The sequence below is a fragment of the Adiantum capillus-veneris genome, chromosome 16 (assembly GCF_014529385.1).
Source record: "Adiantum capillus-veneris isolate H3 chromosome 16, ASM1452938v2, whole genome shotgun sequence".
NCBI classification, from domain to species: domain Eukaryota; kingdom Viridiplantae; phylum Streptophyta; class Polypodiopsida; order Polypodiales; family Pteridaceae; genus Adiantum; species Adiantum capillus-veneris.
This window is the reverse complement of record NC_140946.1, coordinates 1023028-1095116: the sequence shown is the minus strand read 5'-3', so window position 1 is coordinate 1095116 and position 72089 is coordinate 1023028. Positions and strand designations below refer to the sequence as shown.

The following is a 72089-nucleotide window of genomic DNA, read 5'->3' as shown; positions in this document are numbered from 1 at the left end:
AACAAGAATTAAATGGTATAACTAGTAAATTAAATTTATGGGATAATCTTAACAGTTCAAAAACATTGTTGAAAAGGCTTCATGAAATTACCTAATTAGGAATTTAGTTTTACTCATTATTATGTCTAAAAAACTTTATTTTTAGCAAAAACTTAAAGGAATAATCAATAAATTCAGTGAGAGACTTATGGGATATTTTTTGGAGTTATAATGCATTGACAAAAGGCTATGATAAAAATATCCAAATTAGATATTTAGTTTTACTAATTACTATGTTCAAAATTCTCTATTTCAATAGAAAATTAACAAGAATAATTAGTAAATGAACTTAGAAACTTGTGGGATAATGTTTAGAGTTATAAAAATTTGTTATAAAGCTATGATAAAAATATCAAAATTGATATTCAATGTTACCAAATATGATGCCCAAATTCTCTATTTTTAGAAAATAAAGAGGATAATTATTGAATTAATTGAAAAACTTATGAGATAATATTTAAAGCTAGAAGAAAATATTAAAAAAACTTTGAGAAATTTTTTTGATTAGATAATTAGTTGAAATAATTACTATGCCTAACATTGTCTATCTTTAGGAGAAATTAAGAGAAGAAGTTAGTAAATTGATTTTGAAAATTAAGGATTAATTTTTAGAGTTGCAACACACTATTGGAGAGCTTTAAAAAAATATTTCAATGAGATATTTATTTAGATAAGTATTATGTCAATATTTATTTAATTTTGTTCATAAATTAAAAGGAAAAATCAACAATCTAACTCAAAAGATTGCATGATAAATTTCAAGCCAAAATCAAAGTATTAAGAATCCATGACAAATATATTACACCTAAAGGATTACCTATAGTACTATAATTTAATAAAAAGGTCTAGATTCTTGAAATTTTTGAATAAATCAAATTAGAAATAAGGCGTCCTGGAAAATCTTATGTTAAGCTTTTGAGTTTTAATAGTTTACTTAATGGTTAAGCATCCTTTTATAAGGATAAAAAAATTGATCCCCAAAAGAACACGTGCAAGTCATCAAAAAGAAGAGGAGACCAATGTCAAGAGGCTAGGGCCACTCATGACAATGTGGCTGGTCCAAGTAGCCTACCAACGGATTAGAGTATTAGAGCCCTTGAGCCACAACAACAGATCCCAACACCGAATCATTCAAAGGTGGATCCCTAGCTATTAAAACTTGTATGATTTAGTATATATTCTTTAAGTGATGACATTGCATCCATTAGGGATTAGATCGATACTTAAGAAATATTAAAATTAACTGAGAACGAAAGGACATCTTCTAAGAAACATCGAGCACTTGCTTGTTAAGATAGGAGAGAAATGCTTTGGTTAGTCTGAATAAACTAGGAAAGGTTAGATTGATCATCCTTCAGACAACTTGTCTCAAGACCCCTCTGATTCCTTGACATATTTTCACTTCAGGTGATGAGCAATGATGGATTTCTAACCAATGTTAAGTCGGCCACCCCCAAGGACGAAGAGTCTTCACTCCATGCATGCATATGTCTTTACATATCTTAGGATATCATTTCTTATCCTAGGGGAGCCGCCTGATTGTATGGGTGCCCAAACTTCTAAGCGATGTTTTCTTCCACCCTGAATTCAGAATAAAGAAAAAGGTGCCCTTTTTCACCCCTATATAGGTGTTCTTGATACAAGAGGAGTAGTGGTCATGGTTGCTAAAATAATTGTTTCTTGATAGTACGTTGTCTTAAGTCTAAAGATGTTTGTTTAATAGAGAATGTTTTCAATATTTCTTTCAAGGATTCGTTTTAAGGAATCATTACTGAAAATTGAAAGGAGCCATTATTTTAAGGGTTAAAAGAATTTCAAAAATAAAGAATCATGTGTGAGTGTGAGAAGGTAAGTGGGGATCGACTAAGGTCGTCGATCATGGATGGTTGGACCCTATTGGTTGGATAACTATCCATCCCCACTACATGAGCGTTAAGTAAACTTCTTGAGTGAAAAGACGAGTTCACCAATGGTTGTACCCTCACTCGTATAGAGGGAGAAAAGAGTTGGAAGAAGACTCCTCAGTAGTGAGCAATGCACTAGTAACATCATTGCATTTGAGTTTACCACCTGGTGTGGAGTTACTAATCGCAATATTGAAAGTATCCCAAGAAGAAGGAAAAGAGCATATCAAGAAAATGGCTTTCATTTCATCATTGAAATTCAACTCCTTTGATGTCAATTGAAAAAATGTACTATGAAACTCATTGAAGTGTGCATTAACGTTGCTACCTTCCTTCATATTCAAATGCATAAGTTTCTTCATCAAGAAAACTTTATTGGAAGCACTCTTTCCATCCCAAGCTGTGCATAGAGAATCCCAAAGCTCTCGTACTGAAGTCTTGTCTATAATCGTGAAGAATATGGTCTCGCTAAGATATAATCTAATGGTGGTCATAGCACGGGCATCCAACTCTTCCCACTGATCATCACTGTAAGCATTCTCTCTACGCTCTTTCAATGGCACTGCCAGGCCCTTATTGACCAAAACATCAAGCATATGTTGCTTCCGAATCGTGAAATTTGTGCCATTGAACTTCTTTATGTAGTAGTCTTTATGTTTCAAAAAGGGAAGAGTCAAAGCCGAAGCTAGTCGAGTAGCTGCCAAAAGGCAACCATAACTCAAGATAAAATCACCAAAGATTTATGGTGAAAAATGATGGGAGAAATTTGGCAGAGTTTCCCCTAAAACAGGAGAAAAAAGTTAAGACAAATGCGGTAAAATCACTGGCCATAAGCACTGTGTGTGCTAAAAATTCATATGGTCGACTCACGAGAAAAATCCGACAGAGTCTCCTCTATATGGGGAGAAAAATCTCAAATCCAACTGCACAAAATCAAAGCATAAATTGACAATAGTGATCATTGGGCATAAACCTATCGTAATAAATTGTCAATTGACCACCAATTCGGTATCAAAAGCAAAAGAAATCGTCCAGATACATGGCCTATGCGAGGATACCAACAAGAGGGGTCCTCCATCAACCTGCATCACTAAACATGTCACAAAATTTGAGAAAAGAAAACCTCACGCAAAAGACCTTCCAAACATTAAAGCAGATCGACTTAAGACTAGTCACAATCTCAGAAAGGGCTCTTCCAGACCGAGTCTCAGAAACGGACGGGAAAAGTGTCAAAATAGCCAAAAAAGGACTCCACAAGAAGTACAATAGGTAGTAATTGCAACTCAACATACATGAGAAATCACGCACAAGCAGGCGTCAGAAAACTACTGCATGCAGTAGAACAAATCTCAGTGGGGATATTTGCTCTCAAAAGAGCTCAATCAGCAGATAACCATCCATAGAGAAAATGCTGCCAAAATGAATGCCAAATCATCTGAAAGGCGATATACCTATGTGTGTCTGAGAACCTGTAAACCTGCATGTCGGTGTAGACTATGAGGTTGATGTCGATTTCCGCCGAATGGAAATGTGCTAGTCGAGTAGCTGCCAAAAGAGTCAAAGCCGAAGCTATGTTGTAAAGTGTAATCGTTGTGCTCGATCCCGATGTTGAGTGTCACTCATCTATGATAGAGGTACCTCACTCGCGCATGCCATGAACGCAATTTTCCGTGGAAAATGTCATCCATTGGAAAGCCGATGTTGGAGATGTCAAGAAGAACTGATGCCGAAAGTGACGGTGATGCTGAAAACAGAATGCGAATAGAGGCAATGCCAAAAATCTCGAGACTGAGAGAAAACCCGATGTCGGAGAACAGATGTCGTAGATCTGGAGACGGAGAGACGATGTCGATGTTGGAGAACAGATGTTGTGGATCCAAAGACGGAGAGACAATGTCGATGTCAGAGAAGTAATGTCTCTGCTCTCTCGATGTCGAAAACTGAGTCGATGTCGAAGCCAAGATGTAGAAAATTGAGAGCGGGTAAAGTCGATGTCGAAAACCTGAGATCGAGTTGATGTCGAAGGTCGAGATGTGCACACACAGTATGTGTGTGTTGATATCGGAGAGTCCGAAGCCGATGTTGAAGAAATTGTAGAGTCTCTGTTCTCTCTCTCTCTCTCTCTCTCTCTCTCTCTCTCTCTCTCTCTCTCTCTCTATGCTCGATGCTCGATGTTTGATGCTCGAGAATGGTGTCGATGTCGAAATTGGAACCGGAGATACCCACACACACACACAACCACTCTTTCACACTCTCTCTCTCTCTCTCTCTCTCTCTCTATATATATATATATATATATATATACACACACACACACACAAAGAGGGCTAAATTCTCTCTCTCTCTCTCTCTCTCTACACTCACACATGCGGAGGATGTCTCTCTCTCTTTATGCACACAAAGAGGGATAAATTCTCTCTCTCTCTCTCTCTCTCTCTCTCTCTCTCTCTCTCTCTCTCTCTCTCTCTCTCTCTCTTACCTTGCACGAGGAGACTCTCTCTCCAGTCTTTTTTTCAAATTTTTTTTTCTCTTGTGCTAAGTTGCAATGACTGCCAGGGTTTAATTTTTTGGAGCTAACGATTCCTTCATATCATCTGCAGCACAAATTTGTCAAGCTAACGATGCCTTCAAATTCTGTAGCGCTTTTGCAATGCTAATCCTGAGAGCCTTCAGCATTTGCTTTTCTTTTGCGTTGCGCTTTCTGGCAATATCCTTAGCGTTAAAAAGTTAAAGCTTTTGCTTATTGCTTCAAGCTTCATTAGGAAAAAAAAACTCCTTTTATGCTTACATAGTCGAGCTCTTTCTTTCACAAGAATCCGTAATCTTCTACCTGATGTAAGGCACTGAACCTTAGCTCAAAATGAAGCTCATGCACGCCTTGTTGGTCCCATGAGAGTCGTCGTGCTTTGATACCACTCGTGAGGGTGTGAGAAGGCATGTAAGCGTGAGTGCAAGGGTGCGGTGTTGTTGTGCAATAAATAGTACGCTTGCCTTTAGGGTGGAGCTTGAGTGGATAATTCCATTTACTCCTTATTGATTTTATGTTATAAGAATAAGATTAGAGCTACAACGATGGGCAACACTCGACCAATATATGGCCTGCACCCTTATATGTAACCCTTATTGAGTAGGCAATCTCGTACCTAGAATTGCACATAACAATCACTCAAGACATGATATATGTGTTCTAAAGTGAGGTTTTAGTATGCCTAAGCAAGTTCAATTTTCTTAAAAGTAGATTCCTTAATTGGACGAGCCTACATGGAAGCTCTCCTCTTGGAGGACCTAAAAGTTAGGTTGTTAAAAAACAATAGCAAGTTGTATCTTGAACATAACTCTTCATAAGAACAAAAACTGGGTATGAACCATAAGAGAAAAAACACTCTAAACAATGAGGTTGATACTTCGTTGAAGGACTTGACTGAATTCATAGTGGTTTGGGAGTTCGGCTCACTTTGACGCAAAAATGACAGAAATTACAAGGGTTGGGGTAGTCCCAGTACAACTCGTAGTACTTGCTGATCTATGCCATCTATAGAAGGCTTTCATGGATCCAAAGATTTCTTTTGAGTGAATTTATGACACTTTGGAATCCACTTTGAACTAGATAAGCACTCACTCAATCTTCTTTCGCATGGTATTTATGTATTGCAGGAGACTTCAAGTAATCCAACGTTTGATTGGGTCTCTCTCACACTCCGGAAAAATGGAGCCTGCTCAGCGGCTTGGAGCGGCTTGGAGGGGTTCGGCTTGTGTGGGCAAACCTTCCCACACATTGCAAACTTGATGTCAGCATTGGTGGCATACCCCGATGGAATGCATTCTCTATCGTGCTCGTTGCCAGTATGTTCACCTTGGCTGCAGAGTTTTTACTATCGGATGGCGCAGTAGTCATGGCGTGCCGAGCAAACCACTTGGCACTCATCACCGAGGAGCTGGGTTGTATTTATACGCCTGTATAAAAAACAATACATATAAAACGTCATTATACGCTAAAATCACAAATAATCACCGAATAGCCATATTTTTTTATTTTCGATCGAAAGATATTTTGATCAACTATGAGTGTCTGAAGACACAAGAGGAGATGGTTTATATGTCTAAAGGGACCTAATTTTTTGGCGAGCATTTTTTGGAGAGCGCTTTTTGGAATCTGACGAGAAGATTCTTTCCTACCTTCTCAACTTTAATCTCTCTCTTGATCCTCCGTTGGCCTCTCTCTCTCTCTCTCTCTCTCTCTCTCTCTCTCTCTCTCTCTCTCTCTCTCTCTCTCTCAGGTGTGTGTGTGCTTTGCCGACGGTTGTATGTGTGTTAAAAAAAGGGGTAAATAGTTAACCATTCTACCACCCAAGCTTGGTAGATGGGTTTAAGGTATTTCCATCTTGAATAACCTATCTTGAGTTCAACTCTCCTCGTTGGATAGATCTCCAAGGTCTCTTTGGTTAGTTTCCTACACGTTTGATCAATCTGCTTCTTCTTCTCCATCATCATATGCTTCTCTCTCTCTCTCTCTCACATAATTTATAAATCTCTCTCTCACTATCCTCCCACTCATACATACGACTTGTCTTTTCAAATGTTGTGATATATGTTGGTGGACAACAAGCTTAACCACCAACATGATAAGTGTCCTTCTATTTTGTCACACTTGTGAGCACTCATACACCCCTTTTAAACATCATGCTATACAACGTGCAACATGATAAGCCATCAACTGGACAATGATACATGCACAAAAAACGTTTGTAACAAATTAATTTTAACGGTTAACACTCCATAATAATGAAATTCAATTTTGAACAACATTTAAAGACTATAATAAAAAACAATAGATTAATATTAAAAGGGTTTAAAGTAAACAATTTAAAACAAAAACTACATAAGATAGATATGAACAAAAAAAACAATACAATATGCTAATATGGTGTCAAGGCTTTATTTCTCTAACATTAGGGAGGAAAGGTTAGATATTTACCATGTTAGATATTTACAACTAGATCCCCTAGGCATGGTAAAGATGTGAATAAGAGAAAACTAAAGGGAATAACTTTAGAAAATAGATACTTGATTAGCATGACTTGCACATTAATGAATGATACTAGTGTTCTTTTGGCTATTTATAAAAAAACCCAAGCGTCTTTACTTCAAAATCATTTGCATCATGTCCTCCGTAATATTTTCACATAAAATATTATGAAGAAAAAAAATCTGACTAAAGGATTAACCACCATCGATTGACCACCTTCAAAAATTAAACATAGTTACAAAAAAACAAAACATAGTGGCAAACACATAGCGCATGGTACAAAAATTAAAACATAGTATGACCAACCAGTAAGTTTTGGTGTGCCATTACATAGAGAATAAGTTCATATGGAGTAATCAATACAACTCGGGATTTAGGTTCTAAGTGGCCGTAAATCCTATGGGGGTTGCGCTATTGGGATGTGTCTAATGGGGGCCCCATGGAAAGTGTGGAAAATAGTGGCCGATAGAGTGGTTGACCATGGCTTGGTCAACATGGAACTATAGCTAGAGGTCTACTCGAAGGAGGAGCAGATGGCACGATTGACTCTTGGTGATGTCATAAAGGAGGAGAGGTGGCTATGACTATGCTCTACGTGATACCTCACCCACATGAAGAGTCGATCCTAGATCTGTAGGAAGCCGCTACTGCGGTTGAATACGTGTCAAAAATAATTTCTTATTCGGATCAATGCTGATGCAATGTGGTAGTAGACGCTCACACTCCATTGCCAAGCCACCACAACTGGGCTGTTGAGAAGTATAGGAAACTCAAGTGTTTAAGAGGAGAGGTTCCAATAGAGGGTCCTAGACCAAAGGGGAAATTGCAAGCATCAACATCCAGAGAGATTCCGGAGGTAACAGCTGAGGTGATTGAGAAGCTAAATAAATCCTTAAGCAACTTGTCAATCCACCTTGCACAAGCTGTCGGTCCCAAAGGACAAAGAAAGAAAGCCGAGGAGCAAGAGCCACGACGTAGGAGAGTCTTGGAATGTGGAATTGCGGAGAGTCTGGACATGGGGTGTATAATTGTCCTTGGCCGTGTGGGGAGCCAGGGAGACCTAACTTGAATTACCCAGTGATGAATGCAGGTGAAGGAACTAGTCAACCACGGCTTCTACAAAGGCCAAATGGAGCAAGACCACCTCCACAAGGAGTGGGAAGAGTCTCACTTTTTCTAGATCCAAATGTGCATGTGGTAGAGGTGACAAATTTCAATGAGGTAAACATGGAAGCAAATGGCATTAAGCATGGCCGTGGAAAAGGTAAGGAGAAAGAAGGAGTCATGTCACAAAGCGATCATGGACGAGAAAAGAAGGCAAAGGAGACCAAGGAAACCAAGAGGACTCGATGTCGTATCAACCTCCAAGACTTCCCTCTTGGACATGGTATGGCTCCGTACAACTTGTTGAAAGACATGAGAGGTAAGGGTCCTGATATCTCATCAATTTTCTTGCATTATGTCCACAAGTTAGGAGGGATTTAACAAGGACAATTAGCAATAGGAGAATAGTTAAAAAAGAGTGTGCCTGTTGTAAAAATTGCACAAGCTGAAATGAATGAGGATATTACACCTGTGCTAGATTGTTACATCAAAGGAAGGTTGGTTAGGAAAGGTCTAGTGGATGGGGGTGCACAAATTTGCATCATGATAGAGGGACTCATGCAAAGACTAGGCATGCACATCCATGAGACACCTGAAATCAAAGTCAAGATGGCAAACAATAGCAAGGCTAGGTGTGTAGGCATTTGTAATAATGGTTTTATGGAGGCCTTTGGCATTAAGAAGGCAGTGGATTTTTATGTTATGTCTACCAAAGGAAGTGGCTATCCATTTATCCTAGGAAGACCACGGCTGATGAAAATGTGAGCTTTGCAAGATTGGGAAAGTGGAAAGTTGATTTGCAGGAATGACAATCATAAGAAGGTTGTCTTTGACATGAAGGAGCAACATCAAGAGGAGCTTTATGAAGAATCATCGCAAAGTGAGATGAAGGAAGACTTGATTGATAGCACTTTAGAAGAAGAAGGTAGCGGTAGCACTACGGGAGAGGAGTCTTCCATTGCATTCATGGGGGTAAGGTTTGAGCCAAGCAACCAATAGATCTCTTGTCAAGGCTTGGAAGATGCTAGGAAATATGACGTAGCTAAGTAGATAATTGAGTAGATTACTTAATGGAGAAAGATAATTTACACACACAAGAGATTATAGAGTAGAGTAGAGAGAGAGAGAGAGAGAGAGAGAGAGAGAGAGAGAGAGAGAGAGAGAGAGAGTACACACGATATATATGGTTCACCCAATGTGTGCTACATCCATGGGAAAGCAGCCATTTAATGGCTTTAGTACTTCAAACAAGAAGTAAGTTACAAAGGGATTATACTCTTAATAGAGCTCCCACCTTGCTTCACTCTCACCACCTCACACCCACCTTGTTGCATCAACTTCACAATGTGAAATGTGTGTAAAAATGGCCTCTTTTTATAGGCCAAAAGGGCTGCCCTCTCTCATGAGAGGAAGCCATGTGTAGCCGCCCTTGTGTAGATAAGTCCAAATTGGACCCTCCAATCCGCCCATGTGTGGCTGCCCCCCTTGAGAAGGCAAGTCTTCCTTTGAAATTGGCCACCGACCATTGAATTCGTCCACTGGCCCCACCGGCCATTGAATTCCAACCATCGGCCACCGGACATTGACTACTGGCCATCGGCCAAACGACCGATCGTTTTCCAACCACTTTTCGGCCGCCGTCCGGTCATAATATTATGGCGGAAAGGAATATTCCGGTGAAAATTTTGGTTTTCGGCAAGTGATTTAGTTTTTCAATGAGTGATTTTCTTTACACACGATGGCTTCTCCTCATAATGGGGGCCTTACAAATGTGCGTTTTTAACACAAAAAATTACAAGGGGTAAATCAAGCTCCATACTTAATAGAAGAGGTAGGTCCTCAGAGAACCAAAATTTGGAAGATGAAGGAATATTAGAAGGTATGTTTTCTACCCCACAAAGGATGAAAGAGAGGAGTTCAAATCTGTGTGCTAAGAAAGTTTCCTAATATTTTTGCTAAAGACTACACCGACGTGCGTGGAGTAGATGATGTTCAACACAAGATCGAGCTAAAGCCAGAGGCCACACCTAAGGCTCAAAAACTATGAAGGCTAGGAGTCATAAAGGAGCATGCATTACTCATGGAGGTAAGAAAGCTTCTAGGAGCAGGTTTCATTTATCCAATGGAAAATTCAGAGTGGGTCTCTCCCATTGTTTTCACTCCCAAGAAAAACGATGTCAAGAAGTACGCATTGCGACTAGGAAAGCGCCGGGCCTCTGACTGTGAGGATTCGTAGCAAAATCAAGCAAGGCGTAGACGATTTGAAGCCAAAAACACACTAAAAAAAAACAAAACTCCAGCCATGAAAGCTCCACTTTGAAAAAGAACCAATACTAACTCAAAACTCTTGTGTGTGTGAAGATTAGGTGTAGCCTCGCTCCCAATTGCACAGATGCAGTGCTCATTTGACCTGTTAAAAACCCTAAATTTACGCTTCGTTTCTTCATCGTGACCATTTCATGAAGCTTCAATACTTCATTGAAGAAGCCCAAGTAGTTATTTGAGGAGGGGAAACCCTAATTGGAGGCCTCACAACCTCAACCATGTAGTGGAAGCAGCACGGGACTGCACTAGTACCTTGTAGAGGAATGGCTGTATCTCCTTGCTCATGTACCCCAAATGAGCTCATTCTTGGCTCTAAAAATTTCCACACAACTTGAGCAACAACGCCAGCACACAAAACCTGCTATTTTTAGCCGATATTGCTCGCATTGAACTTTTTAGGCAAAACGAGCGTGCCACTTCGAAACACTTGACATTTGTACATTCCTAAAGCAAATTATGCATATATTTATGTGAAAAAGCATTCCATGGCACCACGTGTAGGGCCTCGCCCGCCCGATAAGGTATGTACACGACTGCAACCGTGACATTCATTTTCGCATATTTCACACTATGTACATTGTAGCCTTTGGTCCCACACATCATAAACATTAAGAGTGAGGTAGATACTTTAATTTCACATTATGAACGTGCCATGGCACGACATCCACCCCCTCTAAACCTGCACATCCTCTGGCATGTGCCACATATATCTTTTGCAGGTTCAATCTTCATTTAAGTCAACATACATGTCGATTTCATCATCGCTTGCAACAAAATCTAACGCATCATCCTCTTGTCCTTCATCCACATCCATACCATTTTCATCAGAGCCTTCATTTTGACCTTCCTCTGAATCAAAGGGATCTGTGTCACCTCTTCTTTTGAATAACTTGATTCTTTTCCCTGCAATGGGAATCTTCATTTTTGTCCCATCTAATTCATGCAAGGTATAATTTGTATTCCCATGTACATGCTGAACCACATAAGGACCAAACCATCTCTTTGAAAGCTTTCTTATTGTTGAATGTTGGTTTTCAAGAGTACTGTCATACACCAACACCCAATCACCTTCCTCAATAGCTTTAGGTCTGAGCCTATGCCTCTTGTCGAATCTATCCTTATTCTTTAACCTTGCATCTTTTAATCGTGCTACTGCAATCTCAATATCTTGGGGCCTTCTTTCTAACTGTTGTATGCACAAAGCAAGAAGGTCTTCCCTACTCATTCCATCTTCCCAAGGTAATAAATTCCATGTGGGAATTACATCCTCAATTGGCATTATAGGTTTTTGACTGTACATCAACTCAAAAGGTATATAACCAGTCCCCGAGCTATGAGTTGTACGATCAACCCATAAAGCATAAGACAACAACCTAGGCCACTCTCCCATTTTACCTTTGCAAGCCTTAGCTAAAGCTTTAATGATAGGAGGATGCCCACGCTTCGATTTACCATTTCCCTCAGGATTATATGCAGTAGTGAGAGCAAGTTTAATGCCCAACCTAGAGAAAAACTCCCTCGCTTTGTCAGCATCCAATTCACCCCTGCCCATTGTTATTTTCCCAACACAGCCATAACGGCTAATTACATCATCCAAGAGGAACTTACATATCCCTTCTGTGCTTTTTGTTCTTAGAGCACGACCTTCAACTTGGTTGGTTAAGTCTTCTCGTGCAAGCACTATGTATCTCATTTGCCATAAGCCCAATGGCATTGTAACCAGATCTACTACCCACTTGTAATGCATGGCCAATGGGTAAGTAGGGTGCAACCCATCACGATGACATACATTTGAATACATTTGACAGGTTTCACAGGACTCCACAAAGTGAGATACATCTTTATACATACCTTTCCACCAATACCTCTCTTTATTTTAGTAAAGGTGGCCCATACACCTCTATGTCCAGCATAAAGACTCTCATGAAACTTTTTCATAAGCTCATTTTGAGCATCCTTATCATTCACAACTCTCATTGGCATTCCATTTCTTTGTTTTGTATGCTTCCATAAGTACCCATCTTTCAAAAAGTATCCATAGGCCTTTCTACGTATTCTTTTGAACTCTTGATCAGTCCACCCTTCTTGCCTTGTCAAAGTGCTCAGATAGCGTCCAATGAGCAACCAGTCACCTTGATACAGGTCCTCTGTAAATGACTCAAGTGCATTTGACTGGCAAACATGATCACCCTTGGCATGAGAGATACTATAGAACTATGTGCCTACATCATCGCCCTCGACAACCATGTATTTTTCTTTTTCATACCTTGCTCTTGAAAGCATATCCGCAACTGGATTATCTTTCCCTGCAATATGCTTAGATTCTGGGTTCAAGGACTTTATGTAGGCAATCCATCTCAACATAGCAATGTCGGGAGTTGAGCAACTTGTGATCATTCCAAGAAGGGGTAGACAATCAGTCTCCACTATTACATTTGCTCCTATCAAATACTCTTTGTCACATTTCAAAGCTGTGACTACTCCCCATAACTCTCTTTTGACCTGTGGATAGTTGCGTTGACGAGCACTTAAGACTTTTGCTCCAAACCTCACCACATATCACTTGCCATCATCATCATCTTGTCCAATCACCCATTCAATTCCTGTGGGGCTAGTATCCACTGTCACAATTACATATCTTCCACATTCATAGTTTGCTTTTCTCAAAGTTGGAGACATAAGCAGCAACTTCTTTAATTTCCTCATGGCATGTGTATGCATTTCTTCCCATTGAAACTTTTGGTTCTTTCTCAAAAGTTGATACAAAGGCTCTGCTACATGTGCATAATGCGGAATCCAGATAACATAAAACACGCATGCACCCAAGAACCTTTGAACCTCAGTGACATTTATACATTTCTCTTTCATTCTTTGGATTACATCAATCTTTGCAGGACAAGGCCTTCTACCATATGGCCCGCACATATGTCCCACAATAAGAACTTCATTCACACCAAACACTGAATTTTGGCCAAACAAGGTAAGGTTCACCTCTTCCAACCTTGACAAGATATTATCACAATCATTGATATGGGTTGCCACATACTTTCGGCATCCCCTCAAGTCTAGAGCCACATATTTATCACTTACATCACATCCATTGATTGGCACATCATCAAGGAAAGGCATCGTAGTTTGTGGTATGAAGTCACGTAGGACTTTGTTCATACCATTCATCATGTGTGCAACTGAATTCGTTGCCCCCTAAGGTAACGTGCACATCCTTACTAAACCCAAGGGTGTCCTCATGGTAGTCAGGTCCCTACTTTCCATTGCTAGTTGGAACTGATCATACCCTGAGTACAAATATCCCATAGAATATATTGCCCTTCCTGCAAATGCCTCTGCAAACTCATCGACAATTGGCCCTATACCCACATTCTGATTGTCACCTTATTCACAGGTTGCATATCTGAATAAAGCGTAAAGAACCATTTTTCTTCGGAACTGTGAACCACCTATTTGAATACGGAGCACACGAAGGCTCCAAGATACCCATCTTGATCTTTTCATTAAGCAACTCAATGAGTTTTGGCAAATGAGCCTTTGGAACAGGAATAGGTCTCAAGTTCCAAGGTACATGAGGGATAGTGAAGATCACTATAGGAGCAACAATGGATGGATCAACACACCCTATCTCATAAGGCTCAAATGCAAAAGCTTTTCCATGTTTAGCAAGCATGTCTTCAAAGCATATCTTTTCAGCTTTTGTCAAACTGTCCTCGCAACCAACCTTTAACTCTTTCAAAGAATCCTTTGTGAACTTGTGTCCAATCTTGCTTGGGTCACAAAGGCTAGGTTGCAAAGCAGCTTGTTCCATCATATTTGTGCAGTCTTTTGGTAGAGGTAATGCCACTGGTTTCACTTTCTTTGCCACGGACTTATACTTAGTCTCCAATCGTACATCAACACTTTGAGCATTTTTGAAATCCTCAATTGCCTTGTACATTTCTATTGAGCATACTTTCACAACCTCACTTCCCATACACAAATTGCAATCCACTAAAGACTCCAAATCTTGCATAGTATCCACAAACGAACACTCATCAAACACACCTACAATGCATTCATCATCTTCTAGCAAACCATTCATCTTCAAACCTCTTTGTAAACTATTTACATGTTGTCGTTCACCCCGCTTTAAGTCCTCACACTCTTTAAAAGCAATAGATCCATAGTCTAATAATCCTACAAAACCTGTAGAAAATGTCTTCTTTGCATATACATCATGCGAGAACCTTTCTCTTCTTGTACCACTGCAATCCCGCTCTACAATGGTACATGGCCAAAACCCCTCATATCCCTGTACTCCTTGAACTCTTTGTTTGTCTTTGGCAAGGGTTGCTCTCTAAGACTTTCACTGTTCCTTTCATGGTCCACACAAACAATAAGGAACTGTACTGCATGCTTCCTATCCCTGCTCCTTATTCTTGCATAAGCTGACCCATCATCCATCACCTTGGTTTCCATGCGAGTAGCAATGATGTATAGCTGCCCAAGGATAAGAGGATATGTAGACATCTCCTGTACAAAGAAAATTTGGTCATCTTTCACATCCCCAGTATTCACCTTTACATTTGGACAAGCTCCGTACAGCTCCGTACATCTCCTTGGTTTCCATGCGAGTAGCAATGATGTATAGCTGCCCAAGGATAAGAGGATATGTAGACATCTCCTGTACAAAGAAAATTTGGTCATCTTTCACATCCCCAGTATTCACCTTTACATTTGGACAAGCTCCGTACAGCTCCCCTGATGAGTTGTTTGCTGCACGAATCATCCATCCATGATTTATATCAATTGGCCATTTTCCTTTTTGATAAAGACTCTTTGACATGAGGTTAATTTCCGACCCATGATCTATCAACGCAATGTATGGCTCTTCTAAGTCTCCCACTTTTACCAACGTCTTAGTAGTTGCTCTTGCCTAGTGACTATTCAAGTAGTAGCTCTTGTGAGTGGTCTCCACTTCATCGTCATCATCCAAGAAGCGAACTTGTTTTACTCCTCCCCTAGACTTGTAGCATCCAACGATAGTTTCATCACCTTGTTTGCCATAGACCTGCACACCCTGTGCATTTAAAGTCTCTTCTTCACATTGTACATGGATAGATTCAGTAAGAGACCGCTGCTTCCTCTTTATGATATCAATTATTTCTTCGTGGAATTCCCGCTTTGCTATACCAAGGACCTCACCAAAGGTAAATTCCACCTTACTGTTTAGAATCCTCTCTTCCAAAACCTTTTTGAGATCCGTTGCTGCCTCTATATCGGATTGGAGTTTGTAGGCCGGACCCTTTGCTTTCGATTTTGTTGCATCCTTCTTCTTGTCTTCAATGCCATTAGATTCCTCTTCTCCAAACTTGATTGATCCTTTTCTTCTAATAGGATCCACCTTCAACCCATAGGCAGCTGCCTCAACCATTGAGATGGCATGGCTAGTAGCCATGTCCTCAACTAGTTTCTTCATTCCGCCTTTGCCAAAGTTTGTTCCCAAGAGCTTACCTGTTTCACTTAAGTGAATTTTTCCATCTTTAAAGAAAACAAGCTCCTTTGTCAAAGCGTCTTTAAAACTTTCACAATCTCTCCGTCCATGGTCAGTACTATCGCACCATATGCATCTATTTACAAAGCCTTCTCTGTTTTGAGGCCTTTGCCCTGTAGATTGTCCTAATGGTTGCCCCTTTTCTTCTAGCCTTGTAAGCTTTAACTTGAGATCTTGCATTCCCTTGACAATATCATGTAGAATGGATTTGTCACTCTTTGGAACCACAATCACAGGCTTTATAGGACTCTCAGGAACACTTGGGGATTGAGTAGGGTTGATATCATCTTGTCTCTTCGTCGTTGTCGCTTAGCTAGCAGTGAAATGGCATCTTCGACCTCATTCCAATCGGTCTTCAAACCCTGTTCTGCATCCTTATCCTCAAGTAGTAGCTCTAACTTCTCTTGAATCTCTTTACTTGCTGCCTGCAAAAAGAGCTCTATCTTCTCTGAGTTTAGCGTAGCCTTTTCAGTCCTTGATAGTTGATCATAACGGCGTTCGAATTCCCTTAGCATTTCGGTAGGCGAGACCCCCTCTTTTGGCCGAACTACCCACTCTAAGAAAGTCCTCTTTGTTACCCTTTCGGAGTCCTCCATGAAATACTCTTCCTTCAAGGCTAATTTGAATGCTTCCCAAGTTGCACCATGCTCATTTCTAATTCCCCTTACATGCTCTCTGATCTCGGGAACCACAACAAGTTCAAAACTTTGCACCATCTCTGCTTCAGGCACTCGATGAAGCTCCATCTCCTTTACATACCCACAAAGATACTTTGTTACATATTTACCTTTAAATTGGTCCAATTTCTTCACCACAGATTGAAGCGCTTTGGTTGAGGAAAGCTCCCTCCTTTCTACAGCTTGCTGCTGCTGCATAAACACTGCAACAACTTGAAACATTTGCATTGTGATTGGATCAAACCGGACCCCCTGTTTCTCTTGTTGCTCCATAGATTTAAACCTTTGTTTTGAGACCTTCAATGAAGCTTTTTAACCCTCACCCTAGCCTACTTCGCGTCGGGTTCACCAAAAACGTGTCAAGAAGTGTGTAGTGCGACTAGGAAAGCGTCGGGTCTCTGAATGTGAGGATTCGTAGCAAAATCAAGCAAGGCGTAGACGATTTGAAGCCAAAAACACACTAAAAAAAACAAAACTCCAGCCATGAAAGCTCCACCTTGAAAAAGAACCAATACTAACTCAAAACTCTTGTGTGTGTGAAGATTAGGTGTAGCCTCGCTCCCAATTGCACAGATGTAGTGCTCATTCGACCTGTTAAAAACGCTAAATTTACACTTCGTTTCTTCATCATGACCATTTTATGAAGCTTCAGTACTTCATTGGAGAAGCCCCAGTAGTTATTTGAGGAGGGGAAACCCTAATTGGAGGCCTCACAGCCTCAACCATGTAGTGGAAGCAGCACGGGACTGCACTAGTACCTTGTAGAGGAATGGCTGTATCTCCTTGCTCATGTACCCAAATGAGCTCACTCTTGGCTCTAAAAATTCCCACACAACTTGAGCAACAACGCCAGTGCACGAAACTTGCTATTTTTGGCCGAGATTGCTCGCATTGAACTTTCTAGGCAAAACGAGCGTGCCACTTCGAAACACTTGACATTTGTACATTCCTAAAGAAAATTAGGCATATATTTATGTGAAAAAGAATTCCATGGCGCCACGTGTAGGGCCTTGCCCACCCGACAAGGTATGTACACGTCTGCAACCGTGACATTCATTTTCGCATATATCACACTATGTACATTGTAGCCTTTGGTCCCACACATCATAAACATTAAGAGTGAGGTAGATACTTTAATTTCACATTATGAACGTGCCATGGCACGACAACAATAAGTGGAGTGTGTGTGTGGATTACTGTCCACTGAATGAGGCATTAAAAAGATATCACTTTTCCCTCCCATTTCAGGATGAGATACTAAATGAGGTAGCTGGTCATGAGAAGTACACTGTGTGTGATGGCCCTAATCGGGCTACTTTCATATAGGTATGGCATTAGAGGATCAATTGAAAACAACCTTCATTGCTCCGTGGGGTTGTTATGCTTTCAAAGTAATGCCATTTGGCCTGACAAATGCTCCTGTAACTTTCCAACACTTCATGAACATGGTGTTTCAAGCATTCTTTGGAAAGTCCATCAGGGTTTTTATTGATGGTTTTTGCATTTATAGCTCAAAATCATTACATCTACAAAGGGTAGAAGAAGGTTTGAAGAAACTCTATGACATGGGAGGTCAGCTCAATCCCGACAAATGCCACATAGGTGAGGATGAAGTGATCTTGCTTGGTCACAAGGTTTTCTATAAAGGTATTGAGGTGGATCCTTCAAAGGCAAAGGCTCTTATTGAGTTACCATCACCCAAGAGTCTTAAGGAGGTCATCTCATTCATTCAAAAGGTGAAGTATATGTCACGCTTCATTCACTTAGCCTTGGAGTTACTTCACCCCTTGCAAAAATTGACACAACAAGTCGGTCTTGTTTGGTCTGATGAGCTTGAAGAGTATTTTTGTAACATCAAAGTCATTCTATTAGAACTACCAACACTTATGCCTCCTTATTGGGAGTACAAATTCTTTGTTAGCTCTAGTGTTGGGAAAGAAACAATTGGTTCTGTTTTGCTACAATAAGATCCCCACAGAACCAGGATGTGACCCAATGACCCATGTACTTTGCTAGTAGGGTCATGAATGCTTTGAAGAGAGGCTACACGGAGGCAAAACTCATGATGCTCTCTCTCATGTTTGCGGTGAGAAAGTTTAGATCCTACTTGCTACCAAAACCTTTTGTAATTCTCATTGCAAAAAATTCGTTCCCTTGGGTGTCATCTCAAATGAATCTTAGTACTAGGATCTTAAAGTGGACTATGGAGTTGCAAGAGTTTCAATACTCTTTCAAGGTAGAAGATAGTGTACGTGCACAATTGGCATGGATTCTCACTTATAGGGTGCATGAAAAGGAGATTAAGGTTCCTGAAGTAAAGACCCTACCATTGCCACCACCAAAAAGCATTCCTAATGCTTTTACCTTGTTCTTTGATGGAGCATTTTGATGAGCCACAGGAAAAGCAGGGGGAGGGCTAGTATTGCTCAACCCAAGTGGAGAGATGGTCATGAAAGAGAAGATCAATCTACCAGGTTCAACTAGCAACAATGAAGCCGAATACGATACACTACTTCATGGTTTAAATATGTGCATTGGCCAAGGTATACAACGTCTCATGGTAAAGGGGGATCTACTTCTCATTGTGAAGCAGATTTTAGGCATTTGGGCATGCAAGAATGAAAGCTTAAGCATAAAAGTTTATGCCATTCGTAGGCTATTTAATCAGTTTGAAGAAGTGCAACTATATCATATTCCTAGGAAACAAAATGAAGATGTTGATTTACTTGCACAACAAGCAGTTACATGTGTTGAGAAAGAAGTGCAGGTCATCATGGTGGAAGCAACTGTCAAGCAACCAAGATACTAGGGATTGAAGTCATTGGCTCCCATTATTGGCTACATTTTGGAGGGCGAGTTTCCATAAGACTTCACAAAAGCTCAGAAGAGGAGACTCATGAAGAAGGCAAGTTTCTATCTCTTCCTAGAAAGCTCCCTCTATCAAAGAGGGAAGGATCAAGTGTGCAGAAGAGTACCAACTATCGAGGAAATTCCAGCCATTCTAAAGGGTTTGCATGAGGAAGCATGTGGTTGTCATTTTGCCCAAGAGTTAACTGTGAAGAAGATTTTGCTTGCGGGGTATGTTTGGCCAAGTCTGCATGTGGATGTTCAACATTGGTGCAAAAGCTATCACAACTGTTAGGTAAATGGAAATAGAAGGTTGATGCATGGCATGAGGCAATTAGTGCTTGTAAATAGACCCTTTGAAAAGTGGGGCCTTGATGCTATGGGTCCTCTTCCTAGAACAAAAAATGGTAAACTCTACATTCTAGTGGCTGTTGATTACATGACTAGGTGGGTAGAGGCTCAAAGTGTGGCAAGGGTAAATGGGAAATTAGTGAACAGGTTTGTCTACACTAATATTTGTTGCACATCTTTGGAGATTGTTTTGGATAATGGTCCAGGGTTCAAAAAGGGTTTACTCATAGAAGTTTGTGAAGAGCTTCACATTCTACATCGTCGTAGCACACCCTACTATCCACAATCAAATGGTTTGGTGGAGAAGGCTAATGGTGTCATTGCAGGCATCATTAGAAAGATGGTGCAAAACAAGATAAAGTTATGGGATGACTTCTTGGATGGTCCCATGTGGGCATATTGAACCACATATAGGGAGGCAATAGAGTTCATGCCAGCTCACTTGCTGTATGGTCAAGAGGCTTTGCAGCACTGAGCTCAACATCCCAATGATACGACTTCATGACAGAGGTGCACAAGATGATCAAGAGGTATGGATGGATTTACTTCTTACATTAGTGGAGCTTGAATGGAAAAGGAAGCAGCTTACGAGTGCTACAAGAGAAAAGCTATACAAGCAAAAGAAAAGCTCGAGAAGAAATTGAAGGACAAAGGTGTCAAGGAAGAAGATCTTGTGCTAAGGTATGACAATCGACTTGATAATTGTTTTGATGCCAAGTTTGAAACTAGATGGCAGGGGCCATACATAGTCAAGAAGGCTTTCAATTCAAGTTACTATCAGCTTATGGACTTGAATGGTAAAGAGCACTCCAGGAAGATAAACAGGTATCGCCTGAAGCCCTATTTGAGTCGCCTTCTTTCAGCTGCATCAAATGTAGCATGTGCACTTGCCTCAACTTTTATTTTGAGTGTGGGAACGATATCGACTATGAACCTTTCCTTCTTTAGGAACTCTGCACCATCACGAGGGTTAGCAACATTTCTCACCCATACAGCCCAAAGACATAGAAACTCTTGTTTATACATGTAGTAATCATGTAAGTCTTTTTGTTTGTGAGAAATGATGTCTTGCACAAGATTTTGAGTGTTTGGGGGCCAAAGAAGTATCTCTTGAAATGATCAATGACTTCGTTATAATTTCCCTTAACCTCCTGAGATAGAGAGTCAAACCAAGTGCTAGCAGCCTTCCTAAAAAAGGTACATGGATCGCGATCCATGTTGGACAGGCAAGCTGGAAAAATTTTGCACAGTCTGTCTCTAGCAAGATTGTATATCCCCTTTTTGCAACTTTTGTTGGGTTTAGTTTAGCTTTGAGGCTCTGACCATCAATTTGACAACTTTTCAGAGTTATGGTCTTCGGCACCAAAATAAGGTTTTGGACAGTTTTTCCCCTGATCCTTTTGGCCCAAATTGATGGTGGAAATTGTTACTTAACCTACTCATATAAAATGAAATAGATGCACAAACATGAATGAACTTAACAGTACATAGACGACAATGAAGTGTGTGGTGAAATAGTCCTTTCCAAGCATGAAAAAATCAAAGAACAAAATACTCTTTTGTACTTCACTCACAACTTTCTTTGCTCATAAGGAGTAGCATTGGCTAGTCTCGGACTCCAGTCTCTACTAAGCACTAAACCTACGTCTAGATGCTTTACTGTCTATGTGTAAACGAAATGGGTGTCAAAATATTTGGAAGGGATTTTTCGTACAATTGAGTCACTCACCACCTAAGGATCGACTTCCCTGGCAGCGGCACCAATGTTAGCGGGTCGTCACAACGGATGTCTGCAGCATATCTTTTTGTTCTAACATAATGTCAATATGCAAGGAAGCGACTCAGGATGGGGCACGAAGACTTAATGAGAGTGTCAATTTCACCAAAGTGAACTTAGAGGGCTATTCATACTTCTACAAAAGCAAATCAACTACTTCCTAGTCAAAAAATTAATCTATGTCCGATCTCATCGCTCTATATAATCATACCTTTTCAGCATCCAAACGAATTCGGAGTGCAACGAAACTTAAGGAGAGGTATCACAATACCTAAGGGTACAATCCTACCAAGTTTTGCAGTGATCTGGGAAGGTACATAAATCATGATTCATCACAAAAAAAGTGTAGAAAACTGAAACAGAACTACACGGAAAGGTCTTCCTTAAGCGTAGAAACACTTATCCAAGGTTAAAACATAAAAAGAAAACCATTTAAGACCTCAAATCAATGCATTTATCTCACAAACAAGATGTCGTGAACAACATCAAAATTGAGAATGTTTACACTTAGATTGTAGAGCAAGAGACAAGGAACACAATGTTCTATTCGGAATTAAATTCTGATTACCAGACAAGGAGAAAAGCGGATTACAAATTGTAGCATCAAGAAGCTCTCACAGTCGACGTCCAATACTTCTTCAAGCTAATGATAATGTGTTAGTCCAAACTAAGGGTTTTGACTTAAGAGCTAAGGGGACTTTCCCATGGCCGTTCAACCACTTACAAGGGGTGTAGACTCAGAGAGGCTAAGAGGGCATGACAAAATATATTACAATTGGGAATCCTTATTAGTAGAATTACATTGCTTCTTTTGAAAAATTGAACGAGTACAACAAGGTTTGGTGTAGATCCGCCTTTTACGTGTCAGTCCGCTATGTCCATCGAACAGATCCTTTGGGTAAAGACCCATCGGTCCACAAATCCAAATGATGTTCCCTGTTTTTCCTTCTATGTCCTTTCTCCCTTTGGGATAAAAAAAGACTCCTTCCTACGCTTGTGCAATGGTGCGTATGCTTGCAATACATAAACATGAAGATGATGTTTGTTCTTTCTTCGGGTAAGTATTGAAGATGAAGGGACTAGGGATAGCAAGTTCAAATTGATGTTTTCATTAGGAAAAGAAGTGTTGTCCATTCCTGTGACTAACAAAATATCTCAAGTTTTGGCAGCAAAGACATGTAAGTTCGTGTTTGAAATCATCGTACTCCCATGTTTAGAGTTGATAGAGTTCCTGTAGCTTATGTTTTGGGAGGAAACGCTTGTAAATTGGTGTTTCAAATCATTAGTCATACGGTTATTTAGATTCTTGACAAGAGAATGAAGGACAAGAAAAGAAGACGACGGCTACCAAACCATGAATGTCATTTTGGATGTTTGTTGGTGCAAAAAAGTTTCACCTAAAATATACTATCTAGCATTTTCACTTTCTCTCTCTAAGATGACGTGGAACTTCTTACAGGGCCCAAAAGTGAGTCCAAAGTTCTCCTAATGAGAAAACCCCTTTAGCACAAGCCTAGATTTACGTCTCTTTTTCATCCTTCAATTTTTACACCCATTTATTTTGTAGTGCTTGTTTACCTTTAGGCAAAGCAACCAATTTATAGGTTTGATTTTGACGCAATGAGTCTAGCTCTGCTTGCATGCTCTTTGTCCAGTTCTCCTTGGATTCATGTTGTATGGCTTCTTTATATGACTGTGACTCTCCAAAATCTATGACCAAGAGATGGTTGAAGGAAGAAATGAATTTCTCTAGAAGTATACTAACTCTCATATATTTTAGGGGTATAGATTGAGGTTCCCCATCTTGTTGTTGTTGTTGTTGCAAGTTATCACCACTTGCACTCTTTGAGCCTTCATTGTCGTCAAGCTCCATGTACTCATCATCTGCATTCTTTGTCTGTTTTATTTCCAAAAAATGTTTGTACATATGATGCTCATTCGAAATAAAATCTCTACCCCTAAACATTTAACATCTTTAGGATCCCATAAGCCATACCCAAATTCTGCTTCTCCATAGACAATGAAAAAACATTTCTTGGACTTTGCATCTAACTTAGACCTTAGACTTTTGTCTATCTGCATGAACTACTCACATTCAAATACTTTGAGAAATGCATAGTTCAACTTTTTACCTGTCCATGTCTCTCTTGGAATTCCTCCACCCAATGCTAGTGAGGGTGACAACTTTATGGAGTAAACAGATGCACTTATTGCTTCTACCCAAAGTTAAGCAACAAACGTGCATGTAGCCTCATGCTTCTTTCTTGCTTCATCCTTTTTCAAAATTCATTTTGTTGAGGTTTCTTTGGTGTTGTCTTTTGCTTTTGAATGCCATTGCTAACATACAAGATTTCAAATGCTTGGGCAACAATACCCTCCTCTATTGTCGAATTAACCGGTAATTCAGGTTAGTACCTACTTCATTTTCCACAAAGGCTTTCCACCTTTGAAATATATAAATACATTGGATTCAATGTTTATTGGATAAACCCACTTCTTCCTAGTCTCTTAATCTATAATTGTCATATAATACAATGAGCCACCAATAATAGTAGGACTCCATACATTAGAATGAACCAATTCAAGCCTTTTGCTTTTCTTTATAAAATTTTACCATGTTTGCTTACCAAAAACATAGTCCTCTCACAAAAGTCAAAGTCTACTTCCTTCAAACCTGGTTGAAGTTTATCTTTTGGTCTAAAATTGCACTTTTTTGAAAGTTTAATGATGGATGGGTCTTTTACATTGTATTTCAACACTTTTTGCCAAAAAAACTTAAATTTGCATGCACATTTCACATAGGAGTAATAGTCTCTATTTTTAAAAACCTTTGAAACTTTTCTCAATGCAGGTTTTAACTTATCAAATTTTCTTACAGCTCCTTTAAGATCAATTTTTGACCTGAAATGCTATTTAGTGGCATTTTGAACTTACCTTAGGAATCCAAAATCTAAAACTTTGAAAATTCAAAGAACAACTCACTGATAATCTTTTAGAGAGTGAGATAGGTTGGAATTACATTACGATGATTACTTAACCTACTCCTAATTTAAACATATCGGGCTACTCGGTGGGTTCAGTATCCCCCTATATAACGTGCGTTCATGGGTATTAAAAAACCCCTCTTTTAACATGTCTGAATGAATAAAATGACCTCTTATTTAGGAGTTTTTTCCAAAATTGAATATAAAAACCCCTTATTTTAATGTATCTCTATTAAATTGCCTAGATTTTTAAAATTTTAAAACTCCTCCTTTTGAACTCACGCTATACATTAACGTGAATACATAGTTCACCCCCCGAGTCGGGCTAGTGCAAAGTGTCCTTCAAGATTGATTTTTTTTTGTTTTTTATGACCCCATTGTTAAATTTTAGATTGTGATAAAATCTAACTCATTAAAAACTCACAAAAAAGCCTAATTTATGCCTAAACTGTCCTCACAACAATTATGTCTACTCCCAAGTCACCTCTGTCAAAGTTGACGATGCAAAAGTGTAGAGACCAAGGGGAGAGAGAGAGAGAGAGAGAGAGAGAGAGAGAGAGAGGGAGGGAGAGAGAGAGAGAGTCTCTTGAACCAATCAACCTTGGAAATGAATAATTAAATGTGTATACAATGGAGGCAAGGGGTTGCTTCTATAGCAACCTTAATAAATTTCCCTACCGAGACTCTGACAAATATGTATACTAAATACCTAAAAGCCAAAGAAATAATTAGATCACATTGGGCACTTCACTTGAGATGCCAAAACTCTAAAAAACTCTTCACAACTGAAGATGGACACCAGTAGTGAGACCAACTCAATGTAGAAGCTACCATGGACACCCCAACACCGATCGGATATTGGATACACCTCGATTTTTTTACCTCAACTTTGTACCTGATAATAATGCCATCTTGAGCATCGGTTGCCATTGTAGAAACTTTGAACTGTAGACCACACTACGTACAATAATCCCCATTTGTGAACTATAAACACATCAGGTCGACAATATGAAACTCCAAGATAATGAATTGTGGAACACATACTATCCATGATCCGACCAACAACAATGAATTGGCATGGCCATCCATAGTGTTTTAGATGTTTGATTGGTTCCCTACCAGATGTAGGTGCATTGAACTCCGACCTCCAGGTCCAAACATTGATAACTTGAACTCCAACACAAGGGTCCAAATTAATTATAGGGAGCATTTCTTTCCCCTCCCTACCACACACAAGCCTCTCTTTGATTGAAGCTAGTGGTGACACCCGCCATTTGACTAGAAATCTCACGTCAAGGTCAGTGTGGCCGCCACCACATGTGCCATGCTGATCTCCTTTGTCAAAACTTTATTACCATAATCTCTGTCCAGCTTGCCTTTGCCTTTGTCTATATGTGAGTTCTTGCTTTTGCTTCTGGCTTAAAATTCCCGAGCTAAACAATGCATCGAGTCACATTTATAACAATTGTGGTCGTACCTCATGGGTACCAATGCATCTAATTGAGTATTGCCATTCTTGTCCAACTTGCCTTTGCCGATGTCCTCTAGTAAATTTGTCCATTTTTTTTTGACTTCACAAACTTAAGCCAAACAATTTTTTGGGTTCCTTGAGAATTGTGCCGGTGCATATGCCTCTAACCACTTGTTGCTTTTGGTCAAGCAACGGGGGGCCGTGTTGAAGTTGCAAGAATTGGAATTTCGAGAAACCTTCTCGCACTCCAAGGTGGCCTCACAAACCAAGCCGCACAAATCTCCAAACTCCTCGCCTCTTTTAAGCCATTTTTCCACTCCACGGCTTATGCCAAACTACTCTGCACCCTCTCTTCCACTCCAAAGTCCACCTTCTTTGCTTCGCAATCTATTAATAAAGCCCTCTCTTAGCTCCGTGTTCCAAAGCTTATGGGAACCACCTTCAAGCCACTATTTTTACCCTAGCTTAGAAACCTTTGTAATATCTAGCGTTTTTTAGAAAAAGCAGCAAGAAAAGGGCAACGTTGTGTAGCCTGCTATCGACGCCAAGCAAATGGGGGAGGTGGGACACTAGGCGAGATTGATGTCCCAAGCCACACACAACATCTCAACATACTATCCATAGTGGGTGCTTCTGCCATCGCTCCAAAGACCTCACACTGCATGCATTCTAAAACACAAGGGGAGGGCCCCTCTGTACTGTTGACATCAGATGCGGACTTGGTCTAGTGTCCTAAAACACAGGTAGGAGCTTACAGCCAATGATGTTTTAGAACGCTCGCAGGTTGGGGGAGGCAAAGGGCACAATTAGTAGGAGAGGGAGGCAGGTTGGTAAATGTTTTGAGATTTTCATAATGTGTGGTGCATGTAGGAAGGGGAGAAAGAGAATGTGAGAGCACTTTTTTGTGGGTGGAGTCAGTCTCTAAAATGAGGAGATCCTTATTCTTGGTATATGTACAAGCATAAGGTCGTGGTCAATGGGCGGGTACCCATAGCATGGGCAGCCAAGCAAGGCACAAAGGCATTTACCCCAACAACACTTGGTTCCAAAACTACATCTATGTGCCTTTGAATGTTTGGCAACGAGTGACCTTTGTCTGCCATATAGTCACTCATCCTCCCACATAGCCTCTCACATGTCCTAGTACTTGTTTCCAATCTCTTTCCGTAATTTGAGTGCTCGTATACGCATACAACGCTGATACCTCTTGCAATTTTGTGTAAATTTTTAGTTCTTATCAGTTCAATTAATATTTTTATGGTTTTTTTAAGCCAATATTACACTTCATGATGTGTGTGTGTGTGTGTGTGTGTGTGTGTGTGTGAGAGAGAGAGAGAGAGAGAGAGAGAGAGAGAGAGAGAGAGAGAGAGAGAGAGAGAGAGAGAGAGAGAGATCACTGAACCAATTCACCATAGTAATGAGGTTGAGTTCTTGCCTTCTTCTCCTTGCCTCTTGAATGAGAGAAAAGCTTTGGCTTCACAATTTGAAAGCAAAAATGAGGTATATAAAAGCATAGAAATGGGACCTCACAAGCTCGGCCATGGAGCTCTCGCAGCACAAAAAGGAGAAATTGCTACGAGAGATACCTTAGTTCTCATGCATGATGGTATCCCACCTCACCCCCAACTCATTACCACATGCAAATTAGAAGGCAAACCCTCTCTTCAGGTTGGCCATGCATCCGACCTTGCTCGGATTCAGATTTTTTCCACCCTAGCATTGACATAAAGCCCATGCCATCCCACATGTCCATATTTGATTCAGTCCCATCCCCACATGGATGGCATGTCTTTACCCTAGGCCAGTTCCCAACCCTTGATCCACTCACCCCCCGTCATTTAGTCTTGAGGGTACCCAATGGACACGTGTGTGTTTTCAAAAGGTTCTCTAAGATACACGTGAACCATTCAAGCACGGTGACACATCCTAGTTGGAGGAGGAGGGGGGATAAACCTCTTCTCGTGGGAACGACATCTCTCTTCTTTCTCTCAAGCTATGTTCACATTCTCCATCTTTGCATCTTGAAATGAGCATCACTCTTCTCACATGGAAAAGCATTGATCTTCGATGAATATCCTGATGCGATGCCATGTGTTGATGCAAGAGGAACAATCGTGCAATCTCTTTCCCTTTTGGAGGGGGCAATTGAGCCATATGCTAAAAATGAGAGGAACTTCAAGGATTTTAGTCATACACACGCTTTAAACTGCAAGCATTAAGCCAATTGATTAGCAAGAATTATCTACCATGTCTACAAGTGGTTGAGGAGTGCAACACTTGTTGATGAGGACAATGGACATGAGCTAATTGCAAGGTCAAAGGGAGGAGGTAACAATGGCATTACTTAGCATGCATGATGTCCACCACAATCAGAGAATGAAATCTATTTGATGAAGCCAATTTTTTTGCTTCATTCTTAGTAAATAAGAAGAATCATATTACTCTGTCTCTATCTTCATCATAGAAAAAAGAAAATTTAAGAAAATGCAAGAAACAAAATGGTGAGTGATCCCCTCACCCCCCATCATTTACTCCTGAGGGTACCAAATGGACACGTGTGTTTTTTCAAAAGGTTCTGTAAAATACATACTTGAGCCATTTGAGCTCGGTGGTATGTCCTAGATTTGGGGGGGGGGGGGATTGTCTCCTCGTGGGAAGGATGTCCCTCTTCTTGCTCTCGAGCTATGTCCACATTCTCCATCTTTGCATGTTGACATGAGCATCGTTCTTCTTACATAGTAAAGCATTGATCTTCGATGGCAATCACCATGTTATGCCACATTTGATGCGAGACAAACCACCGTGAAATTTCATCCCCTTCTGGACGGGCGATTAAGCCATATGCTAAAAATGAGAGGAGCTCGAAGGATTTTAGTCATGCATACGCTTTAAACCTCAATTAAGCCAATTGATTGGCAAGAATTATCCACCATGGCGACGAGTAGTTGAGGAGTGCAACACTTGTTGGATGAGGACAATGTATAGGAGTTAAGTGCCAAGTCCAAGGGAGGAGTTCACCATTGCATTACGTAGAATGCATGCTATCCACGAAAATTAGAGAATGGAATCTATTTGATGCGGCTAGATTTGTTGCTTCATGCTTAGTAAATAAGGAGAGTCATATTACCCTCTCTCTCTCTTCCTCATAGAAGAAAAAAAATGCAGTAAACAAAATGGTAAATATGTGTGTGTGTGTGTGTGTGTGTGTGTGTGTGTGTGTGTGTGTGTGAGAGAGAGAGAGAGAGAGAGAGAGAGAGAGAGAGAGAGAGAGAGAGAGAGAGAGAGAGAACTGAACCAAGAAACCTTAGAATGAGGTCGAGCCTTGCCTTCTTCTCCTTACTTCTTGAATGAGAGAAAGCTCTGGCTTCACGATTTCACAACAAAAACAAGGCATATGAAAGCCCAACAAAGGGACCTCACAAACTCGACGATGGAATTCTCGTAGCACAAAAGAAAGAAATGGCTACAAGAGATGCCTTAGTTCTTGTGCATGATGGTACCCCCACCCCACCCCCAACCCATTACCACATGCAATATAGAAGACCCGTCCCCCCTCCTCAAGTTGCATTGGTCAGGCGTTCGACCTTGTGAGGGTTTAGTTTTTTGCCACTTTGGCATTGACCTGGAGCCGAGGCCTGGAGCCCATGCCATCCTACTTGTCCAGGTTTAGTTCAATCCCATCGCCCACATGGATGTCCTCCCTCCTCCTAGGCCAGTTTCCAACCCCTTGATCTCTTCACAACCTGTCATTTAGTCCTAAGGGTACCGAATCAGTGTTCACCCAAAACGATTTTAGCAACCAATGAAAAAAAAGAGCATTGGGAATCTCTTGGTTTTCAGTGAAAATGTTAGGGGTTTTACTAGTTTTTACACTAAAATCCTTCAAATTTGATTGGTCTTCATCAAGGTGACCCTCCCTTGTGATTATTTGACACCCCTTGTATCAGGTGGGATCAATGGTCCCTATTAATTGGCGGTAACAGGATTGGTTTTGCGCCATCCGATGGCGGTTTAATCCCCAAGTGATCATCATGTGATCACAATAGAAATGAACCCCAAGGAAACTCAATGGGAATATCATCAAGTGATCCCCGTGTGATTCCCAATCAAGATACGATCACCTTGTAAACCTACCTATTCCGAAGTGATCACCGTGTGACCCCAACCCTTCCAAAGTAATCTCCAAGTGAACACCTAATGATCCCCACCTCGTCACTTTTGCCATATTATACTATGTTCTCACCCTCATTTCAAGTGGTGCGCAATAGCTTAATGAGAGTCTCAATACCTCTAGTGTGGATGGTGGCGGGGTCATGTTAGACTGCGGGGGACTGGACCATGCAACTCTAACACTCAACCGTGCCATATATAGACTCCTAGACCCTAAACATAGCGCCCCTTGACCGCATGTCCGTCCTGGCCCTTGGCCCTACCCTTGGCCTGACATTACTCCCCCCTTGGAGAAGCGTTTTCGTCCTCGAAAACACAAGTGGTAGTATCTTCGTAAGAACACTGATGTTTTCCTTATTGGCATCCTCTACACGGGCCAATTGTTCATATGACCGATACCTGGTGCGGTGAGCAGGTTTAATGAAACCAAGAGCAACATCTTGATTTTCAACATTGTTGTCCTTTTGCAACCACCCGTATCTAAATGGTAACTCATGATAACTCATGTGAGTATCTTGAAAAGCTCATAGGTACTGAAAGATAGAATAGGGAGTGTCCTCATGTCAAACTTCTGAACATTTTGGAACACACAGAACCACATGTTCACCCCTAACAAAGGTTACATGCCAACATACTCTGTCAGCACACCTACTAAGTCCTTGACTTATGAAACTATCGGTATCCAACCCCACCACAACAGGTGTTCAAAGTTGAAAACCTAACCTAATCAAATTCTAGAATAAGGAGAGAATCACCTATTCAGAATGCATTGTGATAACGTATGCTCTTAGTAGATCCTTTAGCACGGTTTACTAACGTATGCGCTTAGCATATCCTTTAGTACTAAATAGAATACTTGTAAGCTGCCCATGGGATGAATAACAGCAGTAAGAGTGAGGTACTTTCTCCAACCACTTACAGACAGTCTTCCATGACTGACGACAAACTATGACTCAACCATTGAGTATCCAGCCATATACTCGATATGGAATGGAGACAACCAACTAGGTTGAAGGTAGATTGGAGGTTCCAGCAACCAATCACTAACATCCATACTCAGCCATCACCTTGTATGGCAGGGTGTAAACTCATACGAAATCTGCAAGAGAGATTGCACTAGCAGTGGAAAAGGGTGCAGAAAGAATAAAGTCCATGGATTTGCATGCCGCTCCAAATAAATTTGTGTTAAACACTAGGGCCCATAACACCTAGTGTGCATGCATTTAACACAAACATATCCAAACCGCAATTCCATGACGAGACTTTCCACAATACTTACGTAAAAATCTTGCAACAAAGTTGGACCATAATAGAATGTGACAACCCGGTCACACCTAGGAACCAACCATGAGACCTTCTCATGAACGTAGCAGACTATGCAGCAAAAGTTGGACCATAATAGAATGTGACAACCCGGTCACACCTAGGAACCAACCATGAGACATTCTCATGAACGTAGCATACTTTGCTATATGTAGAAACGACCCTCCGTTAAGGTGGTTTCACAGCACTTGTAATCACAACAAGTCTGTACTTAGTACCCGACAATTTTTGGCCACTGAAATTGTTCCTGATACTGTGTGCGTCAATTGGTCTAATGAACGGATGCGACCAACACCTAGGGACTTCATCGTGACACATCATTTCGAATTGGGCACCAGTGTCAGTCCCAGAGACTCATATTCTCCACATGTGGAATATGTCTCAAGTAAGGATGCCAGGAAAAGTGACATCCATCAAGTACGAGTTGTACTTGTGTGTGGAGGTAACTACAAACACTCTGCGATGCGAGTGAGAGGGACCTTCATTATCATGCTCCACACTGGCTAAACCAAACTCCTTGAGTTCCTAGACCATGTTGTATCCTATGTGACAACATGTGCCAAATCGAACCCTACAAGTAGGTTCGTAACAGCATAAGGCAAAAAGGTAGATTGGACACTTGGCCCAAAATACTTTGTGCCGACATGCCCTTGGCATGGCGCTGTAACATTCAAGCGTACTTATACGTCTTGAAAAAAAAAAACAAGCAAAGCATACAAAAAATAGAATAACACCAAATTAATAGATGCGTACCTGGAGGTTTGAACGTAATGTTCACTTACCAGTATTCAAACGGAGAGGAGCACATCTCCTACCTGAAAAACAAACAACATTGCACTGGGAACCGTGGGTGTTGCCTTCGCAATCCAACCCCTTTGGTTAAAATCTACGTAGTCAAACCCCTTGGTAAGACCCTTTGTAGAAACTGCTCAACTAGCAGGTAACGGCAACCAACATAGTTAACCGTGTACATAATGATTGGAATCAACTTGAAAAGTTGGGTTTGTCCGCTACCGCGTGATAGATTGCGGAATTCTTTCCTTGAAAGTCTAACTGAGAGGGATCAAACTGTGATCCTCAATGCAGATCAACTGTGATCCTCAATGCAGATCAACTGTGATCCTCAATGCAGATCAACTATGATCCTCAATGCCTATGGGGTGATGTAGCAGTCACCCGTCGGGTCGTACCCCAAAAGAATATGTCCATAGACACTCCGTAGTGCTATAGAGAGAGCAGGAAATCCACACAAGTGAACTGCCTAGCTCTAGTGGACAACCATGCTGTCTCAACTGATTGCTGCATCTATACTGCCTTGTAAAGATCAGCTGCTGTGAGTTGAAGATGTATCAAAAACTCAACTTGAGTGTTGCACTAAAAACATGTAGTGCAAAAATGACACCCTAAACATCTGTAATGACATTAAGACGCTTGCTTATGCATTAACGTCGATGTATACTTCCCTGGGTAGATCTGTTCAATCTGGAAAACAATCACCCAAAGAATGCCAATAGTTGGGTCTTACCCTTAGCCTGACAATGGCTCTTAGCCTGTGTGGCTCATAGCCCTTGTGCAAATTAGTGTTCAGTGGACAAACCGATGAAGACTAATTTGAGAAGATTTTTCATTTTTCCGTTAAAGAGAGAGAGAACTAGAGAAGAAGAGCATGCTGGGCTGAGCAACTTTTCTTAAGGTTGTAGAGTGTGTGCCCAAGATGTGTGCGTTTAAGCATCTTATGCCTAACTTGTAGCTTATCGTATAAGCATTCCACAGTTTTCCAATATGACGCTCTCAGCGAGAGAGGTAACAAAAAAGCACGAAACTCACTCCGACCCACCTACCTTGTTGGGGTCGTGATTGTATGAGTATGACTGAGCTGTGGCACTTTGCCCATAAAATAAGTCCTTAGTGTTGGTGCGTGTTAATAGCAACCAACAATCATGTTAAACATTCCTGTGAAATAATCCATCACGTATGCTGTCCTTGACAGAGTTGTGAGTGTGATAGTGGAAGCATAATGCATGAAGTGGTGGAATCCATGCCACCTGCTTAGCATGCCTTGCATGCAGGGATTTCACTGGTAGTTGTTGTTGCAACCAGTTGTCATGAAATTCCAAAGGAAAAGCTCGCGTAAATGTGGCTCATAGCCAAATTTGCCGTGCAAGAGAGAGTTGTCGCATATGGATATACGCCCTCTTGTATCATATACATCCGTCGTATACATAATGAAATAATCTGTAAACAGTTTGCCAAAGCCTTCCCAAGTTTGTATGCTCATAGCATATGCCAAACGTGGTGAGTCACTATGCAAGATGCATAAATAGAAGCCTTGCTTCACCTAAATCTGGTAGTGCTAATAGCCAACGGATGTGGCGAGCAACTTGCTGCCTTCAACAAGTCCAGTAATAGGCCATGTCGATCTCCTTGAGATACTGAAAAATTGGCCTTGCCTTTGAAAGAAAATGTAATCTGTGACGAGCGTGCGCTATCAAGGTACTCAGGAGAAGCCATGTTTCACATAACTATGTCTGGCCTCGTTGCCAATAAATGCTATTGACGACAGATGTCATAGCGAATAGAGTCAACTGTGTCGATCAAGCACAGATAATGGACCTTGTCCAATTGTCCTATGTACCCCCATGAAATGGTCATACCATACAGTTGTAAAATTTCCCCAATGAATATGCTCCTAGCATACTCCAAATGTTAGCAAGACAAAAATGAAAGCTTTGCTTCGGACCTTGCCCTTGTAAGTAGATACATGCCATGCATGATAAAAAGTCGCAAGGGTTAACTCTGGAGTGGTTTACTCAACATCACAGTGGTGTATGCACTTAATGAGCCTTGCTCAATGATCAGAACAACATGTTGATCAAGACCAAGTGAGCCGTGCTCGAGCATACAATTAGCAGTTGTACACTGAGAATGAATCAAACAAGAAAAGTGCAACAAGTCATCATATCAAAGAAAGTCGACCTTGTCGAATGATAAATCTAGTGAAAAAGCAGTATCATACGTGCAAATGATGCATCTCGTACCTGTGTGACTTTATGAATGATAGCCGTGATCATTCAGTCCCATGCATACCAGAGTTATCAAGCACATGCTCAATAACTACTCTACTGCATGCTGTCAAGGGCCTTGCCCAAATTGCAACCAAGGTGGAATCGTGTGAGAACTTCCATGCTCTTACCTGCTAGGTTTCAGTGCCATGGTTCGTGATAATCACCACATGGTGCGGTTGACCGATGTATACGTATGGAAGCCTTGCTTCGCTGCAAGCCCAAACTACCATGCAAAACAACTATGCACGCATGAGCCGAAGTAGCCACCGGCCTTGCCGGTGCATCAAAGATCAAGCTTGGAAATTCGTTCTGTATGAGTCTACAAAGTAACATCACATAGGGATTAAGAAAATCCCTGGAATGACGAAAAAGCAAACTTGATGAGAATGGCGTTCATCCGTGGATGTGGCAAGCATATCCTCATCTTTGTGATTCCCTTGCGAGAAACAGCTTGTATGCCGCATAATCATCTCTACCAAGCTTTCCCTGTCGAAAATCACGTTGGTAACCGACGAAAATGCGAAAATGGGGATATCTCCGTAAGCGGAATATCGAAATTTGCATGGCTCCTTGAGCAGTCTGTGACTATGTTCGAAAAACCCTTGAGCCGTCTATAGTGCCCCCTTGAGGCAAGACCACCATGTGCATAGACTCTGTGTTCCTCAGCAAGACCATCATTTGCATAGACTCCGTGTTCCTCAGCAAGACCACCATGTGCATGGCTATGCCTCGGATGCCAGTTACGCAGGCGAAATCTAGTTCGCCATGGGTTCAAGCCCTTAAAAGAGATGGGTGCCCAAAATAGGGCGCCCAAAAGGTCATAATATTTATAATTTTCTATAAAAAAATAAACCTGCACAGGCTATGGCGATTTTGGTGACTCTGCGCAAGGTAATTTGCCAACATGCTGACTCATATGCTGCTCCAATCACTTCCATCAAGTGACGAAAAACCCTCTAGAGCATGGGGCGCTTCCAACAAGGCCGAAATCGGAAATGTTTGTGCAGACTGAATCCATGCCTGTCCTCAAGGAAGAAACCGTTCCCACGTCCTCTGTCGACTTCTACTCCCAACACAGGGGTTGCTCCCCACGGCTTGCTTGTCCGAGCGGCAGCAAATTCTTTAACCATGCATGCATGCTTGCATGCAATCCATCCAATCTTCTTCTTCTTTGATTCGGTTTTTCTGCGTTCTAATTCAGGCTTGCCATGTAAGAGAGTCCATCCTTCACTAGAGAGATCGAGAGAGAGAGAGAACGAAAGGGAGAAAAGCCATGCGAGCCACAACCTTCATCCATAGCTCGCTCTTCACCCTCCCCTCCACCTTGCTCTGATACCAGTGTTAGACTGCCGGGGACTGGACCATACAACTCTAACACTCAACCGTGCCATATATAGACTCCTAACCCCTAAATATAGCGCCCCTTGACTGCATGTCCGTCATGTCCCTTGGCCCTGCCCTTGGCCTGACAGGTCAAGTTGGGGGGACAGACCGAATGAAATCTTTTTATTCTTGGAAATAAACGGACGTCCACATCATTTAGAGATCATGACCATCGATCCCACGTGACAAGGGGGGTCAAATTGTCCAGTGGGTGACCCTCTAGAGTAAAAACTGACCGGAAATTTGTAAGTTTTGTCCTTTGAATTAAAATTAAAAATACACTAAAGGCCGGCTCTGTGCTGGCAGGGTAAACCAATGGACATGTGTGTTTTCAAAAGGTTCTGTGAAATACACGCGCCATTCGAGCTGACGTCCTTGCTAGGTCGCTGATAAAAGAAAACCGAGCTCGTTCACCTGACGAAGGACGCGTTGAAAGAGCACGCGCTAGCTGGGAGAGCCAAGCCAACACAGCTAGGCATGGTAGCACAGGGTAACGGACCTCATGTGGTGATCTTTCCATACGATGAGCATGGCCATGTCACGCCATCATTTGCACTGGGGCGGGCATTAACAAGGGTTGGAATACAAGTAACGGGTGTACTCACGGCTACGCGGTACGCCAGAGTCGCAAGCATAGCGTCGGCAGATCGGACTCCTCTCTTCGACATTGTGGCTATTCCTGACTCAGCAGAAGCTGGTATATAAGCAGGTATTTAGGCAAGTTTTACACTTATTGTAAACTGATCGCTACTCTCTCCTTTGCATGCAGGCTCTAGTAAGCAAGATGATGTGTGCTACCAGCAGTCCATGCAACATCTTGAACCAGGTTTGGAGGAGCTCATGCTGCGACTTCAGCCGCGGCCCTCCTGCCTCATGTCCGACATCCTCTTTCCATGGTCGCAGGACATCGCTGACCGCCTTCACATTCCTCGCTTCCACATCTGCACCTTTCCTGCTATCATTCCTTTGGTGCTGTCCTATACTCCAGCCCTTTACGCGAGGGGTCTTCTTCCCTACCGACCAGGTACCACTTAGTCCATGCGTCGAAGGTGCACACGCACTCACATGCATGCATCTGGCATTCCTTACTGGTTCTAGTGTCCATCTAATTATTAATACGTATTGCCATTTCACTTCGTGTGGATTGTTTGTGTTCGCTTGTAACTATTGTTGATCTCCTGCAGAGATGGAGAACGAGTTAGTGGATTTCATTCCGGGCCTGCCGAAGCTGTTCAAGCTTTGCGATGTACCAAATGACTTTCGTTCAAGAGACCGCCAGCAACTGGAGTTTCTGTTTGAGATAATGAAGGGGATGAAGAGAGCTGCGGGAGCAATTATCAACACGGTGTATGAGCTGGAGCCAGAGGTAGTGCAGAGTTTGGTCGCGAAGGTGGGTTTGATTGTGTATACTCTGGGCTCTATGTCTAGCCTGGAGCTAGACGCGCCCGAGGCATGCCACTTAAGCTGCACCGTGCCCGGGCCGGCCAATGGCTGCTCCACGACGGAATGTCTGGAGTGGTTGAACGTGCAGCCTCTTGCGTCCGTGGTGTACGTGGCGCTGGGGAGCATAGTATCCTTTACAGAGGAGGAGGTACAAGAGATGGCGTTGGGACTGGAAGCATCCGGACAGCCATTTTTGTGGGTGCTTCGACAACCACCAGGGGGGGGCGATGGCAAGAATGTGCAGGTGGATCTCATGTCCGCGTTACCTGATGGCTTTCTAGAGAGAAACAGAGAGAGAGGACGTGTGATTAGCTGGGCACCGCAGACGGCCGTGCTTGCCCATCCTTCACTGGGATGTTTCCTCACGCACTGTGGGATGGCGTCGCTGCTAGAGGCTTTGTCTGCGGGCGTCCCCATGATCGGGGGATTTTGCAAGATCTCTGACCAGAACACGAACCTGCGCTTGCTGAGCCAGGAGTGGGAAGTAGCCATTCCCTTATCATCCCCAATGTCCCATCAAAACATTCCTCTCAGTTCCCGTGTCGCCTGCTGCGTGAAGGAAGTGCTGCACGGAGAGAGAGGGCGAACTCTTCGCCGCAACGCTTTGGCGATGAAGTCGACCCTTGGGCAAGCGGTGTCCGCACCACATGGCTCCTCGTATCTGAACCTCATCAAGCTCGCTCACGCCGTCATCAATGCCTGCGCGCCATCCGCATGAATAAGTACTCTTGGGGTGGTTCCCACAGTTTCCTCTCGAGAGTGTAATGTACAGCAATGTGCAGTTGTAAATACATAATATGTGTATAGTTTCTCCCTACTACCTTCCCGGCTCCAAAAAAAAAAGAAAAAAAGTAATGCTCAAAAGGCAGACTCTCCCCTACCATCTTGTAGCATCCATCATAATGTTAGCTAGTAGTAGGATTTCCAATTAATGGATGGACAGAGAAGCAATAGTCAAAGATGTAAGCGACCGAATTGAGCCTACTTATGGTCAAGAAAAGTAGCAACTTCTATTGCCAATGAATTCGTGCACTCTTATCTAATATCCACCCTTGGAAGGTTGTAAATTTGCTCAATTCATACATCTGCAGCAATTGCTGAAACAAGGCGACATCTATGATGATTGCTCCCTCTTGAATAACAAGTCTTTAGTTCATAACTCTCTTCGTGAGATTTAAGGTCTCTTGGGTAAAATTCTCTTCTTCTCTTCTCTCTCTCTCAGATTCGATATGTTACATCATATTACATCTCCTTACACCTTGTGTGAGGTCTAGTATATGTTGTGTGAGGACTCAAGGCCAACATTGTCCAGTGAAGAAAACCATGCAACCCCGTGCAGCACTAAGTGTGATCCTATGCAACAACAAAGCCTTGCTTTATCTCCGGCTCCTCTAGGCAGCGGAGGTGAAACGATGGAGGTGATGGACAGGGCTTTGTGCTCAGAAGATGGGAACAACAATGATGATGAGCTTAGCACTGCTGAATCATGGGCATCAGCACTCATTGCAGAGCTCTCTCATCTAAAACAGGATGATGGAAATCCTACTTTGAAAACAGATGAAAATGGCAAGCCCGGGATCCGTGTAATTGGCCCACTTGTGCAAGACTTTGATCTAATTAAGTCTAGCTTTGCAAGAGCTTAATACTAAACTCTCATCGATTGGTGAGAGTATATTGGTGCTACCGTCTAGCATGAAGTGCGTGGGTGACCAGGGACTTTCTTTTGGGATGCTGGGCCAAATCATGGAGGAGTTTGCCTTTGTGAAACAGGTTCTTCTTCAAGTACAAAAAGCCGTAGAGTCCATCGACATGAATCAATTGAAGGTGGTCCAGTTGGACAAAAGCTTGCAGGGAAGCGATATAACAAACAAGATCGATGGCTCTATGGTGATTGATGAATGTAATGAAGACATGATGCCCCCTGAAATCAACAGTGATGAGAAGGAAACATCCAAGGGGTCGGTAAGGAAAATAATGGAGGCCTTGTTTGCGTCAGCTGAGAGCAAACTAGAAAAAGTAGAATCAGGAGCTGAGGGTGTTCTTGTGCGTCAGCGAAAGGGAGAGGATGCACTTGATGATGATCTTCGCAATTTGTCGGAGGTGGGCGCAGCCGCAGAGCTTCTATGTAAGATAGGGGATCTGGTGAAGGAACATTGTATAGCATCTTGGGCTCTAGCAGACGACGTACAGGGAGGTTGTCAGAATTTGGTTGAAGAGACCGGTCGCGGTCGGGGAGAGATTGAGATGTCTACTGGTGAGATCTCATTTGGTCAAAGGGAAACAGATGATGGGCTAATTTCTGGCACTGATGAGAATGGTGGGTCTCTTGAGACTGGAGGGCATAAGGATAATGTCTTATGTTCGAGCCGTAAAGCAACAGATGGTCACCACAGTTCCAGCGTCGATGTTGCCAATGAAGGCTTGAAGCTTGATGTGGGCGAAGCCAGTACTGTTGTGGGCAGAGATATTGACGTTGATTCTGTCAATGTTGTCGAATACGAACTTAACCCGGGCAAAAATGGCGTTGATTCTGTCATTGACAATGTGGGCGATGTACATGTATACGATCCTAAATTTGTAGCAAAGGTAAGCTTGTGGAAGTACAACTTTGTTGACCACAAGTTGTGCGAGCTGTCTGAGCAAAAGATATTATCCAAGCTGTAAGCAAGAACATTAAATTGATGCATCGTTTGTCTTGAATATAGTATTGAAGGTAAGCTCCAATTTTATAATCTTGAACGGCCAGGCCTACTAAGAAAACCACCACCAGTAGACTATGATACAATTCTAAAAGAATTGCCTTGGTTAATTTATCTCTGCTTAGTGTGATGTGAGAGGTACCACCGTGCAATCTCTTCCCTTTTTCGACAGCCAGTAGGGAGCCATATGCTGAAAATGAGAGCAACTTGAAGCATTTTAGTCATACATAAACTACGAACATTAAGCCAATTGATCAACAAGAATTATCCACTATGTCTACGCGTAGGTGAGAAGTGACACTTGTTGATGAAGACAATGTACATGAGCTAATTGCTTGCCTAAAGAGAGGAGGCCACCATAGCATTATGTAGCATGCATGATGTCTATCACAGTCAGAGAATGAAATCTATTTGATGTGGCAGTAATTGTTACTTCTTCCTTAGTGAATAAGGAGAAACATATTACTCTCTTTCTCCCTTACTCACAAATGAACAAAAATGCAAGAAACAAAATGGTAAATTTGTGTGTGTGTGTGTGTGTGTGTGTGTGAGAGAGAGAGAGAGAGAGAGAGAGAGAGAGAGAGAGATCATTGAATCACATCAAATTAGTTATGAGGTTGAGCTCTTGACTTCTTCTCCTTGCTCCTTGAATGAGAGAAAGGTATGGCTTCACGATTTCATAGCAAGATCATTGAATGACGTTGAGCTCTTGACTTCGTCTCCTTGCTCCTTGAATGAGAGAAAGGTATGGCTTCACGATTTCATAGCAAAAGCGAGACATATGAAAGCCCAACAATGGCACCTCACAAGCTCGGGTTTAGTTTTTTCCCACCTTGACACTAACTTGGAGCCCTTGCCATCCCACCTATCCGGGTTTAGTTCAATGGATGGCCTCCCTCCACCCCAAGCCAATTCAAAACCCTTGATCCCCCCCTCTTATCAATGAGTCTCTAGGGTACTGGCTGGACGTGCGTGTACGTTTTCAAAAGGTCATGTGAAATATACGCGTGATCCATTCTAGCTCGGTTGGCTAGGGACACTATTAAAAGAAAACCTATTTCGTCTATCAACACGTACAAAGAGCTAGATGGCCGGCACACAATACGGCAAGGCAAGCCAACACAGTAAAGCACGGTAGTGTAGGGTGATGGACCTCATATGGTGATCATTCCATATGATGAGAATGGCCATTAATTGCACTAGCGTGGATATTAGCAGGGATTGATATACAAGTCACGTGTGTACTCACGCCTACCCGCTATGTCTGCATCACAAACACAACGTCGACAGATCCAGCTCGTCTCTTTGACATTGTGGCTATTCCTAACTCAGCAGAAGCTGGTATATAAGCAGGTGATAAGGCAAGTTTTGCACTTGTTGAAGGGTAAGAAAGGGGTGTGTGAAGGAAAAATTAGATGAAAAATTTTCACTTGAATATTGCTGATGTCATAAAAACTACTATCTAATACTCCCAAATGATTTTCTCATGTTAAACTGATCATTTAATATGGGGAAGTACCAGGATAGTAAAAGATAGAATATTGGTAAGGCTACAGACCGGTCTCTGTCAGGGATCCAAAGGAGGGAAAATAGGGATCCAAAGGGGGATAGCCTGGAGAAGAGAGATGCGCATTTGCTTCAATGGGGCTTGAAAGACCTAAGATTCAGCTCCATTAAGATTTCCATATGCCAAGGTTCTAAAAAGTAAACCTTTTATCCAATGGCCAAAGCATAGGGAAATTGGATGGTCATGGGAAGACTAAAAAGTTTTCCCACGTCCCTATGAAGGAAGGGGTGAGCCTATTTTGTAGGGGATAAGAGAGAAACACACGCGCACACACACACACACACACACACTCACTCCAAGGGTTCCCCTTTACACAAAGAGCATATTGGACACATGTCAAGCTCCCCTCAAATCCTATTGGATGGCCATAGAGGTGGACAATTGAGAATTAGTCTAGAGTAAATTTAGTCTAATCAATTTAAAAATGCTTGATAAAAGAATGAATAGAAAGTAAGCTCCCTAGAAGACTATTGGACAGTCTATCAAGGGGTACAATGAGCCTCCAATAGCCCAATGGCTTGCGTGATTCCTATTAGCCAGAAGACAAAAAGGTCCAATGAGAGTTTAGATGAATTATTTAAATACCTAAAGCTCTCACAAAAGGCGGAAGGGAGACATTTGTCAAAAGGCTATCAAATATGCTTCTAATTTGTGATTGGCTAAGCTTTACAGGAGCCGATGGGAGGCCATCATGAGCATTTAGCAAGAGGGGTCAACCAAGATGAGAGAAGGGGCTACATTTTTTACTCATACACAATGCTACACACACATGTATGCAACTCATGTGTGCAAGATGAACTCCATCTCCTTCTCCAAGCATTAAGAAGTGGAGGCCTACACCAACAACTCTTGGATTTGGAATGCAAATCCAACCAAGAGCCAAGCTTCAATGGCATGTTCATCTCCTCTACCATGTTAATTACTAAGCTAAGCTATGCTATTAGAGTGATTATGTGAGGAGAATACTTCTTTCTTGTAAGATACCTCTTCTTCCTCTCAATCTATCCTCATTCCTTGCTAGCTCTCACCATTTATAAAGGTGTGTGAGGTCTTGGGATTGAGGTTAGGGACACAAAGTGTTTTTTTCAAGCATAATTTGGTGTATGAAGCTTCCATCTTCATTACACCAACTAGTTTTATCAAGAAACACAAAGATTGTATTGTACAAAAGTCTCCTATGATGGGAGAAGTGATAATACAAAGCCTTTATGGAGGGGGAGCCGGCGGCTCCATGTAAGTCTGGTCCTCAATTGTTGCCAATTGTTCTATTTCTTTCTCTTTTCAAGTATTGTCAATGCCAGATTAGCTAGGTGTAAATTTCTATGTTACCTTCTCAATTAAGTACTCTCTCTATGATCATTAGGAACTTGTTCTTAATGAAATGCTCACTATGTTGTCAATTTCCGCTACCACAAGTTACTAGTGCATTGAATGTTACATTGATATCAGAGCTATTGGTTTCTCTTTTCTTGCTCAAGAAGAGAGGTCCTCAAGCTTGCTACAAAGGGTTGGTGTTATTAATTGCAAAAGAGTAAGTAGAATATGAATTTTTTATCCTTGAAGCACGCCTGCTTTATGTAGGCGAACCATTATTGAGCTATTAGAAGCTTGACAAGAACCAGTGCTCTCTTGGCTCTGTTGAACCCTCTCTTCTATTCCTTGCAATTAATAATATTCGAGTTACTGGTATAGATGCTTGAGTACTTATCTTTGAAGATAAAGAGGAGTAGCCTCTAGGGCTTGAAGTGTCAAAGTACAAGTAAAACTTTACACCTAAAATTTGCTAGTATGGCTGACAAAAAAAAAGAGATTGAAATGAATGTTGATAGCTTTGATTTTTCTAATGAAAGAGCAACTAATGATGCCCCTATGTTTGTAAACTATCTTGTTTCTAGGCTACAACAAGCCTTGGGCAACCCATCCCTCCAAGGTGAAGTGCTACAACATTGTGCACCCATGGTATTCTCCAAACTCCCCACCAAGAAGAGAGAATACCTAGGAACATCTCCTAGTGAGACTTCCAAAAGAGGACTCCCTCCGATAAGGGAAGAAGAAGAGGATCCCTTCAAAGGCCTCAAAAATCTATTACTCGATGACGCGTCTCCTTTCCAAAGGAGAACTCAAGTTTCAACGGTAGAGCCCCCACTGAAAAAATGAGAAGAAAGTGAGTCTCCTGTCACCTCGGCAGAGATGGCTCCACGAAGACAGCTGGCAAAACGCTCTCCAACTGAGAGAAGGGGCTGCATTTTACTCATACATAATGCTACACACACACACACACACACACACACACACACACACACACACACACACACACACACACACACACACACACACACACACACACAGGCACAACTCGTGTGCAAGAAGAACTCCAACTTAAAGTAGAGGCCTACACCAACGACTCTTGGCTTTGGAATGCAAATCCAACCAAGAGCCAAGATTCAATGGCACGCTCATCTCCTCTATCATGATAATTACTAAGCTAAGATATGCTATAGAGTGATTATGTGAGGAGAATATTTCTTTCTTGTAAGATACCTCTTCTTCCTCTCAATCTATCCTCATTCCTTGCTAGCTCTCACCATTTTTGAACGTGTGTGAGGTCTTGGGACTAAGGCTAGGGACACTAGGTGTGTTTTTCAAGCATAATTTGGTGTATGAAGCTTCCACCTTCATTACACCAACTATTTTTATCAAGGAACACAAACATTGTATTGTACAAAAGACTCCTATGATGGGAGAAGCTATTAATACAAAGCCTTTATGGAGGGGGGACCGACTCCATGTAAGTCCGGTACTCAACATTTGTCAATTGTTCTATTTCTCTCTCTTTTCAAGTATTGTCAATGCCAAACTAGCTAGGTGTAAATTTCTATCTTGCTTTCTCAATTAAGTACTCTCTCTATGCTCACTAGGAACTTGTTCTTAATGAAATGCTCACTATGCTATCGATTTTCGCTACACACAAGTTACTTGTTCATTAAATGTTACAGCTGACAATCATAGGCTTCTTCTTTTGTGTTTCCTGGAAGTGGATCCTTTGAGATGCTCTCTTCATCCCCTTTCATCCACACTTTGCTACACATTTTGAGAAGCAAAAACAGTTATTAGCATTTCACCAATGAGGATTATATTTTTCGTTTTCATCATCAAGTACATCCTCTCCCTCCCCCCCCCCCCCCCCCGTATGCAAAGCGTGACTCGGCTGAAGCATTGGCTTGAGCTTTTTGCTTGTCATAAGCACGCTTCAAGCAATCTTCCCTTTAGTGTCCCAACTTAAAGCAGTATGTGCACGTAATAATCTCACCTTTTAAAAAGCACAAACAATTAATAGCATTTCAACAATGAAGATTACATTTTACATTTTCATCATCAGATACATCTCGTCCCCCCCCCCCCCCCCGCAAAGTGTGACTCGGCTGAAGCATTGGCTCGGGCTTTGTCATAAGCACACTTCAAGCAATCTTCCCTATAGTGTCCCAACTTAAAGCATTATGTGCAAGTAATATTCCTTGATTGGGGTGAGAGTGATGGACTTCTTGAAGATCGTGAAGTGGACTTAGTACCTCACTTTTAATTAATAAAATATTTCTTTTAATAGCACTTATTGTAAACTGATTAGTGTTCTTTCCTCTACATGCAGGCTCTAGTAAGCAAGATGATGTGTGCTACTAGTAGTCCTTGCAACATCTTAAACCAGGTTTCGAGGAGCTCATGCTACGACTTCAACCGTGGTCCTTCTACCTCATATCTGACATCCTCTTTCCATGATTGCAGGACATTGTTGACCGCCTCCACATTCCTCATTTCCACATCTGGGCACTATAAAACTATGAAAACATTTATTGTGGCATTTTACCACGCTTTGTAGAAAAGAGTGTCCAAAATGAGCTCTCCAAAGAAGAGAGAAAGGGACGGGACACCAAATTTTTGGTGTCCCAAGTATTACCGTGGGTATTATCTCTCCTATTACCGCTTGCATTGTCAAACCCTCACTTGCTGCTAAAACATTTTATCTATTTTTCTTATCCAAAAAATATAAAGAACATAAATTTTATTTATAAAAAAAGGACAAAAAATGGTACTGAATTATGAAACAATGGTTATTTGAATAAATAAAATTACACAAAGTGTGTGATCACTCTATCACTAATGTTGACTCGTACGTAATACACACATTGTGCACGGGACAAAAGAGGCTCGCACCCTTTCCTCAAAAATCGTACACATTTCACCCGAATGATTGCATCTATGCATCCATGCATTCTTCACATATTAAAAAGCTCACATGATTCCCCCGAACAATGCACACATTCACCCGAGCGACTGCATTCATTCATTCTTTACATATTCTGCAAGGATTTATATAGTGATGCCGAAGAGCTCTCTTGTCATGAAAATGTGTTGAACAAAGAGAACAATAAAGGATTTATTATTCAAAGCAATTTTAAGTAATGGAAACACTCTCACATTGCACACAACACAAAATGCTAGCTCTACTTGCACCCATAATGCTTCAAAATAACAATTGAATACAATGTGTGAAGGTGGGTGCAAGGGACAAAAAAAGGGTATAACCATCATTAATGTGTGTAGTATTATCACGCAACGATCTAATGTCAGTGTACGTTTATCTATTTTCTTTAAAAATTACAAGGAATTTTTTAGTTTCTATAGATAATTGTACTAAAAAATTGTAGCTATTTTTCATTAATTAAATCAATTAAACCCACTTGATTAACATTATTTAGCATGCTTCACAAAATTAGAGAGAGAGAGAGAGAGAGAGAGAGAGAGAGAGAGAGAGAGAGAGAGAGAGAGAGAGAGAAATGGAAAAACTTTTCATAGCTTAAAGTATACCAAATATCTATGAATCACATTCCAGAAGACCTCTACAAGAGGCGTCATCCAATTCTAAGTCCATGGCTCTTAAATCAATAAAGAGAGAAATTGAATTGCCGTTTATGGATGTGTTGGCTTCATCATCTCTGAATTCGTCATCCTCAATCTCATCATCATCATCATCATGGCGATCATCCTCGCTAAGCTGGGCGGCTGTGGGACTTGAATCATCGATCTCTCGATCTTTCCCTCATCCAAAGTACTAGGTGGGAGAGAGTCGAAGATGGTCTCCACTTCATTAGTGGAAAAATTGGTTCTCCCTCTAGGTGTTACGAGACTACGAACCAAAGGATTGGTTGGTGGATTGATGGGATATAGATGACCTATAGAAGAGAACTTCAAAGTGGATAACAATGATATAGTTAATATTACAATCGAATAAGGGTAAAGAATATAATTACTCACTACTCACAATTGTATGGAAAAACTAAATTTTCATACCTCCTCGTGCGATGCACACTAGAGTTCACCATCTAGAGGCCATTCTCATGCCGTCTAGACACATTTGCAAACCACTTGCACTCAAAGATGAAGGTATGAAGGGTTCTAAAGTTGACCTTTAGTATCATTTCCATAGTTCCACAGTACCTGACTTCATCACCATCTGTGCTAAAGTTGCCTCTGACATCACAGTCCATGGTGGTTCGATGCTCCTCAATGTGGAGTGTACAAAAATGTTGACCCTTTAACCACTAGTTAAAGGAAAGACACTTTAAAATTGAAAAAAAGTCTTTTATCAATTACAAAAATAAAATCAAGAAAAAACTATACAATATGGTTTAAGTATATGAATTTTCTATCTTTGGCACGCAATCTTGTGCATACTCCCATTCTTTACGGTGATGTCTTCTCCACGTGATTTTGCTTTTGTCATTATCTTGTGAATCCACTCGACACTAATGAGATATGGGAAACATGCAAGGTGTCGAGGCACTAGGGTGTCCTCCTGCCTCCATGCGCTTGCTTCCATGATTCACTCTTCTCCAAATGCCGTGCCTTTTTCATTGTTCACAAGTCCACCCACTTGGTCATAATCCTTGCAGTGAGGATGCAAACATTATTGAACACTCTGGATAAATCCATATTCATGTTAAATAATTTTCCCTTTCCACTTGCAAGTGTGAAGTTATCCTTGTATCCTCCTCATCTGACCACATGGGAGGCATTGAGGGATCAACTTGTGGAAAATACTCTAAAATGTCAAAAAATGCCTCTTGCATGATCCCTCTTTTGCCCATGCATGCCTCTCGCTGGGACCGCAGTCGCAAAAATCTTTGAGTGTCTTTAAAAACTAATCTAAAAAGAACTTCCATCGTGCATGCACTACTCCACATATAGCAGTCTCCTCAATCATGTGAACTAAGAGGTGGATTTGTCTAAGAAAAATGGATCGAGAAAGTGCATCCTCAATGGTTTCCATGGCAGTAGCAAGAATATCTATTTCAATTTCTTTGGAGCTTAAAAGTCTACAAGATAACACACAAGAGTACATTAAGTGGTTATTGAGGATATTGTGTACAGAGAAAAGTTTGGTTGAGTGGAGATGTGATTGAGCTTACAAAATCTTCAAGTTTGAAAATATATTTCCCTGCTTTCTTGTCCTGACATATGCGCATACTCACCGAGAAATGAACTATAATGTCAAAAGAGTAAAACAAATATGAGAGAATTTGAGAAAGTCTGTCATAAAATACAGTATCTAACTCTACCAAATGATATGATCATATTAAACTTTTCATTTAATATGGGAAGATAAAAGGGGAGAAAGAGTTAGGATATAGATATGCGATTCTAGACCTATCACAGCAGAGGACCAAAAGGAGAAATGGTTGCATCTCAATAGGGGTCCAAAAGGAGACGGTCTACCAAAGAGCAATGTGCAATAAGTGCTTCTAGACTTATCTCAACAAGGGAACAAGAGAAGAGATGGTTACATCTCAATAGGGGTCCAAAAGGAGGTATTCTATCAAAGAGCAATGTGTATCTAATGGAGCTTAGAAGACCTTAGGGTTACCTTCATTAAAGACCTCCAACGGTTAGTGTTAAGAATACTTAAGACTTGGGACCTTAGGCAAGCTAGGACTGAGCTTGAGGTGGGAGCCCGACCCAAGCTTGAACCAAGCTTGAGGTGCTTGTCGTGCTTGCTGACTATGGTGCTTGAGATGCTTGTCATACTTCATAAGTGAGGTGCTTGAGGTGCTTGTCGTTCTAGCTGACTAAGGTGCTTGAGGTGCTTGTCATGATTGATGAGTAAGGTGCTTGAGAAGATTCCCATGCATGGGGAGATAAGGTGTTTGAGGGGCTTGAGTAAAAAAGAGACCCTACAAAGGAGGGGGAAAGCCCCAAATTCAGGGGAATCTTTGACTTAACCTCCCACTTACCAAAGGGCACCCCCTTTCTCAAGGGGCACATGGAAACTTGTCACGATCTCCCTATGCTTAGCCACATGGTGTGATTGAATCCTAATGGTTGGACTAAAGAGGGATCTAATGAGCTTCTAGTTCAATTCAACAAATATCTAGATATTTTCAAGCTCTTTCTCCCTCTCAAAGAGGTAAGGAGGACCCTTGCCCAAAGATTACCCATGTTGCTTGAAATGCATTGCGCATGTGATTGGCTAGGCTTAGAGGGGTCCAATGAGATTCAAGCTTGAGCTACAAGGAGGGGTCAACCAAGGAAAGCAAGGGGTGTGCTTGGGGGTATACACCCTCTCACACACTCAATTTTCACACATTATCACTTGGTGAAAGTGCAAGAACTGCATCTCCTTCTCCAAGCTTGTTGAGAAGTTGAGAGCCTGCAAAACCACTCTTGGCTATGGAATGAAAATCCAACCAAGAGCCATGCTTCAATGCTTAAGCTTTCCATCTTATCTATCTTCATTACTATGCTATCATGCTATGCTAAGCAAGAAGAGTGATGATAAGTGAGGAACTATTTCTTTCTCCTATGAAGAATTCTTCTTCCTCCTCCCTACCCTCATTCCCTGCTAGCTCTCTTCACCTATTTGAGCCCTTGGGAGTGAGGCTTGTGATGGTTAAGTCTTTTACAATGTTTATGTTAGGCTCATGATGCATGAATATTTCCATCTTCATAGTATCACCTAGGTCACACGGAATGCAAAGATCACTACAAGAGGCTATTCATATTAGCGACGCTCACACAACGACGCTCAATTTTTTTTTTCCCGGCGTCGCTATGAGCGTCGCAAATTTACAAGTAAATTTGCGACGCTCATAGCGACGCCGGCTGGGCTAAAAAAAATAATAGAGAGCGCCCAAAAACTCAGATCTCAGATCTGAGTTTTTCGGCGCCCTCAAGCAAGGAGCAGGTAACGCTCTCCCTCTCTCTCTCTCTCTCTCTCTCTTTCTTCTCCACACACACACACACACACACACACACACACACACACACACACACACACACACACACACACACACGAGGAGAGGAAGGAGAGCCAGGTATGCTCCTTCCCTCTCCTCACTCTCATGTTTCCTTCCCCTCTTTCTCTCTCCTCTCTCTCTCTCTCTCTCTCTCTCACACACACACACACACACACACACACATAGTGTTTTTGTGAGAGAGAGAGAGAGAGAGAGAGAGAGAGAGAGAGAGAGAGAGAGAGAGAGAGAGAGAGAAAGAGTACAAACATAAACAAAAATGCACACACACATACATAAACAAAGAATGCACACACACATTGAGAGAGGAAAAGAGAGAGAGAGCATGCATAAACAAAAAACGCACACATTGAGAGAGGAAAAGAGAGAGAGAACATGCATAAACAAAAAACGCACACATTGAGAGAGGAAAAGAGAGAGAAAACATGCATAAACAAAAAAACGCACACACATTGAGAGAGAAAGAGAGAGAAACTAATTTAACGTCGTAGGAAACTAATTAAAATTAAAAGACCTAAAGATCTATCCGACGAGGAGTTGAACTCAAGACCTATTATTCAAGAGGGAAATGGCATAACCAATCTATCATACTTGGCATGGGTGATAGAAAGGTTATACCATTTATCTCTTTTTATTGGCACACACATCCACACACGCGCACACACACAAGAAGAAGAGAGTTATAACGTCGTAGGAAACTATCCTAAAAGACGTTAAAGATTAGGTTAGATGTAGACTTACGTTAAATTAGATTTAGGTTTATTTAAGTTAAATTAGATTAGATTTAGTTTTATTTTTAGTTAGATTTATGTTTATTTACGCTAGATTTAGATTTACGTTGTATTAGATTAGATTTAGGTCTCCATAGACTGCGATGCCTGCATGAAGCGGGTGAAGAAAGCCCTCAATGGAATATAGGGTATTGCTGCCTTCACTCATGGTGGGCTCCGTAGATCCAAAAGTACTGGTGAAATGTCTTCAGAAGATAGGGAAGAAGGTGGATCTTCTGGGTGGCAAGAGTCACTACATCCCCGACAATGACCATCTAGACAACCTCTAGTCATTCAACAACAACTTCAAAGTTAGTAACAAGAGCAAGAACGGTCCAAAGGGCCAATTGCTGTCGTCAGATGTGGATGGAGATGAGGCAGCGTCACCGCCGGAAGTTAACTCTCACATCTTTAGTGATGAGAATTCCAACTCTTGCCGAGTTATGTGAAAAATTATGTGTTAAATCAGTTTTAAGGTTCTTATAATCCCTGTTAGTTTAGTTCTTTGTTTTTAATATAACATAATTTACGTTAGATTTAGATTTATGTTATATTAGATTAGACTTAGGTTTATTTAGGTTTACCACACACACACACACACACACACACACACACACACACACACACACACACACACACACACACACAAGAAGAAGAGAGTTTTAACGTCGTAGGAAACTATCCCAAAAGACGTTAAAGATTAGGTTAGATGTAGACTTACGTTAAATTAGATTTAGGTTTATTTTTAGTTAGATTTACGTTTATTTAGATTTACGCTTATTTACGTTAGATCGAGTCCACGCAAGAATTACTTACGGTTTAGGGTTTAGAGTTAGACGAACAGTGAAAAGTTCTACTGTGAAAAGATGTTAAGATGCTGTGAAGTGCTACAGCTAGAGAAGAGGCAAAGGGGTTTTGTCCACTACATGCTGTATCATGTAGACGTGGGTCTGTAGATTTCTTGTACCCACAAATATAGGTATTGACAAATAAAGACGAGATTATAACCCGGTGGTTCTGAACTCCGTGCACCTCTAGACCGAGGTGTGCGGGGATTGGACATGACTAGAGAGAGAGAGAGAGAGAGAGAGAGAGAGAGAGAGAGAGAGAGAGAGAGAGAGAGAGAGAGAGAGAGAGAGAGAGAGAGAGAGAGAGAGAGAGAGAGAGAGAGAGATAAGACGAAGAATGACAACAGAATATTAAATTTGTTGTCCAGGTTATAAGATTTTTATCCTCATTATGAGTAGTGACGAGGATGTGGGACCGTCCAACCGAAACACCTATCTCTCAACGAGGGTCTTATGTCCTTGTAATCAATGCAAGCATGCTGTGCGACGGACAAGACGTGTTTCTTTGCAGCAAGTTCACGAATTTGGCGAGTTCGATCCATCTATTATAGATCGAGTTGTTGCCAATTATAACTCGTCGAACTCTGACGCTGGCCAACAAGCAGCAATCTTGCAACCCAATAGACGTGTTCGCAGGCGCTTTGGTCAAGCAGCGTATGTGAGGCCACAAGATGTAGCCTCTGACAGCTCAGGGGATGATCATACAAAGCACATTCCCAACGAGGCAATGTTTGAGCCCGAGATTGATGAAATGATCGAGACGATCATGGATTCAGAAAGGCTTATCTATGATGATATGAAAAGTGAAGCCGATACGCCATTGTATAATGGAGCACGTATGTCTAGATTGAAAGCACTCCTGGTTCTTCTCAACATGCAGGCAAAGTTTGGATGGAGTGACACTAGCGTCACAACGCTTTTCAGGTGATCTATTACAATTAGTTTACTTTAATAAAACTCTAAATGTATAATGATCTGATAGATTTTTACACGACTGTATCGTATTTTTATGTTGTGTAGATTGCTTAAAGAGCACATACTACCAGATGACAATGTGATGCCAGATTCTCGAGATGAAGCAAGAAAGATTTTGCTAAACTTGGGGATGGATTACAATTCTATCCACGCTTGTCCTAATGACTGCATTCTTTTCAGAGGGGAATACATAGACATGGAGAAGTGTCCAAAATGTGATTCTGAAAGATATCGAGTAGATCTCCACGGGACAAAAATTCCACAAAAGGTTTTGTGACATTTTCCTCTGCTTCCTCGCATCAAGCATTTCTTCGAATGTAAGTCCATGGCCGCCCTAGCATCATGGCATGAGGAGAATAAATCTTCGGATGGTGTGCTACGAATTCTCGCAGATTGCGCAGCCTGGAAACATATAGATGGAACATGGTCGGATTTTGCCAGGGAAGCTCAAAATTTACGCTTAGGCCCGGCTATGGATGGCGTAAATCCATTTGGTCAAAGATCAACATCTTACAGTGTATGGCCCGTTGTCATCGTCAACTACAACATTCCCCCGTGGTTGACTACAAAGAAGGGGCACCTATGGCTAAGCTTGATTGTGCCAGGGCGATATAAAGTGGAGAATATGGATGTGTATCTTCGTCCACTATTGGAAGAGCTACAACAATTGTGGATTGGCATAGAGGTGGTGGATATGAGCCGACACACAGGACGACGGAATGCTTTGATCAGAGGCATTCTAATGTGGACCATGCATGACTATCCCGGGCTAACAGAATGCTCAGGTGATCTATTGACACTCCTCACTCAGACACTGTAAATCTTGTTTTTTTCCATAGTTGATCTATTATCATGTGTATACATGCAGGGCTTCAAACAAGCGGATACAGAGCATGTGTCACATGTGGACCTAGACTGAATGCACGTAGGGCACCCTCACTGAAGAAGCAAATCTACGAAGGTCATCAAGCGTATCTTCCAGAGAATCATGTGTTACGCGACGGCTTTTTGGGAAGAGAGCCACCAAGGATGTCTGCATAAGCATGGTTAGAGCAGAAGGAGATGTGCGATGACGGATTGCCTCCAGGGATGAAGAGATTGTCTCTATGGTACAAGTTACCATACTGGCCCCGACTCATGATCAATCACTTGCTTGATCCAATGCACATATTCAAGAATGTGGGTAATCTACTATGGGACCATCTGACCGCAAAGAAAGATACTTTGGGAGCCAGAGTTGACCTTAGAAATGTGGATCGTATGGAGCAATATTGGCCGCAAACAGCGTCTGATGGATCGATAAAACTCCCTAAAGCACCATGGATTTTCACAGGAGCCCAAGAATGCAAAGTAAAAGAGACCATTCGATCTTTGCGGACCCCCACTGGCATAATACACTCGCTCCGAACGTGTTTTACTAAAGAAGTAAAGCTTACCGGTTTGAAGTCACACAATTGTCATAAAATGTGTCAGGTACGTTCATAGTGGACTTTAATATCATTGCATAAAATGTGGACTTTAATATCATTGCTGCACATACTTTACAGTTTATTTTACCGGTTGCCATTGAGGGATGTTTGTCTCTCGACATCCGTAACACAATCTACAAACTTGCAAAGCTGGTGCAATGGATCTCACAAAAGGAGATCAACGTAGTCTCCATACCATTCGCCAAACTAAATGCTGCGGAGCTTGTGTGCATGTTTGAGAAACATTTTCCTACTACCATGATAACCCCCATCCAATAGACCTTTCCTAACCAATCTCGCTTTTATGTCACAATCTAGCACAGGTTTAATGTCCTCATTCATTTCAGCTTGTGCAATTTTTACAACAGGCACACTCTCTTTTACCTTTCTCCTAATGCTAACTGCCCTTGTTAAATCCCTCCTAACTTGTGGACATAATGCAAGAAATTGAGGCCATGAGATATCAGGACCCTTACCTCTCATGTCTTCCAGCAGGTTGTATGGAGCCATTCCATGTCCAAGAGGAAAGTCTTGGAGGTTGATATGACGTCGAGTCCTCTTAGCTTCCTTGGTCTCCTTTGCCTTCTTTTCTCGTCCATGGTCACTTTGTGATGTAACTCCTTCTTTCTCCTTACCTTTCCCTCGGCCACGCTTAATGCCATTTGCTTCCATGTCAACCTCATTTGAATTTGTCACCTCTACCACATGCACATTTGGATCTGGTAAAGGTGGAACTCCTTCTACTCCTTGTGGAGGTGGTCTTGGTCCATTTGGACTTTGTAGAAGCCTTGGTTGTTGACCAGCTCCTTCTCCTGCATTCATCACTGGGTAATTCAAGTTAGGTCTCCCTGGCTCTCCACGGGGCCAAGGACAATTATACATCCCATGTCCAGACTCTCCGCAATTCCAACATTGCAAGACTCTCCTAGTTCGTGGCTCTCTCTCTTCTGACTTCTTTGCTTGTCCCTTTGGACCTACAGCTTGTGCAAGGTGAATTGACAGGCTGCTTAAAGATTCATTTAACTTCTCAATCACTTCAGCCGTTACCTCGGGAAGCTCCCTAGATGTTGATGCTTGTGACTTACCTTTGGGTCTAAGACCTTCTATTGGAACCTCTCCCCTTAAGCACTTGAGTTTCCTATACTTCTCAGCAGCCCTAGTTTCCGCTGCATCAAAAGTAGCAAGTGCACCCGCCTCAACTTTTACCTTAAGGTCAGGAAAGAGTCCGGCTATGAACCTCTCCTTCTTTAAAAATTTTGCACCATCACCAAGGTTAGCAACATTTCGTATCCATAGAGCCCAAAGACGTAGAAACTCTTGCTTGTACAAGTAGTAGTCATCTAAGTCTTTTTGCTTATGAGAAACAATGTCTTGCCATAGTTTTTGAGTGTTTTGGGGATCAAAGAAGTATCTCTTAAAACGATTCAAAACTTCTGTGTAATTCCCCTTAACTTCCTCAGGCAAAGAGTCAAACCAAGTACTAGCATCTTTCCTAAGGACCACCTCAAACATTTCTACACGTTCTTGATCGGTTACTATCCTCTTGATACGGCAAGACATCTTGAAATTTGCTAAAAATAATTCTGCATCCTCTCCAGGCTCTCCAAAGAAAAGAGGATATCCAGACATTTGGCGTTGGCTCTCCATTATTATGAAAGATTACAACACGAGTTACAATAAGAGATACAATAGAGATTTAGAACCACTCGCCTGCAAATGAAGAAGTAAGAAAATACCACTCTAGGTTTTCTTCTTCAGCTATCCAAGCTTCAATGAGGTCTCGATTTGTTTGATCAAAACAAAAAGGTAGACTATTGATGAGCTCTAAGAAGGGTTGAAATTCTTCAAAGCTAAGGCGATAAACAGAAATCTCTAGAACTTCATTTTCTGGATCCAAAAGAGCAACCACGTCCCAAGTGATAAATTGCACTTGCTCTACAATTCCTAACGCACAAGCGGTTTGTATAAAAACTAGATCTTCATGCTCGTCGAAGGCCGTGAGAAAGTAGCAATTGACTAGGAGCTCCTTTCCTTCGAGTTCCACACAGTCGGAGTGAGGCAACCTTCTCACAATTTCATAAAGAACATCCTCATCAAGTCCAATCAAGTTTGCAAGATTTAAAGACTCCACTTGTGCTACAAAATTCCTGGACAAAAACTCCTTAGGATTATGGTTAAATCATTCAAAAGCATAAAGAGATTTACAATGTCTCTATGAACAAAGTGTCATAGAAAGTAGAGAAGGATGAGAATTTATACAAATTTGCAATCTTCTCTATGCTCTCTTTATTAAGACAAGCTCTGAATAGCTCCCTATCTCCTTTGTTGAAAGCGAAAGGAAGACTTTAATAAGACGCAAATGAGGGAAAAATTCACCAAATGTGAGTCTATGAAGCATGAACTCTGGCCGCAAGTTTCCTGAAGAGTCTTCCTCAATGGTCAAATGCACTCGCCAAACGTCAAATTTCACTCTATTTACCAATCTTAGGGCACACACTAGTTGGATGAATGTGTGGTCTTCCTTAGTGCCCAACAACAAGAGGAAAATGGAATCCACGCGTAGGACCTTCCGTCTTAACTTCACCACCCTCTTGTTAAGAGGGAGACGCCTTACTACTTGCTCCTGCAACTCAATTGGTAATAGAGCTAGATCTCTAAGGATTGAACTTTCACTGCACACACATTCCCAGTTAGAACAAATGATCGTTTTTTTGTTTCTTGTAACAACTTGGACAAAGAAAAAACAAACATACACACTATTTTGCCGGGCTGCACTTCATTTTAAAATAAAATGAACACATGTACATCAAAAGAAGTGTGGTAGTTGGTGAGAGGTAGAATGACAGGGTTTGGTGATGCAAGAATTTCTCATACTCTTTAGGCACCAAACATGAACACCATTCGTTGTTGAAAATGGATCTTTCTACTAATTGCAACGTTTATTCTAATGTGTGGAGTAAAATGAAAGGGAAAAACCTCTATTCCTGGGCCATTATCCATGGCCTATGCATGTCCTAATGCTTAAAATAACACAAAAATATAGACGTCCAAGCTAATATCGTACCTAATGAGAGGCAAAATAAAAGGATTTACCGAAGTGTTTATCTTGGCTAACCTAAGAGGACCTAAAATTCTACGAATTACTCGCTGAAATTGCAACTTAGTACTAACAATTATGTGTACCTTTTGCCTTGCAATGGGAATGAAGGGATCATACAAATTCTCGTGATTCATGCAAGCTACTTGATTATGCTAAAGGTTGAGCCTTCACAAAACATACACAAGCATGTCCTCCGTGGGGGCACCAATTTGAAGCGGTTCGGGGCGGGCAACAAGAAGAGCAACCTCTAGAAACCCTTCAAGGCTCCCGTGCTGCTCAATGGGGCTGGGGCAAAGGGGTTTTGTCCACTACATGCAATATCATGTAGACGTGGGTCTGTAGATTTCTTGTACCCACAAATATAGGTATTGACCAATAAAGACGAGATTATAACCCGGTGGTTCAGAACTCCGTGCACCTCTAGACCAAGGTATCCATGCTTAGATAAAACATAAAACAACAAGACACTTACACATCATTATTGTCCATGACTTCACGTTGGAAGGGAGACAAGGTATCCATGCTTAGTCCAAATTCACCCTCCTTGATTCAGCAAATGTTGGGCTTACTCTAGTAGGAGAAATGATAGATTTCCTACTCTCAATTTAATGATCACTCTCTCTTACAATGGCATAGATTTCCCTTGCTAATCACCCCTAATACAACACATACATATGCTTAATGCCAATGAGATTCCACTCAAGAGCTCCTTCTCAAGAGGTTGAGCTTGGCTTCTCAAGCTATAGCATAGTGCTCTTTCTTCTCCCCCCTTTTTGTGCTAGCTACACCCTCCTTTTATAGCAATTTTGAAGGCTAGGGTTACTCCTCTAACCATGGTTGGGTTAGATTTTCAGCAATTTATCTAATTTCTTTTGCTTGGAATTATCAAGAAGTTGGTGGGGAAAGAGAGAGGAGAGAAATGGAGGTGATAGGACTTTTCATAGTGGGTTAGTGTTAGTATTAATTTACAAATGGAATTGGATATTTACAATGGGAGTATCCATGTAGGATACAAATAAGGAAGAAAAACTCTTAAGAGGTAAGAAAAGGTGGATTTCTTACAAGGTTGATGCTCCAAGTGTCTTGAGTAGGGCCAATTTTGACGCTTGTTGACGGTCCACTAGCTTTGACGGTACATTTTTTCTCCACTCTTGACCTTCCTTGAGAGACAAGGTAATTGAAGCTGAGTAATCAACCACCATGATGCTGTCTTTTAAGAGAAGAGGCTGAATTTTGTGGTTTTTTTGATAGATATGGGTAATTTGGAGGAGGAAAAATGAGACTAGGTGGTCAATTTTGGAATGGAATTGTATGTGGGAGGTATGAGTTCACCATGGTTTCTCTTATTCTTCAAGGTTGAGGAGAAGGTGAGTAGGGTGCAGAGAGGAGTGGTGAGAGAGGTGGGGATGATGAGTAGAGAAGTGTGTGTGAAAGAGGAAAATGATAAAGTGGAAGAGAGAGTGTGGCTGCATAGCATGGGAAAACTGGGGTCCACCAATAAAATCATAGCTCACAGCTCGTAGCTCAAAAAAATATGAAAAAATTTGAGGCTAAAGTTCAGCCCACGAGCTACAACTTTTGTTTGTATCACCTTTTCAAATTCGGAGAGCAAGTGAACTTTAAAAATTCAGCAAAACCGACCGTTTTTTTCCACTGCACAAGGTCCTTGTGGGGTCCTTCTTTGGGTGATTCTTTTGAATACCTCCAAGAGTGAGCCCTCCATAGTGCATGTATGCATGCCACCTACCCTTGACCTTATTTGGTAGGTCTATAATTGAAGATATTGTTGAGATCATGATATAAGTGAATAGTACAACTAAGAAAATCAAATATTGAGGGGTCTAAAAAATATGTACATGTCAAATATAAATAATATAAGTGGAAAAAATATGAAGGGGTCAAAAAAAATCTCTCTTATTATGAGGCTACCATAAAAAGATAAATATTTTTGGTGTTCTAATTTTTTAGAAAAAATGTAGGAAGGAAAAAATCACAATAGTGAAAAAATATACACATAAATAAAACTAGTTTTTTTGGATTTTTGTTGGGGTGGAGTTACACCAAATATAAGAGAAGCTTACATGAAAATATTTCTATATGGAATAAAGAGTATGAAAAATGGTAAGAAAAATTATGGTAATGGTGAGACAATGTATAGAGCATAAATAACACACACCTAGGTAAAAATATTTAAATAAATATCAAAATAATTATGAAAATTTCTTTTATTTAGGCCCTATATACAAAGAAATATTTACATACGCATGGGCCATAATATACTTATATTTTTTATATTTTTTATTTTTTTTGGCTCAACTAGCCCAATGCCTAGCTAATTGAGGGTTTTTTATTTCAGTAAGGAGATATGGGAAAAGTCCCCTAACTCACACGCACCTATATACAGTGAAAGGGTGAGGGTAAACACAGTGTTTGAGTGATTTGATAGGGGGGGATAACTCACTATGGCAATCACAGAGAGCCGAAAAACGGCTATCATTAGCCCTCCCCCAGGATGATGGTATATTCATGTACCATCATAAAGAATCTTTTCCAAAGAGAGTGCTTCAGAGTCCTTGACAAGATCTTCATTGTTTGGCCCCTTGGAATTTTGGTTTGTGTTACACTCATGCTTCATGGAACAATACTTACATGGGATAGTTGCCTTTTGCTCTGGTAGATCCTTTGGTAGAAGGCGACTCAAGTAAGGCTTCAAGCGATAGCCGTTTACCTTCCTGGAGTGCTCTTTCCCATTCAAGTCCATAAGTTGATAGTAACTTGAATTGAAAGCCTTCTTGACTATGTATGGCCCCTGACATCTTGTTTCAAATTTGGCATCAAAACGATTATCGAGTCGATTGTCATACCTTAGCACAAGATCTCCTTCATTGATGCCTTTGTCCTTCAGTTTCTTGTCGTGCGTTTCTTTCGCTTGTGTGGCTTTCCTCTTGTAGCACTCATATGCTACTTCTCTTTTCCACTCAAGCTCCACTAACGTAAGAAGTCGATCCATCCATACCTCTTGATCATCTTGTGCTCCTTTGCCATGAAGTCGCATTGTTGGAATGTTGAGCTCGATAGGTTGCAAAGCCTCTTGACCATAGACCAAGTGAAATGGTGTGAACTCCGTGGCTTCCCTATATGTGGTTCGATATGCCCACAAGGCACCATCCAAGAAGTCATCCCATAATTTTGTCTTGTTTTGCACCATCTTTCTAATGATTCCTGCAATGACACCATTAGCCTTCTCCACCAAACCATTTGACTGTGGGTAGTATGGTGTGCTATGACGATGTAGAATGTGAAGCTCTTCACAAAATTCTGTGAGCAAGCCCTTCCTAAACCCTGGACCATTATCAGAAACAATCTCCAAAGGTGTGCCAAATCTGAAACAAATGTGATTGTACACAAACTTGCTAACTGTCCTCTCATTCACTCTTGCCACACTTTGAGCTTCCACCCACCTAGTCATATAGTCTACAGCCACTAGAATGTAGAGTTTACCATTTTTTGTCCTAGGCAGAGGACCCATAGCATCAATGCCTCACTTTTCAAAGGGTCCATTTGCAAGCACTATTTGCCTCGGGCCATGCACCAACCTTCTATTTCCATTTATCTGACAATTGTGACAGCTTTTACACCAATGTTGAACATCCACATGCAAGCTTGGCCAAACATACCCCGCAAGCAAAATCTTCTTCACAGTTGATTCTTGGGCAAAATGACCACCACATGCCTCTTCATGCAAACCTTTTAGAATGGCTGGAATTTCCTCGATAGTTGGTACTCTTCTGCACACTTGATCTTTCCCTCTTTGATAGAGGGAGCCTTCTAGGAAGAGATAGAAACTTGCCTTCTTCATGAGTCTCCTCTTCTGAGCCTTCGTGAAGTCTTGTGGAAACTCACCCTCCAAAATGTAGCCAATAATGGGAGCCAATGACTCCAATCCCTGGTATCTCGGTTGCTTGACAGCTGCTGCCACCATGATGACCTGCACTTCTCTCTCAACACATGTAACTGCTTGTTGTGCAAGTAAATCGGCATCTTCATTTTGTTTCCTCGGAATATGATATAGTTGCACTTCTTCAAACTGATTAAACATCCTACGAATGGCATGAACTTTTGTCCTTAAGCTTTCATTCTTGCATGCCCAAATGCCTAAAATCTTTTTAACAATGAGAAGTGCATCTCCCTTTACCATGAGACGTTTTATCCCTTGGCCAATGCACATCTTCAAACCATGAAGTAGTGTGTCGTATTCTGCTTCATTGTTGCTAGTTGAACCTAGTAGATTGACCTTCTCTTTCATGACCACCTCTCCACTTGGGTTGAGCAACACTAGCCCTCCCCCTGCTTTTCCTGTGGCTCGTCGAAAAGCTCTATCAAAGAACAAGGTAAAAGCATTGGGAATACTTTTTGGTGGTGGCAATGGTAGGGTCTTTACTTGAGACACCTTAATTTCCTTCTCATGTACCCTATAAGTGAGAATCCCTGCCAATTGTGCACGCACACTATCTTCTACCTTGAAAGAGTATTAGAACTCTTGCAACTCCATAATCCACTTTGAGATCCTAGTACTAAGATTCATTTGAGATGATACCCAAGGGAACAAATTTTCTGCAGTGAGGATTACAAAAGGTTTTGGTAGCAGGTAGGATCTAAACTTTCTCACCGCAAACATGAGAGAAAGCATCATGATTTCTGCTTCTGTGTAGGCTCTCTCCAAAGCATTCATGACCCTACTAGCAAAGTAGATGGGTCGCATCCTTGTACTGTGGGGATCTTGTTGTAGCAACACATCACCAATTGTTTCCCTTCCAACACTAGAGCTAACAAAGAATGTGTACTCCCAACAAGGAGTCATGAGTGTTGGTAGCTCTGACAAAATGACTTTAATGTTACAAAAATACTCTTCAAGCTCATCAGACCATGCAAATTCTACTTGTTGTGTCAACTTTTGCAAAGGATGAAGCAACTCCGAGGCTAAGTGAATGAAGCGTGACATATACTTCACCTTCTGAATGAAAGAGATGACCTCCTTAAGACTCTTCGGTGATGGGAGCTTAATAAGAGCCTTTGCCTTTGCAGGATCCACCTCAATACCTTTATAGGAAACCTTGTGACCGAGCAAGATCACTTCATCCTCACCTATGTGGCACTTGTCGGGGTTGAGTTGACCTCCCATGTTGTAGAGCTTCTTTAAACCTTCTTCTACCCTTTGTAGATGCAATGATTTTGAGCTATAAATGTAGAAATCATCAATGAACACCCTAATTGACTTTCCAAAGAATGCTTGAAACACCATATTCATGGAACGTTGGAATGTTGCAGGAGCATTTGTCACACCAAATGGCATGACTCTAAAAGCATAACAACCCCAAGGAGTGATAAAGGTTGTTTTCAATTGATCCTCCAATGCAATCCCTTTTGAAAGTAACCTGAGTAACCATCGCACACAGTGTACTTCTCATGACCAGCTACCTCATTTAGTATCTCATCCTGGAATGGGAGGGGAAAGTGATCTCTTTTTGTTGCCTCATTGAGGGGACGGTAATCCACACACACCCTCCACTTGCCATTTTTCTTAGGAGTGACAACAACAGGAGAGACCCACTCTGAATTCTCCACTGGATAAATGAAACCTGCTGCTAGAAGCTTTCTTACCTCCTTGAGTAGAGCCTGCTCTTTTATAACTCCTAGCCTTCGTAGCTTCTGAGCTTTAGGTATGGCCTCAGGCTTTAACTCAATCTTGTGTTGAACAGCATCTACCCCACGCACGTTGGTGTAGTCTTTAGCAAAAAGCCTAGGAAACTTCCTTAGCACACATTTGAACTCCTCTCTTTCATCCTTTGTAAGTGTTGTAGATAGCATACCTTCTAGCATTCTTTCATCTTCCACTTTTTGGTTCTCTTGGGAACCTACCTCCTCCAAACCTTGACAAGAGGTCTCTTGGTTGGTTGGCTTAAACCTTACCCCCATGACTTCGATAAAAGACTCCTCTTCAGTAATGCTGCCGCTACTTTCTTCTTCTGAAGTGTTATCGGTCCAACCTTCTTCCGTCTCACTTTGAGATGATTCTTCATGGAGCTCCTCTTGGCGTTGCTCCTTCATGTCAAAGACAACCTTCTTATGATTGTCGTTCCTACAAATTAGCTTTCCACTCTCCCAATCCTGCAAAGGTCGCATTTTCATTAGCCATGGTCTCCCTAGGATAAATGGGTAACCATTTCCTTTGGTAGACATGACATAGAAATCCACTGCCTTCTTAATGCCAAAGGCCTCCACAAAAACATTTTTACAAATGCCTACGCACCTAGCCTTGCTATTGTTTGCCATCTTGACCTTAATTTCAGGTGTCTCATGGATGTGCATGCCTAGTTTTTGCATAAGTCCCTCTGTCATGATGCAAATTTGTGCACCCCCATCCACTAGACCTTTCCTAACCAATCTCCCTTTTATGTTACAATCTAGCACAGGTGTAATGTCCTCATTCATTTCAGCTTGTGCAATTTTTACAACAGGCACACTCTCTTTTACCTTTCTCCTAGTGCTAACTGCCCTTGTTAAATCCCTCCTAACTTGTGGACATAATGCAAGAAATTGAGGCCATGAGATATCAGGACCCTTACCTCTCATGTCTTCCAACAGGTTGTATGGAGCCATTCCATGTCCAAGAGGAAAGTCTTGGAGGTTGATATGACGTCGAGTCCTCTTAGCTTCCTTGGTCTCCTTTGCCTTCTTTTCTCGTCCATGGTCACTTTGTGATGTAACTCCTTCTTTCTCCTTACCTTTCCCTCGGCCACGCTTAATGCCATTTGCTTCCATGTCAACCTCATTTGAATTTGTCACCTCTACCACATGCACATTTGGATCTGGTAAAGGTGGAACTCCTTCTACCCCTTGCGGAGGTGGTCTTGGTCCATTTGGCCTTTGTAGAAGCCTTGGTTGTTGACCAGCTCCTTCTCCTGCATTCATCACTGGGTAATTCGGGTTAGGTCTCCCTGGCTCTCCACGGGGCCAAGGAAAATTATACATCCCACGTCCAGACTCTCCGCAATTCCAACATTGCAAGACTCTCCTAGTTCGTGGCTATCTCTCTTCTGACTTCTTTGCTTGTCCCTTTGGACCTACAGCTTGTGCAAGGTGAATTGACAGGCTGCTTAAAGATTCATTTAACTTTTCAATCACTTCAGCCGTTACCTCAGGAAGCTCCCTAGATGTTGATGCTTGTGACTTAACTTTGGGTCTAAGACCTTCTATTGGAACCTCTCCCCTTAAGCACTTGAGTTTCCTATACTTCTCAGCAGCCCTAGTTTCCGCTGCATCAAAAGTAGCAGGTGCACCCGCCTCAACTTTTACCTTAAGGTCAGGAAAGAGTCCGGCTATGAACCTCTCCTTCTTTAAAAATTTTGCACCATCACCAGGGTTAGCAACATTTCGTATCCATAGAGCCCAAAGACGTAGAAACTCTTGCTTGTACAAGTAGTAGTCATCTAAGTCTTTTTGCTTATGAGAAACAATGTCTTGCCATAGTTTTTGAGTGTTTTGGGGATCAAAGAAGTATCTCTTAAAACGATTCAAAACTTCTGTGTAATTCCCCTTAACTTCCTCAGGCAAAGAGTCAAACCAAGTACTAGCATCTTTCCTAAGGACCACCTCAAACATTTCTACACGTTCTTGATAGGTTACTATCCTCTTGATACGGCAAGACATCTTGAAATTTGCTAAAAATAATTCTGCATCCTCTCCAGGCTCTCCAAAGAAAAGAGGATATCCAGACATTTGGCGTTGGCTCTCCATTATTATGAAAGATTACAACACGAGTTACAATAAGGGATACAATAGAGATTTAGAACCACTCGCCTGCAAATGAAGAAGTAAGAAAATACCACTCTAGGTTTTCTTCTTCAGCTATCCAAGCTTCAATGAGGTCTCGATTTGTTTGATCAAAACAAAAAGGTAGACTATTGATGAGCTCTAAGAAGGGTTGAAATTCTTCAAAGCCAAGGCGATAAACAAAAATCTCTAGAACTTCATTTTCTGGATCCAAAAGAGCAACCACGTCCCAAGTGATAAATTGCACTTGCTCTACAATTCCCAACGCACAAGCGGTTTGTATAAAAACTAGATCTTCATGCTCGTCGAAGGCCGTGAGAAAGTAGCAATTGACTAGGAGCTCCTTTCCTTCGAGTTCCACACAGTCGGAGTGAGGCAACCTTCTCACAATTTCATAAAGAACATCCTCATCAAGTCCAATCAAGTTTGCAAGATTTAAAGACTCCACTTGTGCTACAAAATTCCTGGACAAAAACTCCTTAGGATTATGGTTAAATCATTCAAAAGCATAAAGAGATTTACAATGTCTCTATGAACAAAGTGTCATAGAAAGTAGAGAAGGATGAGAATTTATACAAATTTGCAATCTTCTCTATGCTCTCTTTATTAAGACAAGCTCTGAATAGCTCCCTATCTCCTTTGTTGAAAGCGAAAGGAAGACTTTAATAAGACGCAAATGAGGGAAAAATTCACCAAATGTGAGTCTATGAAGCATGAACTCTGGCCGCAAGTTTCCTGAAGAGTCTTCCTCAATGGTCAAATGCACTCGCCAAACGTCAAATTTCACTCTATTTACCAATCTTAGGGCACACACTAGTTGGATGAATGCGGTCTTCCTTAGTGCCCAACAACAAGAGGAAAATGGAATCCACGCGTAGGACCTTCCGTCTTAACTTCACCACCCTCTTGTTAAGAGGGAGACGCCTTACTACTTGCTCCTGCAACTCAATTGGTAATAGAGCTAGATCTCTAAGGATTGAACTTCCATTGCACACACATTCCCAGTTAGAACAAATGATCGTTTTTTTGTTTCTTGTAACAACTTGGACAAAGAAAAAACAAACATACACACTATTTTGCCGGGCTGCACTTCATTTTAAAATAAAATGAACACATGTACATCAAAAGAAGTGTGGTAGTTGATGAGAGGTAGAATGACAGGGTTTGGTGATGCAAGAATTTCTCCTACTCTTTGGGCACCAAACATGAACACCATTCTTTGTTGAAAATGGATCTTTCTACTAATTGCAACGTTTATTCTAATGTGTGGAGTAAAATGAAAGGGAAAAACCTCTATTCCTGGGCCATTATCCATGGCCTATGCATGTCCTAATGCTTAAAATAACACAAAAATATAGACGTCCAAGCTAATATCGTACCTAATGAGAGGCAAAATAAAAGGATTTACCGAAGTGTTTATCTTGGCTAACCTAAGAGGACCTAAAATTCTACGAATTACTCGCTGAAATTGCAACTTAGTACTAACAATTATGTGTACCTTTTGCCTTGCAATGGGAATGAAGGGATCATACAAATTCTCGTGATTCATGCAAGCTACTTGATTATGCTAAAGGTTGAGCCTTCACAAAACATACACAAGCATGTCCTCCGTGGGGGCACCAATTTGAAGCGGTCCGGGGCGGGCAACAAGAAGTGTAGCCTCTAGAAACCCTTCAAGGCTCCCGTGCTGCTCAATGGGGCTGGGGCACAACACAACATAAACCAAAACAACAAACCCCCAGCCAAATCCCAACTACACAAGGGGCACCACCTAGTTTAAGAGCGAACTAGGACGCAAAAGAGGAGAATCGTTAGAGCAACCCACAAACAAGCAAGGAATTTACACTAACCCTAACACCAATGGAACACTCTCACACACTAAAACACGAGAGAGAGAGAGAGAGAGAGAGAGAGAGAGAGAGAGAGAGAGAGAGAGAGAGAGAGAGAGAGAGAGAGAGGAAGATGGTGCTCGGCTGCTTTGAAGTGTATCGTTAATGATCAAGCAAACATAAATATATATTTGTAAGAAAGAGAGAGAAGGGGGAAGGGGGTGCTTGTTGCACTAATGCCTTCTTACAAATCTGTCAGGACTAGTCAAAGTGAGATTAGTATTTGTTCAACATAGCCTGAGTAAATTACACCACAACACATCACAAGAAAAAAGCCACCCCAATCACTGTCTTAAGGCCAGGGGAGTCCTCTCCACCCTGTCGCCCTCTTACAGCATGTGGGATTTATGGCTAAATTGATAACAGTACCCGGAGACAAGCTATCAAGAACTTACATAAAACACCAAGACACTTACACATCATTATTGTCCATGACTTCACGTTGGAAGGGAGACAAGGTATCCATGCTTAGTCCAAATTCACCCTCCTTGATTCAGCAAATGTTGGGCTTACTCTAGTAGGAGAAATGATAGATTTCCTACTCTCAATTTAATGATCACTCTCTCTTACAATGGCATAGAGTTCCCTTGCTAATCACCCCTAATACAACACATACATATGCCTAATGCCAATGAGATTCCACTCAAGAGCTCCTTCTCAAGAGGTTGAGCTTGGCTTCTCAAGCTATAGCATAGTGCTCTTTCTTCTCCCCCCTTTTTGTGCTAGCTACACCCTCCTTTTATAGCAATTTTGAAGGCTAGGGTTACTCCTCTAACCATGGTTGGGTTAGATTTTCAGCAATTTATCTAATTTCTTTTGCTTGGAATTATCAAGAAGTTGGTGGGGAAAGAGAGAGGAGAGAAATGGAGGTGATAGGACTTTTCATAGTGGGTTAGTGTTAGTATTAATTTACAAATGGAATTGGATATTTACAATGGGAGTATCCATGTAGGATACAAATAAGGAAGAAAAACTCTTAAGAGGTAAGAAAAGGTGGATTTCTTACAAGGTTGATGCTCCAAGTGTCTTGAGTAGGGCCAATTTTGACGCTTGTTGACGGTCCACTAGCTTTGACGGTACATTTTTTCTCCACTCTTGACCTTCCTTGAGAGACAAGGTAATTGAAGCTGAGTAATCAACCACCATGATGCTGTCTTTTAAGAGAAGAGGCTGAATTTTGTGGTTTTTTTGATAGATATGGGTAATTTGGAGGAGGAAAAATGAGACTAGGTGGTCAATTTTGGAATGGAATTGTATGTGGGAGGTATGAGTTCACCATGGTTTCTCTTATTCTTCAAGGTTGAGGAGAAGGTGAGTAGGGTGCAGAGAGGAGTGGTGAGAGAGGTGGGGATGATGAGTGGAGAAGTGTGTGTGAAAGAGGAAAATGATAAAGTGGAAGAGAGAGTGTGGCTGCATAGCATGGGAAAACTGGGGTCCACCAATAAAATCATAGCTCACAGCTCGTAGCTCAAAAAAATATGAAAAAATTTGAGGCTAAAGTTCAGCCCACGAGCTACAACTTTTGTTTGTATCACCTTTTCAAATTCGGAGAGCAAGTGAACTTTAAAAATTCAGCAAAACCGATCGTTTTTTTCCACTGCACAAGGTCCTTGTGGGGTCCTTCTTTGGATGATTCTTTTGAATACCTCCAAGAGTGAGCCCTCCATAGTGCATGTATGCATGCCACCTACCCTTGACCTTATTTGGTAGGTCTATAATTGAAGATATTGTTGAGATCATGATATAAGTGAATAGTACAACTAAGAAAATCAAATATTGAGGGGTCTAAAAAATATGTACATGTCAAATATAAATAATATAAGTGGAAAAAATATAAAGGGGTCAAAAGAAATCTCTCTCATTATGAGGCTACCATAAAAAGATAAATATTTTTGGTGTTCTAATTTTTTAGAAAAAAAACAAAATAGATGTAGGAAGGGAAAAATCACAATAGTGAAAAAATATACACATAAATAAAACTAGTTTTTTTGGATTTTTGTTGGGGTGGAGTTACACCAAATATAAGAGAAGCTTACATGAGATCCCCACTCAGCCCTTAGATCAAAAAGATGTTGAATGTCATTCAGCAAAACATATTCCCTTAGATCAAAAAGATGTTGAATGTCATTCAGCAAAACATATTCCTTTTTGTTAACTTTGTCTGTGGGAAATGTTGATGTACAATGCAAAGGATCAACATCTTCATCCTCAATGTCAACATTCTCCACTTTAGTGATGTTTTCTGCTTTAAATTTTGCAATGTCCAGCATCTCAGTGCTTTGTAGTTTCTCTTCCTCTTCATGGAACTCCATCTCTATCTCCACTTCCTCCTGGTCCTCCTCAGCCTGAGAAATCTGCTTTGGAATCTGTTTGCCCTCTGGTGTTGGGAGTACACTGAAGAAAATGATAAGTCCAAGGTCATACTCTACCAATTGGCAATGCATATTACCATGAAATTTGCAAGGGTTTATGATCTTTTGCCAGTATGGATGAAGGCTTGACCACTTCTTTGCAATACCTGTACTTGACAAGCTACCTGCTTTGCATATATCAACAAAATGAACAAGATTGTCAAGCTTGTGATCTCTGGTCAATGCTGTATATATCTCTATCAAGTCACTAATTTGTGTGGAGAAGCCATCCACAAGTACTTGCAGATCAAAGGCAGCATTAAAAATCTCTTTGACACTTTGAAATCTTGTAAGTTCATTAACTTTGTAAAGAAAAGACATCAGCATGTCATCAGCGGTCTCTTGTATATCCTCTGTATCCATTATGACAATCCACAAATGTCTGAGAAAGAGAAAAGAGAAGTCCATCAAGACATTAAGAAATAGACATGACATGGTGTGTAAATTTCTTCTATGACTAAAATATATAAATAAACTACCCTTCCTTAGTAATGCAAAAAACTAATAATGGTTTATAAACAAGTATGCAAGTTGTATCTCTAAGCAAGCAAGAAAGAATTACATCAAATTGTGTCACTTGCTACGCGAGCTGTGAGGTTTAGGAGAAAGTTGGCACTCAATAAATTCGCGCACGGCGTGACAGAAGAAATGTTTTCCTTCGTGACACTTGGTATGCGAAATCCTCGTGCTAGGAAGAGGTCGACACCTTCAGAATTCGCGCACGGGGTGTCGTGGGGTGTCGCTTGGAGGGTTGGAGGCTTTATTTCTAAGACTCGTGAAGCAGAATAAGCGGAAAAGCGGGTTGGGTAAGTTGTTTATATGGCCAAAAATGTCACCTCAGGGGGTGTGCCAAGCGGTTTCCGCCTCGAAGTGTGTGCCCAACGGCTAGTATGCGCCTAGGGAGGAGCGGTGCGCCTAGGGACTTGCGCATAGCGCCCTATACAAGCCCAAGAAGCTCCTCAAAACCCAAATCGAGCGCATTCTGAAGGAGATTTTACCCGATTCTAGCGGCGCTTCCACAACCCGATTCTACCCGCGCTTGGATCAACCGTCACCCCGTGCGCGATCTGTGTAAGTGTGAAGACATTCCTCCCTTCGTTATTTCGTGTACGGGGTGTCACATATAATGTTTACCCCCAAGTCCACCAGGAGGAGTTTAGCATGTGTTTGTATGCATGTGTTAATACATGTATAAGTATATAAATAGAATTTCACGCGCATAGAGGTGGAGTTCTACATCGCCTACAGCTTGTCACTCCGTGCGCGAGCCGCTTGGACGCTGAAAGCTTCCAATGCTATGGTTATCACGCACGGGGTGTCACCATCCATTGCCAACACGGCCAGATTCTTTTCTATTGTTATTTGTGAAAGTAATAGAAAAAATTATATATACATCTTTTACTTTTCTTATAATAGGAAAAATTATATATACATCTTTTACTTTTATTACTAATGTTTGTTGTTTGTTGTGCAGCAATCATTCCTATTCCTTTTGAAGATGGCAAGGACCAAGAAGACTGCAAGGAAGGTTGATGAGCCTCTATCCAAAGATGAAGAAGAAGTTCCTCAGCCTAGCAAAGCTTCAGCTAGTACTTTACCAAACCAACCATCCACTTCCAAAGTTCCTGGCAAACCAACCTCTGCTGGCACAAAGAAGAGCACATCTCAGAGGAAGGATTCTTCTCTACCTGACCCTAAACCAATCAAAAGGAAAGCTACACATCAGAGGAAAGCTTCCAAGCCTATGCAGCTTAATCCTCTCCTTACAAAGAGAAAGTTCAAGCAGGGGGTCAAATGTCTAAGAGAGAGAAGGAAGGCCATAAAGGCCATCAATCTTGCAATTCCCAAACTGCCCTTCTAGAGACTGTGCAGACAAGTTGCAGAGGAGTACAAGATTTCCATGAGGTGGACTAGAATTGCATTGGCATGTATCCAGGAAGCTTCTGAGGACTTTATGATTGAGCTTTTCCAAGATGCCTATATCTGTGCATCTCATGCCCATAGGGTTACTTTGATGGACAAAGACATGATCACTCTCAGGAGGCTGAGATACAGGTTTTCAAAAATTTTGGATCATGTCCCTATGCATGATATAAAGGCATTCAATATTCTCAACATTCCTCCATGGAGGAAGCCCAAGGAGCCTGAAGTAGGAGTTCTTGATATTACTGAAGAAGAGGAAAAGGAAAGGAAAAAGAGAGCCAAGGAAGACAAGGAAATTGCAGAGAGAAAGGAGCTTGACCTGTTGGAACCTCAACTAGTGCCCCTCTTGAGGAGTGTCAATCCTACTGGTTTTGTTGTCACTCTATTCAGTGAGGAGGATCCTAGGGAGGATTACAATTCACTTGACTCTGAGACCTTGGAAATTCTCAAGGATTGGACCAAGGAGATCAATTCTCCACTCCTTATCACATGCCTCAGGTTGTTTTTGTTTTCCTCTGTATTTTTGTTTATAGCAAGAACTCTTTATATAACAATATCCTTAATGATGCATACATATGAGCCAGACCTTCAACAAAAGGTAGACTTTTTACACCCTTCTATCTCCCACTTTCTCAGGAGAGAGACAAACATTAGAGAGCTCACAAAGTGGTTGACTCATGTGGACTTGGAAATCTGTGAATTTTTCTTGATTCCTTATCATGAGAGGTAAGTTTCCTACCTACACCTTGTGAAGAGAATTTGCTAATTCATGTTAGAAGGCTAATCGAGGCTTGTTTTTATAGCTCACATTGGAGTTTAATTGCAATTGATATTGTGAAAAGAAAATGCTACTTTGTCAATTCTC

At 41.4% G+C, this 72089-nt stretch overlaps 1 protein-coding gene across 1 annotated transcript; it reads left to right on the top strand.

The window, feature by feature from the left end:
• Positions 1-36396: 36396 nt before the first annotated feature.
• On the top strand, positions 36397-38555 carry LOC147438440 (UDP-glycosyltransferase 85A2-like). Its single transcript, XM_086484107.1, has 3 exons — positions 36397-36688; positions 36761-37015; positions 37176-38555. The coding sequence occupies exons 1-3, from the start codon at positions 36469-36471 to the stop codon at positions 38150-38152; spliced, it is 1452 nt and encodes a 483-aa protein (XP_086340233.1). The 5' UTR covers positions 36397-36468; the 3' UTR covers positions 38153-38555.
• Positions 38556-72089: the final 33534 nt, after the last annotated feature.

Excerpts from the sequence above, each read along its gene's own strand:
- LOC147438440 (XM_086484107.1), top strand. The coding sequence starts at position 36,469 with ATGGTAGCACAGGGTAACGGACCTCATGTGGTGATCTTTCCATACGAT. Across the intron at positions 36,689-36,760 it reads TCCTGACTCAGCAGAAGCTG|GCTCTAGTAAGCAAGATGAT; the intron begins GTATATAAGCAG and ends CTTTGCATGCAG. Across the intron at positions 37,016-37,175 it reads TCTTCTTCCCTACCGACCAG|AGATGGAGAACGAGTTAGTG; the intron begins GTACCACTTAGT and ends GATCTCCTGCAG.